Source organism: Myxocyprinus asiaticus, chromosome 13 (assembly GCF_019703515.2).
Source record: "Myxocyprinus asiaticus isolate MX2 ecotype Aquarium Trade chromosome 13, UBuf_Myxa_2, whole genome shotgun sequence".
Classification (NCBI taxonomy): domain Eukaryota; kingdom Metazoa; phylum Chordata; class Actinopteri; order Cypriniformes; family Catostomidae; genus Myxocyprinus; species Myxocyprinus asiaticus.
The window spans coordinates 29,620,627-29,692,715 of record NC_059356.1 but is presented as its reverse complement, the minus strand read 5'-3'; the positions used below and the strand labels follow the sequence as shown (position 1 = coordinate 29,692,715).

At 38.7% G+C, this 72,089-nt stretch overlaps 1 protein-coding gene across 1 annotated transcript; it reads left to right on the top strand.

Annotated features, from left to right (window-relative positions):
- The first annotated feature begins 18,022 nt into the window (after nt 1-18,022).
- LOC127450750 (C1q-related factor-like) lies at nt 18,023-45,223 on the top strand. The gene is made up of 2 exons (XM_051715076.1): nt 18,023-19,228; nt 41,142-45,223. Exons 1-2 carry the CDS (start codon nt 18,617-18,619, stop codon nt 41,319-41,321), a joined length of 792 nt encoding a protein of 263 aa, XP_051571036.1. The 5' UTR covers nt 18,023-18,616; the 3' UTR covers nt 41,322-45,223.
- The last annotated feature ends 26,866 nt before the right edge of the window (nt 45,224-72,089 follow it).

The following is a 72,089-nucleotide window of genomic DNA, read 5'->3' as shown; positions in this document are numbered from 1 at the left end:
TGCTAGTCACAATGCACCATCAAAAATACCAACACTTTTAGTATATAAAATGTTCTCATTTATATTTTTGGATCATTTTTGGACTTTTAGTTTGAAAACACATTGATTTAGCTTTATTTACTTCTCTAATCCACACTAGAATGCCATTGTCCTCCACCGAAAACGTAACGTTTTGAAAACACATTTCGTTACCACATACTTCAGAAAACAATGACGTTCGGAAACTAAAAATTGAGTTTTCAAATAAAACAGATTAGTGTGGATTTGGCCTGAGATGGAAAAATCCAAAGCTAAAGTAAGGGACAGCAGTAAAAGAATATATGTAAAAGTGCCAATCTTGAAACAATGTTCTTTAATCACATTTCAGTTAATACATAATAGAAAATAAATAGTTTTCAGCATCATAGATTTAAATTGTATTATAACACTCCATGGATTATGCCGACTCACTGACATGGAACTGAATGGAGCACACACATGCCAATACACTAAAAAAAATATTTTTAAGACAACTAATTTTGTCTTGTTTTCCAGAAAAATTATCTAAACATTCTTAAAATGTGATTTATTTACTTGACAAGCAAACTTCCTTAAGATTTTAGGTCTTGTTTTGAGAGAAATCTAGTAAGATAAATGCTTAAAACAACAACTTTTGTCAGATTTCTCTTAAAACTAGATATAATATCTTTTGCCATTTTGCTTTACAAGTAAATAAATCATGTTTTAAGAATGTTTAGATGTTTTTACAGGAAAACAAGACAAAAATACTTGGCCACTTTTATGCTGAAGACTATTGTGGAATGGGTTAAAACATTAAGATTCTCTCATTCTCCCATTTCAAAATTGAGGAATTATCAAATGTTTACATGTTTCTCCCTCTCACTACAATGCTGGGATTAAACAGCTTTACCAATAAAAGAGATGAGTGATCCAATATAAATTCCTGATGACTCTCCCGTCATCCTTTGTTGATTAGTATCAAGAGCAAATGAAATGAATTCCATATTTATTCCTCATTTCCAAAAACAAAGCTCAAAACCCCAGTTCACTGGCAAATGCTTCTTTAAAAACAGTTTAAAAGTTTGTAACTTTTTTTTAAATGCAATTTCTGTGTTTAGAAGATTAAACACTTCATGCAACATCAGTCAGAAGCCTTTGAAACTACTTCACATAGAAGCTTGCTACAGTGTGTGTAGTGTTTTTATCACACATTTAATTAAAGTTCATCTTTAGCCAATCAAAACTCACAAGCATTTGAGGAATAGGCCCAGAAGAGATTATGAGGGTGCTGAGAGAGGTATAGCCAAAGATCAAAGAGAGTGTCTATTTGTGAATCGCTAATCTGAGAGAGAGAGAGAGAGAGAGAGAGAAATTATGAAAGTTCCTAAAAGAGAGAAGTCTTTTGATGATTACCGTAGATAGCTATCAGGTCAGTAAAAATGCATGAAGTGACCAAATGTAAAAACCGTCTTTGAGGGGGCCTGGGTAGCTCAGCAAGTAAAGACGCTGACTACCACATGGAGTCACAAGTTCGATTCCAGGGTGTGCTGAGTGACTCCAGTCAGGCTTCCTAAGCAACCAATTGGCCCGATTGCTAGGGTGGGTAGAGTCACTTTGGGTCCTCCACCACCCAGATTGAGGCGAGTCGCTACGCCACCACGAGGACCTAGAGCACATTGGGAATTGGCCATGCCAAATTGAGTACAAAAGGGGAGAACCCCCCCCAGCCCCGGTCTTTGAATCCAGGCTGGTCTTAAAACCCTTATATTCCTCCATGTCCTCCTAGTTACAACATATATATTATTATAATATGCTAAAATAAAATAAAAAATAAAATAAACCATTAATCAAATTAATTACATGATATGCCGATAAATTAATCACATATAAAAATATTTGCTGAGAAAGACCCCCAAATAACAATAATTCATAACGCTCTTTTAGCATCCCACCTTGGTTTTGTCGTGCCAAAAACACAGCTTTTTAGGCTGGTGTATTAAATAAAATGAAGTTTGAAACTTCCTGATCTCAACATTCGGAATTGCGCTCCATCCAGCTGTGTTTGAACGCAAGAACACATCCTCATTTTGTGCTGTCACTAGAGTGTGGTTTGTTGTCTCTACAGTTGCAAGTTGCCTATATCTGGAGTTTCGCTTACAGTTGACAAAAGCACGTCCCTGAACTGAATATGGAGCATGTTAAAAATCTCAGCCTGTCACCCATTGGCTCCTAAAAGAAGAGAAAATCAAGCCTCATCTGACCCTCCCAGAAATACCAGCATGCACAGCTGTCCTGTTCACTCCCATCGGATGTCTTACTCTCCTTATGATTAAAAGAAAATAGCTGTATGGTTCTCATTAATATGTAAACGGACAAAGCAATGCCCAGGAGAGAGAGAGAGAGAGAGAGAGAGAGAGAGAGAGAGAGAGAGAGAGAGAGAGCAATGGCAGGGTGAAGTGTGTGCTTATAGTGTTGAAAAGGGCAGGAGTCCCCAAAATGCCTGAATATGAGATGCAGTGCTAAGGCTCACTTTGTATGACACATTGCTCAAACCTCATGGCAGGGGAGCCAGTTCTAAGAAGACATCAAGATGATGTATAAATGTGAAGAGGAATGAATGCTCTCAGGCAAAATCAGACCTGCAGCGCTTGCTGCCTTATCAAGCTGTGATTTCTACTCTTACATTTGATGATTTTTACGATTTGTTTGTTTCTCTTTCTTTCTTTCTTTCTTTCTTTCTTTCTTTCTCTTTCCTTCCTTCCTTCCTTTATTTGTGGGTATATTTGTGTGTCTCCTTGTATCCCTCTCTGTTTTTGTACAATCTCTGTTGTGGAGCGGTCTCCTCCAGTCTCTGTCCTGGGGGCCACAACAAATACATTACTAATAATCCACCTTAATACCAAATCTGTTTCCCTTGTGTGTGGTCATTTGTGAAACAGTCCTGGAAATGCTATTATACAACTAAGCAAACATTTCACTTCTGACATTACCACAAGGCATTGTAGCTATTATTTGAATACATACATATTAATGCACGCACAGTTATCCGAGGCCATAGTTATGCAGAAATACCTGTTTAAAAGGATTTGGGCATGCTATGTCTGGTAGACTGCTGGTAGATGGTCTGTGCAGAGAAGACTCAAAGATTCCCACCTCTCAAGCTCAAATATAGACATTATGATTAAACAGCTACCATTTGGTGCAATGGTATAAAATATTGCAAGTATCAGAATGATTATTAAATTTTCTAAGGTCTAAATTCCTCTTCAGTGCCCCCAGGAGTGAGTTATTTTTGCACGTGACACTGCACAGCCGGTAGAGGGGGGCACAGTGTAGACAAGTATTTTATTTATTTTTTTATTTAAATTTTTGATTTCTTGTCATAAAAAATAAATACTCTTTATAATATAGTAAATTTGAAAAAATGGGTTTTGTCTGCTGTACTGTTTTTGTTTTATTTATTTAGTTTTTATAGCTGTAAAAACAAATAAACAAATAATATCAGCAATCCGGTTTGCCTATGCACTTTGACATTTCAGACATTGTCTGTGTGTGTGTGTGTGTGTGTGTGTGTGTGTGTGTGTGTGTGTTTGTTTGTGTGTGTCAAGCACTAATGTAAACAGACTTGGCTGCGTGCTCAGATAATTGTGCTCGATCAGCATGTTTTCACTGCGAGTATACGAGTTTTAAACTGTTATTGTGGTGCTTTTGTGATAGTTTGGCAGAAAACAAATGTATTATATGCCTGGAAACATTGTTTGAGTGGCTGTTTATGTGAATGAAAACAGCATCTGCAACTAATAATAAGCAGATGTAGCTGCGTGCATGGGAAGATCACATTTAGATATGATGGCTGTGCATATACAAGCTGTGAACTGTTATCATGGTACTTTGGTGACAATTTGGTTGTTTGTTACATAAAATAAACATATTATGTGCTTGAAAAGACTCTTTGAGTAGCTGTTTGTTTGACGAATGACAACCGCTACTAATGTAAACATATGTCAGCACACATCGGAGGAAGATCACGTTGATGTATTGACTGTGCGTATAGGAGCTGTAAACTTTTTATCGTGGTACTTTGGTGACAAGTTGGATGTATGTACACTGGTGGCCAAAGGTTTGGAATAATGAACAGATTTTGCTCTTATGGAAAGAAATTGGTACTTTTATTCACCAAAGTGGCATTCAACTGATCACAATGTATAGTCAGGACATTAATAACATGAAAAATTACTATTACAATTTGAAAAAAAATGTAAACTACTTCAAAGCGTTCTCATCAAAAAATCCTCCACGTGCAGCAGTGACAGCTTTGCAGATCCTTGGCATTCTAGCTGTCAGTTTGTCCAGATACTCAGGTGACATTTCACCCCACACTTCCTGTAGCACTTGTCATAGATGTGGCTGTCTTGTCGGGCACTTCTCACGCACCTTACAGTCTAGCTGATCCCACAAAAGCTCAATGGGATTAAGATCCGTAACACTTTTCCAATCATCTGTTGTCCAGTGTCTGTTTCTTTGCCCACTCTAACCTTTTCTTTTTGTGTTTCTGTTTCAAAAGTGGCTTTTTTTTTTGTTGCAATTCTTCCCATAAGGCCTGCACCCCTGAGTCTTCTCTTTACTGTTGTACATGAAACTCGTGTTGAGCAGGTAAAATTCAATGAAGCTGTCAGCTGAGGACATGTGAGGCGTCTATTTCTCAAACTAAAGACTCTGATGTACTTATCCTCTTGTTTAGTTGTACATCTGGCCTTCCACATCCCTTTCTGTCCTTTTTAGAGCCAGTTGTCCTTTGTCTTTGAAGACTGTAGTGTACACCTTTGTATGAAATTTTCATTTTTTTTTTTTTTTTGTCAATTTCAAGCATTGCATAGCCTTTATTCCTCAAAACAATGATTAACTGATGAGTTTCTAGAGAAAGCCATTTCTTTTTTTGCCATTTTTTACATATTATTGACCTTAAGATATGCCAGTCTATTGCATACTGCAGCAACTCAAAAACAAAAACAAAGACAATGTTAAGCTTCATTTAATGAACCAAATAGTTTTCAACTGTGTTTGATATAATGGCAAGTGATTTTCTAGTACCAAATTAGCAAATTAGCATGATTAATCAAGGATAAGGTGATGGAGTGATGGATCTAGAAAGATCAAACCAATGAAATATTGCAGTAGGTCTAAATATCATGTTTTATTATATATTATTTTTTTTTTTTTTGCTGGTAGTCATGCTCCCGTACACAGATGATCCCCTCTATCATATATCTTAAAATAGTCTTGATAACTACTGCTTTGTTATGATCTTTCTGATCACAAACTCAACACTCATTATTATTATTAACGCATGGCCTTACCGGGGCTGAAGCCCCGGGGTCCGTGGCTGCGGGGGGGCCTCGAATATGCAACCGTATTCTCCCCGTTGACGTTCACGGAAAGGCGTGTGTATAAACGCATTCAGTCGGAGACACTGATGTAAACACAGTGTAAGACCTGAGGAGCTTGGAAACAGAAGAAAATTAATATAAATTATACAGAGAGGCCCTCAATTGTACAAAAATTCCTCAACTTAATAAATAAAAGACTCTGCCAAGGAGACACACAAAAGTCTACCAAAAACTGGGCGTAAATGAGCTAATAATCCATAAAAGTTGCTCTGCGGAGTGTCAACTGTCTTCCAGAACAAAAGGACGATTTTAGCCCTCTCAGCTGAAGGAACATCACCTTGGAAACCACAGAATTCCATGACTGATGAATTCTTTGTCCTTCGATATAACCAATTTACTACACTTAAAAATTAGACTAATAAGGGAGCATGAGACATTTCCTGTGATATGGCCTAAAAATCACATGCTAAAACTCATCCAAGTTTAGTTGGACCAAAACTAGTGCTTTTCTCTATCTCCAAATGCACAAAATGAACTTTTCTTGGATTTTACAATACGTATACATTTATTATGAACTTTGATACAATCGCAAACCTCACTTTACCATGATTTAACCCTGCACAGAATCTATGCATAAGTGATGCACAGATGTAAAGATGTTGTAAAACCAACGAATTAACCATTATGATTTTTAATCAGGTATTTTCATGTTTTGTAACTAGCACGTTGAATATTCATGAAAGTATGTCGTATTTACTATCGTTGAGTTTCATTTTGCATGTCTCAAATGCTAATGAAGGTTATTTTTTAATATTCCTTAGCATAATTATGATATAAAAGTTCATGGCTAAAGCATTGCCTTTTTTCGATCGAGAAAAATAATCTTCACACACACACACACACAAAGAACTCATGAATCACCATTTAAGAATCTGGAGAGAATGGACAACATGCCATTTCTGATTGGCTTAGAGCCTTTTCAGGGTTGGAAGGAACAGAGAGGGTTAAAAGGCCATGCCTTACCACCTCTCTCTCTCTCTCTCTCTCTCTCTCTCTCTCTTCCACACTCTCTTGCTTGTCTCCAAAATGTAACCTATCTCTCTTTGGAACTCAGAGTTCTGAGAGTTATCATCATTTTCCATCATCAGTCCAGCGTGCCAAAATCGACCCTCCAACTGCATCGAAACTTCCAGACCATCGAACCAAGCAAAGGCCTCCTTGAACTCAACCAAGCCAAAGGACTTCAATGAACTTCACCCGCCAAGCAACACAATGCAAGTACAAACCTCCAGATTTCCACTGAAAGTGATTTTTCTTTAATATATAATTTGAGTAACCCAATCTCAATTCACAGCGTACTAAATGAAGTATTGGTGTTTTTAGGCAACAAATAATTAAAAAAAAACTCCGATTTTTGATGAAATTACACAGAAAATTACTTGTCTAAAAGAACTGCAAATTATAGATACAAATTATGCCTTTTCTGTTTTAATTTTTCTGGATTCCATGTTAAATGTTTTAATTAAATGTTATGATCAAATTGTATTTAACCAAATACATACTGTACAGCTTTAATCAAAAGAAAATATAATACTTTTCAACTATATATATATATACATACATATATACAGGTGCATCTCAATAAATTAGAATGTCGTGGAAAAGTTCATTTATTTCAGTAATTCAACTCAAATTGTGAAACTCGTGTATTAAATAAATTCAGTGCACACAGACAGAAGTAGTTTAAGTCTTTGGTTCTTTTAATTGTGATGATTTTGGCTCACATTTAACAAAAACCCACCAATTCACCATCTCAACAAATTAGAATACATCATAAGACCAATAAAAAAAACATTTTTAGTGAATAGTTGGCCTTCTGGAAAGTATGTTCATTTACTGTATATGTACTCAATACTTGGTAGGGGCTCCTTTTGCTTTAATTACTGCCTCAATTCAGCGTGGCATGGAGGTGATCAGTTTGTGGCACTGCTGAGGTGGTATGGAAGCCCAGGTTTCTTTGACAGTGGCCTTCAGCTCATCTGCATTTTTTGGTCTCTTGTTTCTCATTTTCCTCTTGACAATACCCCATAGATTCTCTATGGGGTTCAGGTCTGGTGAGTTTGCTGGCCAGTCAAGCACACCAACACCATGGTCATTTAACCAACTTCTGGTGCTTTTGGCAGTGTGGGCAGGTGCCAAATCCTGCTGGAAAATGAAATCATCTTTAAAAAGCTGGTCAGCAGAAGGAAGCATGAAGTGCTCCAAAATTTCTTGGTAAACGGGTGCAGTGACTTTGGTTTTCAAAAAACACAATGGACCAACACCAGCAGATGACGTTGCACCCCAAATCATCACAGACTGTGGAAACTTAACACTGGACTTCAAGCAACTTGGGCTATGAGCTTCTCCACCCTTCCTCCAGACTCTAGGACCTTGGTTTCCAAATGAAATACAAAACTTGCCCTCATCTGAAAAGAGGACTTTGGACCACTGGTCAACAGTCCAGTTCTTCTTCTCCTTAGCCCAGGTAAGACGCCTCTGACGTTGTCTGTGGTTCAGGAGTGGTTTAACAAGAGGAATACAACAACTGTAGCCAAATTCCTTGACACGTCTGTGTGTGGTGGCTCTTGATGCCTTGACCCCAGCCTCAGTCCATTCCTTGTGAAGTTCACCCAAATTCTTGAATCGATTTTGCTTGACAATCCTCATAATGCTGCGGTTCTCTCGGTTGGTTGTGCATCTTTTTCTTCCACACTTTATCCTTCCACTTAACTTTCTGTTAACATGCTTGGATACAGCACTCTGTGAACAGCCAGCTTCTTTGGCAATGAATGTTTGTGGCTTACCCTCCTTGTGAAGGGTGTCAATGATTGTCTTCTGGACAACTGTCAGGTCAGCAGTCTTCCCCATGATTGTGTAGCCTAGTGAACCAAACTGAGAGACCATTTTGAAGGCTCAGGAAACCTTTGCAGGTGTTTTGAGTTGATTAGCTGATTGGCATGTCACCATATTCTAATTTGTTGAGATAGTGAATTGGTGGGTTTTTGTTAAATGTGAGCCAAAATCATCACAATTAAAAGAATTTTTAAAAAAAAAAAAAAAATAAAAAAACATGCACAACAGAGTTTTACAGTATTCATGAAAACATTAAATGAAAACAATCTGATTACCTGAGGCAAAAGTCTGCCATGGCTGAAAGATCTTTGAAGGTCTTCCTGTTTGTGAAGAGTTCGTTTTATCAAGCTTCCTGCGACTCGTGACCTGAAATCTCCGAGCTGCAAGGGAGAAAGAGTTCATTTGAGAGTTCACAGCCATTTATACACGCTACACACTGATCTGTGGCTCTGCAGATGGATACTTTTGGACACTCTGCATGAAAATCAAGCATTAGTAGTGTGTGTGTTTATGTGCGTGCCTGTGTGTGTGTGAAGGAGATGACAGGGCAGAGAGGCACCTCTTATTCATACTGTGATGCGCAGCACATATGATTGCAAATTATTTAATTAAATTACATCCTTCTGCTGTTTAATGATCACACTTGGCCATATAGAGGCTTTTTTATTATTATTTTCAAATGGTCTTCGATTTCATCTCAAAACTCTCAGATTACATCACATTTTACTAATGGCAGTATATATGGTACTGAAATTAACAAGATGGTTCCCCAAGCAGTGGTCTATCATATTTCACAAATTGCCATAAACTCAGGGTCTTAGCGTTTCTCTTTCACTCAATTTTCTTTTCTTAGTTTGTGTACTGTGTGTGTATGTGTGTGTGTGTGTGATAGTTTGTTAGTTTAGTGTCCCCTTTTATGTTAATTTGTCTTAGAATAGTCAATAAAATATTGTTGCTGTTTGATGATTATTATGTTCACAAATTAAGGTCACTAGTTTGGGATGATCTTTACTAAAATAATCACTCTTAATCTATATTAAGTTGTTACTGCTTATGGCCAAGACAGTGACAACTGAATAAAATTGATAGGTATTTGTATCATATATTTGGTGGACGAATACGTTGATTATTGTCTAATACGTATTCCCTCAAAATTCTCTGAATTGATTAATATTCCCAAATTAACCAGATAATTTAATGAATAACGATTCATTAAACATTTTTATTGTTTTTCACTTTTGAACTTAATGTTCCCTACAACAGAGAAGGTGTGGAATGGCTAAACTCGTCCATGTAACTCATGATTATAGAGTGACAATGTTGTGACAAACGTGATACTGAATGCTGATTGGCTTGAATGGTTACTTCTGATAATGTCTGGTTATGATTGCTGAAGGAAGTAAATTTCATTTTGCCTCCATTTGGCCTTTTTGGACGCTGTTGAACGAAACCAGATGATGTTGCATCATATGAATATCTTTTATGATTGGTCAGTTTACTAATGACAGGAGGCTTTATGCCGTCAGCCTCCTCTGGCATTCATATAGATTCATACAGTTATTTATACTCACCTGGCTACTGCACAAGAAATAAAAAAATACATTTTTTTTCTATAAAAGGCATCTGACTTGTGTATGTAAGTAATAAACTGACAGTGATTAAAACAACTGTTTATATTATCACTTTCTTTGTGACATTATTTTTGAATTTTTGAGGAGGCTCAGCCTCCTCTGACCAGCTGCCACTGCTTTTTTGTCCAATGTCAAATGTTCTCTAAAATGAAAATTTCCCTCCCCTAATAACAACAACTTCTGACTAGCAATAGCAAGTGCCAAATCAAGCACACCATAGCCCTGACATAAACTAAAGTCTAAAGGCTATTTTTATTTTTTTTTATTTTTTTGGTTAAAAATGAACAAATTGCCATAAATGATTGAGTACATATACAATCAATGTTTAAAACAATTTCCTTACCTTACCCCGATTCACTATGGTAAGCCTATAAAAATGATTTGTATTTTTCGAGCTGTCCTATTCGATTTGGCACAAAATCGCTGGCTTGTGACTTCATCTTTGTGTCATTACATCATGCCCACACACACAGGAAAGAACTATTCTTCTGAAAATTGCTTGCAATTTTAAGTTTCAAATACAGATGTCGCTTGAGAGCACAAAGTTACACAGTGCAGCTTTAAAATAAATAAGTAAATAAATAAGGACAAGCCTTTTTATATGTTCTTCTACAACTCCCTGTTTCAAATGTAAAAAAAAGTCAACACATCCTCGACAAGCAATTTCATGGCGTCTTTAAATGCGACATCCAAATAGGATTTTAATGTGATCTTCTGGCATACAGACCAGAGCATTATACTGACTATGTTGTTGATCTTGTTTTGTTTTGACCATTAAGCTGGGATGGTCACTACAGAAGCAAAGAATGTTGGAATAATCAAACGTGGAACATTAGAATGCTTTATTTAACATCTGAATGTATGATGGGGTGTGCAGCAAGACAGAGGTGAGTTTAGGTCAACTGGGTGTCCAGTTTGAATATGTGGCGGATTTTGAAGAACGACTTCCTCATCTGTTGTCTATACCCATCTCTTCCCACTCTCCCTCTGGGTCACAGCGTCCTACTCCCCTCCCCGGAGAGATGTGATTCTTCCAGAGCGTCCCCCTGCTTGCTCTGTGGGGGCCAGTCTAAGCGTAGTGCACCCCATTTGGAATCCTGCCTGCAGTCTGACAGCCCCTGTCTCCCCATGCCTGGATGACAGGAGCCGTCCTCACTCACAAAAGTTTTCATTTATTGATTTATTTCTTTTAAGATATATTTTGACAGCTGTCTCCACATTGCAGAGGGGTGGAGTGTCTAACATGAAAGTGGTCAATAGAGAAAACTGTTCTCATTTCTCTGAGCTTTAGTGACTGAATATTCAAAATAGAATTTATTCAGTTGCATTTCTTTAAGTGAATAAAGATCCTTGATAGCCTTTTTTTCTGTGATTTCTAAGTCTTTAACTCCCATATCCTCCTCCAGAAATGTTCAATGAGAGACATTAAACAATATTAAGGTTCTCTGCACTTTATTCCAACTCACTGTGTTTCTCTTAAACAAGCCTATAGGGAGACTGGCCATAATCATGACTAGCAGCACTGTCACTATTCACCACTGCCCTCCAGGCAAGTTTAACCAGAGGGATGACATACCAGAAGAACCCAGTGACAGCTCCACATTCCCTTGCCGGCAGGTCTGTGGAGCGTGGGGGTGGGGGTGGGGGTGGTTTTACAGGGAAGGAGAAAGAAATTGATGGACAAAGGGATGGCAATGTCACTTTTATTTATCCTTTCTCCTGGCTCGAACCAGCGAATCATTAGTGCACAGTGACTCCCTTGTTTGTGTCCTTGGTGTTATGGCAGCAAAGGAAGGTAAGTACTAAAACAGCATGCATAGTTTGAATAAACCTTTCGGATTTCAGAAAACCAGTACAAGAATTAATACTGTCCAGCACTTGTTCCTGCAACAGAAATATGTGAGTATAACTAAAGAGTGTAAAAATAAAATCAGTGTTATCCTGGTATGGAAAACAGAACCTTGACCTTCTCAGATGAGGACCTGCTTCACAATCAATGTGGCTATAAAAAAAGAAAAAAAGAAAAAAAAAGGTGTAATAAGTGATTCAATTATTCCCAGCATTAGTGCATACAGCATCAGCATGGTGTCAGTAGAGTACAGGCAGTGAATTAATAAAGAAAGTAAAATTGGAAGATGGAATCAAAAGAAGGTGGAGGACAGAAAAATCAAGATTGATAGAGTTTAGGGCAAATGTGTAAAATGCCATGTAACATGCTATGGTGTGTTTGAGGCTTACACAGATACACATATTCTTTCCCTTGGATGTATGTTGTACTTTCTGGCTAAACATGTTATGTAAGTTAATGTGTGTGTGACTGGGGAACCCATAGACAACATTGTCCTCAAACAACATGATCACATAGGAAATTTTTTGCTTCCAAAATTTAATGTATCCTCAAATCAACCCCATTCAGTCAAATTACTGACAAGCGCCATTCTCAATCATTTTTGTATGGGAGTCAGGAAGCAATCAGGTTTACATAAAAAATGGTAAACAAGATTCGGTTGTTGCCGTTTCGCTCTGAAATAACATTTTTACTCCACTGGCGGTTAGAGTTAGGGTTGGGGTTTGGGTTAGGGAGTAGAGTTAATAAAATATGTATTGCTGTTTACTGTATTTCATCATGTACAATGCACTTTAAGCACCACTCTGTGGACTTTTCACCCAGAAACCTACTGGGGGAGCAGTGATTGAATTTCACAGAGCCACAGATATTTTTGTGAAAAAGGCACAATCTATAAAAATGCTAATTTACATACAAAGAAGGAATGTTTGCATTGAAATGAATAACTAAATTAAAATAGGCATGGTGCATTACTATACCAGTGCATATAGTACCTAAAGTAGTTAAAACTGGATTCTGGGTGGTTATTATATATGATGCAGAATATTTTTGCACTGAAATACTGCACGCAAAAGTGGCAGAACTGTTTAGTGTATCTGCCCCTGAGTCTTGCTCCTTGCAAAGTATCTGTGGATTGAGCAGAGGAGAATGAATCATGAGTGGATGCATTAACCACACTGGGCCTTCCTAGAGTGCAGAAGGTGAGGCCAGCCTGTCTTCTCCATCACTTTCATCTATCCATCCATCGGCACACGGAGGCAGTACAGGTGCTAATGTCTTACATTTAGCTTTCTATTTTAAAAAAGCGTGCTGTCGTCCTGTTGTTCTTTCTTTTTCCATCAGTTACTGTGTTACTGTGCTCATACACATTCCACATATTCTCATATGCTCAAATGGTTTCGTAGACATAGACAGCTCCTCCATACCCACATCCCTTTTGATGCTTGTTGTCAGTGTTCGAATTGTGTCGGGGCTCTCGGGATATCTCCATCCCTTTAATTAATGATTTCACTGATTTCATAAACTTAAACTCAAATTGAAGATAATAAAAGACAACCTATATGGAATGTCCTTTATTTCGTATCATTTTGAACACTGCTTATTGTTCTCTGGATGTCTTATGGCGTTTCTGATAAATATAACATGTTTTTTTCTTGAGAGGTTTAGCTTGGGTCTTCTTAGGCTTAAATACAATGAGTATGTAACTTGGGCATTTGACCTTTCTTTTCTGTTCATTAGCCAGCTTCATTTAGCAAAAAAATACAAAATATAAAATAAAAATCCAATAAGCACAACATTTGGCACCAGCATTTAATGTGAGTTGTGACTTCAAATCAACTCTGACAAAAGCCAAACTGTGATTGAATCTCTCCCTCCCTCTCTCTCATTCACTCTCTTTGGCTATTCTCTGTATCTCAGTACTGCCCTGCTCTATCAGTGTTCTGAAAGGAGCTCTTTGATAAGGCAGCAGTCAGGAAGGATGCAAGGGAAGCAATCAAAGACATAAGGAGTATGTGTGTGTATAATGTTAACTATTTTTTTGCTTTCTTCTCATACACCATTTCAAAATATTAAGATGACAAAGTCCAAAGCGTACAAAGAGTGATCTATTCATTTGTAACTCTGGAGCTCCATATTTTCTTATTTGTTTGTTTGTTTTTCAACCATTAGCTCTTAAGGATTTCTCATCTCGCCACTTTACATCCCCAATCTTTTTGTCTTGCCCACTTTATTTGGTTGCCATGACAAACATGAATGCGAGGGAGTCCATTAAAGACCCTTTCTTATAGTCTTGTGTGGATGGTTAGTGCATAATCTTTAGTCTGTGGGGATATGAGTCCTTTTGCTCTCCCTCACTGTGGTAGGCTCCTAACAGCACACAGATCAAAAGGCCAAATAATTGGTGCCTTATGTTTCACTCCATTCCGTCAGACCAAGTGCTTTCATACACATCACTTTTTGCAGATGTCAAAATAAACTTCCTCTTAAAAGCCGTGAAGTCAAAACAAATTATTAAAGGCTTAGCTTCCCCCAAAATGACTATTCTCTCATCATTTACTCACCCTCATGTCATCACAAAGATGTGTATGACTTTCTTTCTTCTGCAAAACACAAACGAAGATTTTTAGAGGAATATTTCAGCTCTGTAAGTCCATTTAATGCAAGTAAACAGTGGCAAGGCCTTTGAAGCTCTAAAAAGCAGATAAAGGCAGCATAAAAGTAACCCATATGACTCCAGTGGTTAAATCAATGTCTTCTGGAGTGATCCCGTTGGTTTTGGGTGAAGACAGACCAAAATGTAAGTCTTTTTTCACTGTACAACTTGACAGCAATCTCCTTAGCGATCATGATTACAAGCTCGATTACACTTCCTACAGCGCCATCTAGTGCTCTGCGCATGCGTCAAGCACTAGGAAGAGTAATCGAGCTTGAAATCATGATGGTGCTAAGAGACTTAAAAATGGCAAGATGTACTGTGAAAAAGGAGTTATATTTGGTCAGTTATCACCAAACCCAACTGGATCGCTTCTGAAGACATGGATTAAACCACTTTTTTGATGGATCGAATCCGACAGCTGAAAATACAAATTGTATTTTACCGTAGTGAATAGGGGTAAGGTAAGGACATTGTTTTGAACACTGATTGTATATGTACTCAATCAATTATGGCAATTTGTTCATTTTTAACCAAAAAAATCATACATAGTGCAGCTTTAAATAGCCTTTAGAGTTTAGTTTATGTTAGAGCTACGGTGTGGATTACCTTTATGCTGACTTTATCTCCTTTTTGGAGCTTCAAAGGCCTGGTCACCATTCACTTGCATTGTATAGACCTACAAAGCTAAATTATTCTTCTAAAAATGTTCTGCAGAAGAAAGAAAGTCATACACATCTGGAATGGCATGAGGGTGAGTAAATTATGCAAGAATGTTCATTTTGGGGTGAACTATCCCTTTAAGAGGATCGCAGTTCACTTATGATCCAGTATCACTAGATATCTTTGTTTTATTACAAAATGCTTTTGTATCATGAGAATGTTTAAGCTTATCAAATAATTATCTTTGAATTGTTAGCAAATTAAGAAAAAGCAGTATGTAAGTACTGTAAAAAATATTCAAGTAATTTTTAAACATGCTTCACATGGTAAGATCGAAAATGGAAAAATCTGTAAGGCAAAAATATTTAGGCCAATAACATGAGCAAGAGAGCAGCTGTACAGTAAATGCGTACAGCAATGATTCGACAGCAGGTAATCACATCAACATGATTGTAAGTGTGATACTGCTTTTCTACAACACTTTTGTAAACAAGAATGTAATACTGAGTAACTTACATTTTAAAGACAATATGGACATTTTTTGGTCTATTTTTGCTTTGCTAATTAAAATAATTCCAAACGAAGACAAAGCAGATCACCTGTTGCTGCAAACACAAGCAAGTGGAGTGATAGAAACAGTGACGGGTCCCAGTGCTGATATACTACATATGAGCACTCTTAGGGGCTGTTCAGACCAAACGTATTATTGCGCTAAAAAGGCAAGATGCAGCTCAACGAACAGAATGCGCAGGTGTCTCGATGCACGTTTTTTTTTTTTTTTTTTGTTTAATCTAGACGCGGCTTATAAAACACACAGCACTCCTGCGTAAGACACTGAAAACATACGAGACGCGACACAATGGTCACGTTCATCTAGTGCAAATTTACATAGAAAAACAATAAAAACAAATGTTTCTAAAAACAGTATGGTTGGATGCAAAACCGTATTCAGTGTGAACGGCCCCTTAGAGCACTGCTTGTCAAAACAAGTTAGAGTACCAGAACTAACTGTTTTATAAAATTGTATATGACTAAATCAACCTGACTACATTAGGTTACACAAAAGTAATTTTTAGGAATAGATAAAATAGAAATCAGTCCTTTACAACCGTGTATATCTAGATATGAAGCAAACAAATGCTTTGCAGTATATGCTGTCTTCTGCACAGACAGGGTCTTCAAGGGTTTTCACTCAGGTACTGGAGGAATGTGAACAGATGGACACACCTGTGAATTCATCTGTCCAATGAAATCTTCAGCAATCTGATCACTGTGTGAAATTGAGCAGTGTGAACGCTTGCAGTCACCTACCACTAAATGTCACCACACGCCTTTCTTTTTTCAACCACACTGCCTTTATTGAACATATCGATGGCAATGAAAACATCATCATGTCGTATATTACCACTCAGTGCTCAGGCCAGTGTGCACACTGGATTATCACTTTCTCTGTTTCCTGCCCTCCTCACTTGTTCATCTCCCTTTCAGTTTCTCTCTCTCACTATCTATTGACACCTTTATCTTTCATCACTCCTTTATCATTTACCTTCCCTTCCCTTCACTGTTTAATTTTTTATCATGGAAGTGTCTCAGTCTCTTTTCATTCAATCAAATAATGGCATCTGCCACATTGAAATCTTCAAAACCTTCAAAACCTTCTCTTTACTCGTTTCACATTACTGCTGTTATTTTTGCTCTTATTACACCTTCAGATTCCTGCAGTTCTTCTCTCAGTTATCCACTATTTGGGTAAAAATGTCAGCTGTCCAGTATAAGCCACAGGGATAGATTTTGTTTTCACTCAGGACTCTTAATTCAGTCAAAGAACTGGATCAATAGACACCATGCACAAAAACGCAACAGGCCAATAACAAACCATTTCAGAGCAAGAAGAGGAGGGAACTTTATTGGCAGCCAGAAAAAAAAAAAAAAAAAAAAAGGGGAAATACAATAAGGCTCTATATGACAAGCACTCAAAGTCAAAGACATGTACAAAGCGGAACAGCAAGTGAATTTGCTCCTTAAAAATGAACTTATGGTAACACTCTATTTAAAATAATTATTGTAGCATGCCTAAAGTCAATAATAGTATGTTTATGTGTGTATTATTCAGTATTTTCATTCCAGTAGAAAAAAAAGCCCTTTGAGGTTTCAACCATAAAAAGAGAATACTGTTGTAGATGCCTCTCATAATGTTCTTGAATCTAATTTTCCTTCTAAATAAACTGAATTATTCCATCTGTTTTCAAGCTCTGGCCAATAGGTTACCATATAATTAGCCATCCAAAGAGCAGCTTCACCAAGACATTGTTTAGCTAAACCTTCCTCAAGATCAGATCAATGACTTGATCGACTCGGGTACAACACTGAACTGCACAGCTTATAAGCGTACAGAGAATATTTTCAAACTTTGCTCTTAAAGCTGTATTTTTATTAAAGGACAGCCCACTTTTTAATTTGCACATAATTTAAATTCACCCATAAATGAAACTTACGTCATTATTTTTTTTTAAAACCTCATTTTATTCCAAAAAAATAAAAAAAAAACATTTGCAACGAAAGTGAATGGTGACTCATACTAATATGGGTTTGCAACAACACTAAGGGGAGTAAATGATGATAGGATTTTCATTTTTGGGTGAACTATCCCTTTGAGATTTTTTGGTGATTAGATTATTATTATTATTATTATTATTATTATTATTATTTTATTTTTTGGTGAGTCTCTATTATTCTTACTGTATTCTTTTATATATACCTGTGTTGTCCCCTCTGCTCTCCTTCTCCAGGTTAATTTTCCTCCTTTCCCCTTGCTGTATTGCTATGACAGAGAGAGGGAGAGAGGAAGAGATGGTGTGTGTGTATGTGTGTGAGTTGGGGGGTGTTACTCAGTATAAAACCCTCAGTCTGAGAAAACGCCTCTGCAAACACACACTGTCTCTCCTCCTCTCCTCTAGATCTGCTGCTGCTCTCTCTCCCTCTCTCTCTCTTTCTCACTGTCCTTCACTCACATGCGCACACTCACTCAATTCATCCTTTCTTTCTGTTTGCTACCTCTTCCATCCCTCATTCTCTTCATTACCCTATGCAACGCTCTCTACCAGACAATGGGACTGACTTTTTGGGAGTGAGTGTGTGAGTGCACTGCTTTGCATTTGTGTGAATGTGTGTGTATGTGTGAGTCTTCAGTGTGGGTGTGAGCGGATGTGGGATCTGTATGAAACCTCTTTCCTGCCAGCCCAACGGATCCAGTGAGCCAGCTAAGCAAACCAGTCGTGAACGGAGCTGGGCAAGTGTGTGAGTGTGTGTGTATGTGGGTCTCTTTCTCCCACACACAGTCCTTCGCACATTTGGGATCCTAGGGTTCGCTGCCTGTCCCCAGGACCCCCTACACCCCTCTGTCTATCTTTCTCTCTCTGCGGACTCCTCTTCTCCAGCAGTCACCATTTCGACTCCCGGCAGACCCACGCTGGCTGCCCAGCCACTCCCGCGCCTCAGCCTGGGCAGGAAGACCCTGGTGGTGGCCGCTGTAGGGGTCATGCTGGTGCTGGTGCTGGTGGTGCTCATCCCTGTGCTGGTCAGCTCCGTGAGCAATGACAACAGCCACTATGAGATGCTGGGCACCTGTCGAATGGTGTGCGACCCGTATCAGAACAAGGGCACCACCACGGGCATCACCAGCACTGGCTCTTCTGTGCAGGCCGAGGCCGAGGCTTTGGCCGATCATGGCAACATGCCTCCACCCTCCACGCTCCTCCAGGGGCCACAGGGGAAGCCGGGCCGGCCAGGCAAACCCGGACCTCCAGGGCCACCAGGGGAGCCAGGGCCCCCGGGTCCGATGGGGCCCCCGGGGGACCGGGGGGACAGGGGTCGAAGCGGGGTTCTGGGTCTGGGAAATGATGGAGCTATCAGCACAGTAACGTACAACACGCATCCACGAGTGGCTTTCTACGCGGGACTAAAGAACCCACACGAGGGCTATGAGATCCTAAAGTTTGACGATGTGGTGACCAACCTTGGCAACAACTATGACGGCGGTTCAGGCAAGTTCATCTGCGGTGTACCGGGCACATATTTCTTCATCTACCATGTTCTGATGAGGGGAGGTGATGGAACCAGCATGTGGGCTGACCTGTGCAAAAACGGACAGGTGAGTGCCAAATTTCTTTCCTGTGCACATGTGCTCTTGTTGAACAGTCCTCAAAAGAAATTATCTGAACATTTGTGATCAATATTTAGCTGTTCTTTCCCCTGCACAGCTCTGATTCTAAAATGTTTATGTGTAAACATTCTTTAATTTTTAGCGTTTTCTTTTTTTCAATTTATGTTTCACTCTTCACTTTTGTGCCTTTTTTAATTTTTACCATTCTCTTTAAAGTATTGTTTCTGTTTCATACCTATATGCTTCATTTCATCTGTTGTTGCGTGTGCTGGAAGTGACTCTTTAAGCTGGTATTCGCAGAGCAGATCTTAAATGATTTAAACTGTTAATAATGACCCCGCAGAGGACAGACAAGAATGTTTCGCATCCTCTGCATTCCTCTCTTCCATATTTTGTGTGTGTTTTGATTCGTGTGAAACTGGTGGGAGACGCGGCAACATCTGCTGTGAGTTTCTCGTCCCCCCAGAGGATGCGGGTGAAGTTCGCACAGCTGCGGCGCCACACACACCCGGCGACAGGAGACGCGCTGAATGCGCTTAATGCGCGCTGACATTGTGCGCGTGTCCCCGTTAACAGAGGACAGAGATTCTCTCGCGCGCTTTCTCTTATGGAATTGCCTTTGCATGGGACAGTTATAAACTTTGCCGTTCCATTTTTTTTTTTTTTTTTTTTATTTTTTTTATTTTTTCAACAAAGTGTCAAATGATGTGTCCAGCATGTTTTTGAGCATGAACTGATGTTCCTTTACATACTAAAGGCATATACTGTATTTCCATAGTATACGGACGAATAAACAATGAAAACATTAAAATGATTCATTTATATTATTACATGACATTAAAGGGAGAAGATTTCCAAGAATCTGTCAATGATATTCAAATACTTATTCAATGATTTGAATTAAATGTTTCACCTCAAGTGAAATTTGCGGCGCGTGCGAAATCGTGCACTTTGAGGACTTGTAATCAGTGCCAGCAAGGCACGCGACATCCACAAACACGTTATTATCCATGGCTATCTTAGGAAACGGCCATTAAGTGTGATTTCTTACTTTCTCTCTTACTCCCTCTTCCTTTTTTTTTTTTTTTTCTTCATGTGTCCTTCATGTCTGCTATTCCCACAGATCAAAGTTTTTTGTTTCATTGCTTGAAAGTTTTTTTTTTCTTTTTCTTTTTTTTTTTTTTATAAAATGTGCAGTTGTGCACTCGGTACATGACGTTACGCGGTACGCATGTCCTGTGCAGGGACTGTATTGATAATTATACATCCTCTGATATGTAGTATTTATTAGAGGAGGGTTAGGGGCCTAAATATTTATTTTGAGCTGTTGGAGTTAGCTGTCTCTCAGGTGGGAGAAAAGCGCGCGTGAGCACCGTGACAGGTGAAACAGCACTATACCATAGGCTTCAGTCTAGTGAATTATTAATAATATTTTCATTATATATCTATGACATACTGTAGGCCATACTCTGATCCAATACAAGGATACAGTTCGCAAAGCTATTATTTTAATTAGATTAATTAATTAATTGTATTTATGTAATCACACGCATATTAATGGTATAGTAGTAGGCCTACTAAAATTGTTTAATCACAGATTTCTTCGCCTGCCTTGAACCGATGCATTCAAGTGCAACAACAATAAACATCATTATTATTATTTAGGCTATTAATATTTATTAATAGGTCTATATATATATATATATATATATATATATATATATATATATATATATATATATATATATATATATATATCATTTTACATTATATTGTGCGTGTTTTGATGCATCAATTAACACATAAATGTGTTTCAGACTTTTTTGAGGAACCATCTGTGAGTTCCAAGCGAGCAGGTGTACTTGGATCGCAGAACAGCCTACGCTTTTAAAAGATACATTTCAAGCCCTTTTGCAGGCGCCTGTATTTCAGTAAAAAACAAACAAACAAACAAATGAATCCTTTTTTTTTTTTTCTATCATTTTGGCTGTGTTAATGCCAAAGGCATACATTTTGCCAAAGGTGTGTATTTTTGGGGAATTTTGATATTTCAACCTCAGTTCCTATAATACATATATAATACACTGTGTACACAAGATAGTTACACTCATGACCTTAAGGACAAAAATGTCCCCATTAAAACCCATTTAAACTGCAGTATTTGATTTCAATACCACTAAAACATAAAATCATGAATTATGTGATGTTATGCTTTCATTCCGGAGCCCTGGCTTCAAAATGTAAATTTTTAATATTTTCCACCAGATGGCACCATTTGTCTCATGTTTAGCCTATGGAGCAAATACATGCTTATGGAGCAAATACATGCTTTTTTCCTATTTTCTGTTTGCTGTATTATAGAGCACTGCAGGCCAATTGAATAAATGATGCAGCTAAAATTGTGTGGGTGTGTTGGTATGGATGTCAGAGTGTGTTTTGTATGTGTTGTGTATGTGTGTGTGTGTGTGTGTGTGTGTGTGTGTGTGTGTAATAAACAACAACAGTGGCATTAAGTAAACAAACTGGCATTTAAAGGGTTAAAATCCTGAAACTGAATGAATATTTGGTAGTTATGATCAGGACTGATGTTGGTTAAAAAATCGAAGACAGTGAAAGTGGAAAATAATATTAATATATAATATTTTTATGGCAGTTGTTTGACGTGGACATTTTTGTCCTCTAAGGTATTGAGTGTGATTGTTTTTTTGTTTTTTTTTTATCTGACACTGCACAAAAAATAATATTGCATCAAAATCAGTGTTGTTGCTAATCATTGACACATCCCAGACTGTGATAATCCAAAAAATAAATTTCCCCTTAGCATTTAGTATATGGAAAATAAGTCTCTTTTTTTTTTTTTTTTCATAAAAAAACAGCAGTGGCATTATATAAACAAACTGGCATTTAAAGGGTTAAAATACTGAAAATGAATGAATATTTGGTAGTTATGATCAGGACTGATGTTGGTTAAAAAATCGAAGTCAGTGAAAGTGGAAAATAATATTAATATATAATATTACTCTGGCAGTTTTTGACGCGGACATATTTGTCCTCTTAGGACTTCTGAGTAATTTTTTTTTTATTGACGAACAAGGGTTAAATGTTTCCCATTTGCCTCAAAGCCCAACGGATTCGCTTGACAAAGCGACCCATGCGAGTATATTTGTCAACATTTATTTTTTACTATTTTGCTGTGAGGGAGGGAGAAGAAGCACCTGTAACTGAAAATGGGATGAGGAGAACAGCACCTGGAGGTCGCGCATGTTTTAAGTCTGTGGCCTGGCGGTCAACGGACGCAGGACGTAGCGTTGCCTCAGCAACCGGAGCAAGTGCGAGACAGGCGATTTTTTTCTGTCAGATAAATACAATTACCGAGGGTTACCGTCACGACCAGATCCAGCATGAGGAAATAGTTCAACTTGCTCAAAGAAACTGTCACAGAGGGAACACCGTCACAGACGTTTAAAAACTGGCCCAGAGGGTAAGCGAAAAAGTGAAAGAGAGAAATGAAAGAAAACAAAGAAAATAATATGCAGGCAGGCCTACAAGTTTTTGTATACAACATATCTAAAACGCTCTTTCTTTTTCTGTCTGTCTCACTACCCTTCCCTCTCCTTTTCTTTAAAAAAAATAAATACATTTTTTTAAAGTTAGGCCTATATGTTGTTCATGTGAGACAGAACACTAATACGCATTGCCTGTCTTTTACTGTACTGTAGTTGCTATATTCATTTAACTTGTCTGGTCCCTTTGGTATTATAACAAGGTGGGTAGACAGTCTCCACCTCTTAATTAAGATCACCGCTTGTTTCTATCATAAACACATCTTTAATTTGACTAATTATCTTTTAAACCAAAACACAGGGTTACTAATCAAAAACAGAGAAGAAAGAAATACACTTGCTGACAGAGGTAGAGACTGCAAGTACTGTACCTGTGTATCCTCTCTGAACTTCTGTGTTGTTCAGCTTAAAAGTTTGTCGCTGGAGGAGATTGCTGCTAACTTGCAATCTTCCCTTATGCTGTTTTAGGTTTCTTTGTTTTCCCTGTGCCCTGACTAGATTGCCTAAGCAAAACCATAAAAGAAGCATACTAATGGCAAAGGCAAGAGCAGGCAAAACTGCTGGGAGCACAGTACAGCATTTATGGAGTGTGTGAAGAAAGAACATTGGGGAAGGAGAGCATATGTTGTCGTAAAGCACCGTCTGCTAAACACAATGGGTCCTGATCTCTAGAGACCCTCCTTACAGACACTTTAGGCAGACATGGGCAACGAGCCCTCCAGTCGAGAGCAAACTTATCTTTATAAAGTGGTTACCACCTCACTAATTAAACTGCTATTTCAGATCAGAGGAATAGCAGCAGTGTTTGTGCAAGAGTGGGCAAATAAGACCTAATGCAATCTGCTGAAGGATGTGTGGATGTCAGAGGCTCTCATCGTTCTTTAACAGTTGAAAATAAACTTTTGTTGTTTAACTTTGTTGCAGTAACTCTCAACTATTTGAATGCAGTTTTTTTGTTTCTTAATGGCAGTGATGGAGTACTAACTGACTTTCAGCTAGCCTGCTGTATCCCTGTGGACTTACTCTATTCTTCAGTTGGCCACTGACCGTATACAAACACACACAGCTGATGCACAGGCTGTATGTGTGTTTGTTTGAGAGAAAGAATGAAATAATTTTCTTGTGAGTTTGCAATGTGTGCTACATTAAGAGTGTGTTTGCTGTATTTATCACCAGAGCCTTGTTTGCGTTTCATGGATTTTAGCCTTAACATACACATGGCATGCACACAGGATGCATTTATTTTAATCAATTTCCATTCGGCTTCCCAAGCTTCTTCTTCATTTCTTTTTTTTTTTTTTCTTTTTTTGAATTGCCAAATATTCTCCCAAAAAATTCAAAATTTGCCAGATGGACATGAATAGATGCCTTTGCTTTCCTTTTGAAATTCCACTGGCCTTACAAGTGAACTGCAAAACTGGGAATTCTGTTTGAAATGTGATAAAGGAGAAGGGAAGGAGTGAAAAATAAAAAGGCTGGGAAAAGAAAAGCCATTAGTGTGCCAAGGAGTCTTTTTAATCGTAATTAAAAACTTTGCACTGCATCCAGATTGTGCTGGCACCTGTCCTCGTGTTCCTTCTGTTGATATTGTCATTAATCCACCCAAACCCATTCTGACTTCATTATAAGCAAATGCATCCAGGCGCTCTTTGAGTTTCTCAAGAGACTCCTTCTGAATAATCTTGCTGTCTCAGTTCACACTTGCACAGACACACACACACACACACACACACACATGCTTGCGCGCACACACATTCTTGAACAGTTATCGGAAGATTCACTTGTTTGGATTACATCTGATTTATATTATAATGTACTGGATACGTTTTTCAGTGGAGTTAGACATGGCATTCATGCTTTCTCACTGACTTGTTCACTCATTCACTCAAAAGTTGTCTTTGGGCATAGTGTATGCTTTGAGCGATTATTATGTGAACACATATAAAATGTGTTAATATGAGTAATATGAGTATGAGCAATAATTGTATGTGTATGTGTGTGTGTGTGTATGGGGGAAAAAAGCACAGAAAAAAGCACATATCACCATCTGGAATGGAAAAGTTTTTTAATTACAGAGTTCAGTGTTCAGCTATTAGAGTCACAAAAATACTCTTGTTTAATTACACAGCGTACACAAATGGGAGTGTTGTTCATTGGTGTTTGGAGGAGGAGAGAGACAGGTAACATGTTTGTAGAGGGAAAACATCTCCTGGATCAATGTATCCTTTAGCTCTGACATTTTTTGCGAACAGGAAAAAGAACTGTGTAATCATTATTTTGGTCACACCACCACAAGGTAGGCAAGTCCTGTAAAGAACACAAAAACTTTCAGTTGGCAGTCAATTTTTAATGTTCTTGTAAAGCAAACTTGTTATCCTTAAAATAATCTGCTGAAAAGTATCTTTTAACAAGTCTAATAAGCAGCACTCTTCAGTAACAGCTTGTTAATTTGCGTTGGAGTTACTCGTGTTTCAGTCAGACATACTTTCCCTGCTCTCCAATTCTTCTAATCAGGTGGTGAGGTGCAAGGGTGGGGCCTTTGCCCCTGATCTGATGTCTAATTGGACACTAAATTTGCCACCCGGTTGAGCGAAACATTAAAACCAGTTTAATTGGGTGCTGTAGTGTTATTAGCGATGGATTTAGCCCATGCTGGCGAGGAAATGCCACACATGTCAGATGTGTCTGGGTGACACAGAGCAAGCACTGTGGAGGAATCCATCATTTATTTATAAGAGAGGAACTATACTCTTAAACCACAAGTCCTTCTAGAGTTCAGCTCTATCTGCAGTGCTCCTCAAATGCACATCAGTCAAACATCCACCCCAGAGAGACTACAGTGGTACTGCTGTGAGTAAGCGAGTGTGTGTGTGTGTGGGAAGACTGTTGTTGTGTGGCATGTATGTAAAATACAGTACATGCACTAAAATAGCTGTGCCTCCCTGACTGAGTGACTCTGTTGTGGCCAGGACAATGACTTATGAGGAGACCTTCTTTTAATGAGCACAAACAAACACGTACTCATACACACACAGATACGGCCACACTGATACCCACACCCTATCTCGATTAGTTTTTTGTGCACACACCCATGCTGTCCAAGGGAATAACAACTTAGCCTTCGGCAAAGTTCCTCTGTATACATCTTGATGCTTCGATGCTTTCAATGACTCTTTCCACTCACATCCCTTCAAACCCATGTTCCCCTTCGCTCCAACTCCCGCGCTTAGCCCAGTTACTTGGTTGAATTAGTCAACGCGCGTGTGCGTGTTTAACACCTCGTTCACCTCGGAAAATAAACAACAGCTACTGTAAGATAACAGCTATCCGCCCAGCGCCAAATGATGAATAGGGCAATTCATGAAAAATGTATGCTGCAGCAAAAACCATGCATCTCTTCCTTGCTCCCATCCCTCGCTCCCTCTCCTCGTCTTTCTCTCCCTCTCCTTCAATCTCCCCAAAGACCGAATTACTGCACTCTCCTCATTATGGCACTGAGAGGAGGTGAGACCAATCTCTCACACAATAATGGTTTATAACACAGTGTGATGTTTCATTATGCAGCTCCTCTCCTCAAAGACTTCAGACCACATTTGCTTAGAGGTCAGGCGATTTTGTATATTATGTGCACACTGCAGCCAATACTTTATGAAGATTCATAATGGATTGGATTATAATAAATGCCACATGTTGTTGTACACTACAAGGCTGTTTCTGCAAAATACTTTGTAAGAATTTATGACACACAAACAGCTCTTTCAAACGGTCAAATTTTTGGGGCAGTTATTTTCTGGTACAACTTTGTTGGAGTAATTTTTTGCGTATACACTGCACAGAGGCATAAATGTATTTATGCAGGAATCCTCCAGGGGACAGTCTATCATGCTCAGAAGGCAGAGGTCCACCTTAGCTCTGCAGTGTAAAGGTATGGAAAAAAAGATTATAGGCTATGTTGTGTGAGAATGAAGAACCAGTGCAGTAATAGTGTTGGGTTAGAGTTAGTGCTGCACCTAACGATTATTTTTTTATCAATTAATCTAACGATTCTTTTTCTGATTAGTCAATTCATCTAACGACTAATTTGCAGATTATTCTAAAGATTTTTTATAATTATTACTTGATTAATCTAACAATTAATTAACCCAAAATAAATATAAAAAATTTGTCTCATTAATATTTCAATATTTTATTAAATCATCTTCTCTTAAACACAAACAAATGTACAAGAAACAAAGTGTGCACTGCAGGGCATTATTCTGCAACAAAAAACAGTGTTACTATGAATGCAAACTTTAATACAGTGAAAAGGACACTCTATTAGCATAACATAAATCTTTTTTGAATGGCCATGGAAAATGAAGCAATGTGATAACAATTTTACCTGGTCGCAAAAAGTAGTCCATTAATTTACCTGATGAACTTTCACCTTTTGCTGACACTTTATGCTTTGCAGAGCTAATGTGTGCTTCTAAATCACTTGCACCATTATTAGCAACTGACACATAAGTGCCAGCTTTACATGTCATACATTCTGCTTCCCACGGATCTCGACCTGGACGAAAGCATAGCAATTTTTTTTGCAAATCTACTGTAAATTTGCACTTTCATTTGGGCATTGTTTCCACTCAGCTGTCATTTGCTGCTACTGTCTAGCAACTGTTTAATGCCGAACACACAACAGCGCTTTGCGCATTCGAGGAGAGATTGACGGGCAGGAATTTAGCCAATAGTTGCTGCAAGCCTCTTATAATTGACCAATTGGTGTGCGAGAAGGCAGGACTTACAAAGAGGGTTAAAGCAATGCAAATATGCACGAACACAATGAAGTATTAGACCAGATGCACATCATAATGCAGCTAAATCCGAATCCCGGACATTTTCGCAAATTTAGAAATCCCGGCCGGATGCTTTATAAGGTCCGAAAAAGAGGACATGTCCGGGAAAAAGAAGACGTATGGTCACCCTACGTTAGCAGCGGTGCAGAAATTACTTTTAACATGGGGGTGATGAGGAAACATTAGGAAATCAATTTAAAGTGACTACTATTAACAGAAACACATGTTGTAATACTAATATGTCATGCTTGGGTGGGACAAAAAGTAAACAGGACTTACGGTGCTGCCTTGCTGCTGTCTTGACAAAGCGCTCTGGGATGCTTTCGCTTCAAGTGTTCGTTCATGGCGGTTGTACTGCTGTGATAAGCCATTTCCAATTTGCTTAGCTTACACAGCACCAAATTGTTGGGTCTCTGGCTAAAATAATCCCATGCTTTAGATGACCGTAGGCGAGTTTTTTTTTTTTAGCTGCAGCTTGTTCTTCGGGGGAATCCATACTTAAACCGGGAGCTGCCATTTTAATTACTCCATTGTGACGCGCCAACGCATGTTATGCAAATCGACGTATTTCTGTAATCGATGATGTCGATTACGTTGATGAATCGCCCCAGCCCTAGTTAGAGTCCGAATCAAGACCAACTGCCAGTTGCAAGAAACCACTTAGCCATGACCACACAAGTTATAACTTCCGGTGTGAGTATGCTGTGCGCATTTGACTGCCGCTTCACACCGGAGCTATTGGTTTATCTTTTGATTAAATGTACTTTTCTTTTCATGACACACACCCATGAAATGGACATTTTTGGATTTTATCCTAAAGGACTTTTGCTTGTTTTTGTGGTTCCCGTTTATGCGCAGGGTCGGTCAGTGCTGTGGTGTCTCACCCAGCCTACCTGATTTCACCGGCCTGGCGGCATTTGAGCTATGTTTGCTGTGGATGGTGTGGCTGCATTCTCTGATGGAGGGATTTCGTGGCATGGTGCCTGTCGTCATTGTGTGTTCCCGTTCACCATTTACTGTTCTGGAGTTTGTACTCGTCTTTGCTCAGTGGCAGATTGACATGAGTGGTTTGGTGCCCATGTAATTTCTCCTCTACTGCGCAAATCCATATTTTCACTGCGGACTAAATGTTTGACTTATGGATCTTTGTGTTGTGTTTGTATATATAGTATATAGCACTATATAAATTTTACATATTATTATTATTATTATGACAATTAGTGACAATACACTTAAAATGATAACTTAGAGTTTTCTTATTTTAAGGGGTTTCTTACAACTAGGCCTTGGACTTTAACCAATAAAGTTAAAGGCAAGTCTAAGTCCAAAGAGTGCTGAATGGGACTCAAGACCAAGACCATAATAGCCAAGTCTGAGTCGAGACCGGGAAGCGAATCTGTTTATGACTCTGAATTAAAATTGCAACAGCAACTCAACACTAGTCCATTACATCAGTATTTTAAACATATATTAACCATTACATTTAAGAAAAACAATGTGTCACTATAAGAAGCACAACTATCCATTTATGGATATAGTTGGACTCAAGAGGCATACTGAAATCCATGTCCAAACTTCAGTACCCCAACTCTTGGTAGTAAAGATTTTTTTATTTTATTTTTTTTATTTACACGGTCAAACAATAAGAAAACAATTTCAGCTCTCGCCACTACCCAAACAATTACCCACCGCACCCCCCAGAACCTCCCCAGACCAAACAAAATCTGTGGTTATTTTGTGGTTTGTCCACTACATCTACTTTAATTCAGTGAAACTATTGGTGCATCCCAAATCGCACACTTCTGCACTATTCTATGCCATTTTGTAGTGCAAGTAGTTTGTGTAGTATGTTCACACTGAAAATGCAACAAAAAGAAGAGTACTACGAGTTATCAGTTGAGGTACTTCTTCAACTGAAAAAATGGAGTGTGAAATGTTGGACACTTCATGCACTTACTGCTCGTGGCTTGCTCTACATAGCGGAAGTGGTGGGGTTACTTGTCTGTATTGCTAGCCTGACAAAACAATTGTAATTAATGATGAATGTGGCACCAAATCTTTGTGTAGACAGCACCTTACAAATGTGAGTTGAATGCTTTACCATCACCCATACTGTGTGAATTTGTGCATTATCTGAGTTAGAAGTATTGGATTGAGTTTGGATAACACTCTAAAGCTAGTGGCAAAGATTGTGTGCATTTGAAACGTAACTTCCTTCAGTTAAATGATTACGTGTGGTTAAAAAAAAAAAAAGAAGAAAATTTATGGACAAATATATACTTTGAAAATTCATACACTAGATGGCCAAGTGAATTGTGTATAGTTTATGTGTGTCTGAATGGGCCTGTTTGGATTTCTTTAATATGCAGATTTCTTTTTATACTGTATGCCAGTTACTGAAAGAAAGCTGGTCTGGCATTAGCTGATGGCTGCTGGCATCCTCTTCTCTAGCCAGCTGGCCCTCTTCAAACATGACTATCAGCAGACTACGTTATTATTTAAACTCTCTCAGTAATAAATTTATTAGGAGTGCTTCTGAAGTTTCATCCAAACGTTTCTTTTTTATCTCTCTTCATTGCTCATACTCTGTGCAAACACCATTGCCTCTTCAAACAGTTGTAATCATTGTTTAAACATTATATCACTGTTATTTAAGCATTCTGAAGATTGCTGACAGGACAAAGAGCAGCTGAGTAAATTAATCTCTCTGGGTGTCTCGATGTGGTAAAGCGACAGATGGAAATTAAAGCGTGGCACCTTCACTTTTGTTCTCCACAACTTATCTTGTTCTTAATCAGGTTTGCTTCACTAGTAAACCCAAGTAAAGATGTATTCCGTGGAAGTATCTATGTCCTCAGGAATTTTAGGGGATGTGTGAGCATCTGGATCGCTGTCGTCTGAGAGGAGATTTTTCTCTAAACGCTGCATGAAGTGCTCCACTAAGCCTCGATCAGAGATGCAGCGCACAGTCCACCTTTTAAGTATAATTAGAGCCAGGCGTATGCTTCAGTTTAACTAACAGTACCACAAACTGACTAAGATCTTGTAATGGGGTAGGGGGAGTCAACTTGTGTCAATTACAGAAAAAAAGGCAAGAGAGATCGAGAGTAGGAAATAGAGGGACATGGAGATAGCAGAATGTTTCCATCTGGATTAGTCTGATTTCATAGATGAAATGTTTTGTGTCATTGTGAGACAGATCAGTCTCTGACAAGGAGATGCTGCAGACATGTGTAAGACTATTCACTGTCTACTACTGTTTTTCAGTCACAGCACATTTAATCTCTTCATTGACTCTATAAAATAATTAGGCCAGGAAAATCAAATGAAAAGGTATAAGAGGGTGATTCTCATGAAACATGTTAAGAAACTATCCTTATCCTAATTTACCCTAAAATCAAAAGAAAAAAATAATAAATGATATTCTCATAAACAGTTCTCATTATCGCAATGTGGGAAAAAAAAAAAAAAATGGTAATAAGTTATATAATCTAAATTGTAAAGTGTTTCTACGTCATGGTAGTACTCCCTCGGTACTGCCTTTAATTTTCACTGATTTTAATAATAATAATATAAATAATAATAATTTTACAACAGAATCTTAAAGTCAAGGAATAGTAACAATAGGAATAGTAAAATGTGCTTAAGTGTCCTGAAAGTAATGTTACAATGCAAAAAATCTTAATGGTCCTAAATTTGGCTTCATGTCCTTTATGAAAAGTAAAATTTCATTTTTATTGATTTATTTTTTATATTGTTTTGATTTGGAGTTTAAATGACCAGGCCATTTTCTTGACATATTTGGTAAGAATCACCCAAGCTTTGGTGTGGTTTACTAAGGTGAACTTTTGTTACTTAAATAGAATAAATACACAATTTATGCCAAATTATGTCTGATAATTTGGTATATATTTAAGCATTTAAGTCTGCCTTTCAGTCACACAAACCTGCAAAGTATGACCAAACCGAAAGGTCAGACTTTCAAAGTCAAAAAACCATTACATGACGAATGTCTATAAACATCTGTATATCTGAACAGCTCTGAACACCCTGACATATTTTCATTCTGGCTGTCTTATAAAACAGGGAAACAGCTGCATGTCAGAGCAGGCTGCCTGTCCTCCCAAACCATCCCTACAGCCCAGCACTGTCTTTGGATTCTCATTCTTTGACTTTGCCTAACTTCTACTCTTTTTTTCCTACTCTTTCTCTGTTAAAGGAATATTCAAGTATTGCCTTGTAGGCTTCCATTGTAAGTGAATTTCTGTGCATATGCTTTTATGATGGCTTTTACAAACTGTGGTACTGCATAAATCAAAATTCTTTTTTTTTAATTATTTTTTTTTTTTGTTGAGGTTATCGACAGCATGCCACAGACACTTGCATTTAACATAGAATATTTATTTTAAACTAGATGTTTATTGCAGTGACTATCTTTGTGTGACTTTGTTTAGAAGTCAGCTAGCCTACAGTAGATGCTTTGAGGGCATCATGAATGAAGTATGTACAGTGAACGCCTAGGAGGCTATTGATATATTCTGTTAACATTTAATTGAAATGCTTTGTGATGTCTCCTTATACAGTAGCTCTGGATATATTTCACTGTCTGACAGTAGCTTTACAAATGAAATCACTAACAATATCAGCTGTCAATATAATTTTGTCATTCAGTCTTTCTTAGAGTTTTTCAAGCTTATACAAGCTTAGATTTCAATGGCAGTTCAATTGCTTTTTAATTACTCTGAAATGCTATCCAAACGCAGCCAGCGACGGAAGTCCGGCTTCCCAGAGGAGGCTAATATTAAAAATAAAAAAGATTAAAACATGTTTCATCGAAATCCTCTCCAACAAATCCCACGCACTCCCCGGGCACTAAGAGCTCACCCTTTAATAAGGCCGCAGTGCAGGCTGTGTTTGCTAAAGGCGGATTATTTTATATTAATATGCACCGGACGATCGTCACCATGGATTCAGAATAGCAGCCTTTGTTTGCACATTGATATTAGACTCACCAGATTTCATCAAGAAGGTAAACAATGGATAGAAAAAGATAGAGAATAAAAAAGGGAGACATAGCAGCAGAGAGTCATCTTGGATGAGTGATGGGCTTCTTCCATTTGATCGACAGAGACTTTAGATGATGATTAGAAGCCATAGACAGTAGCTCTATAGTTGCTCTATTGCACAACCAATAGTGTCATCCAAAGCAAACTTTACTTCTTAATATGGACTCTCTAATGTACTGAATGAAATGCTGGCACAGTATTTTCTAAACACTTGTCTAGATCCTTTTAACAGTGTTTTCTTGTGGCTTTTTATATATTATGGGTGTCCACAAGCAATTTATAGCAATATCAATTGTGTAAAACTGTCTGACTCTTACATCTTAGGAACAAAATTTGAATACCAATTAGTTCATGAACTTTTCTTTGTTCTAATTAACATCTTTTCTTTAATCTCTCTCAGTGGGTCAAAGCAAAATGTCACTCACTCATGAATGTTGTGCATGGCCTATAGAATCTGCAAATTTCCACCATTCACCTTGATCCAGTCCCGGATTCCCTGATCTGGTCCTGGATGGAAATAGGGATTTAGAAAAAGGCCAGACTGAATATCCATGTGCTGATGGGTTCATCTCACTCTTAGAGGCTCTTAGAGAGCAATATCCATAGGCAACTCCTGTGTAATTAACACAGTAATTCACAGCCTCAGGGTGGGAAACAAAATACTAGAAATTTTCTTAAATTAGGAAACTGTTGCTAATATTTTGACACCTATATGTGATGGCAGAGGAGTGTATAATTGACATTTGTTTATTATTTGACCAGTTTTTCAATTTAGAAGATAATTTGTTAGATGAACACAAAAGTTAGAGGGTAAAATGTAGCTAAAAAATATTTTAAAGCTGGTGTTAAGAAATGTGTGATATAAATAAATGTTAAAGAAGGACACTGAATAGAATTCAGATGGTGCGGTGAAAACGGTGCACAGATGGGCACAGGGTCGGTGTCTATCTGTTTCTCTAAAGCCATTCTCATCTACATCACCAGCTGTCTGCTCCTCTTACCTGAGCTATCGATCGTCTGCTCTCAGCCTCTCCCAGACCTCTCAATACTGACAGAAAATCACAGAAAAACATGGATATAGACAGAGAGAATGAGAGAAATTAGAAAGGGAGAATAAGAGAAGGGAGAGAAAGGAAGAATTTAAGGTCCTGAGATGGTCAAGGAAATACATAAGATGGGTGAAAAAAGAGAGACAATGAAGATGTCTATTTGGACATTTATGAAAGAGGACAGAATGTATGGCAAAAGAGTTGGGGAGAATGAGAATCAGAAGTTTTTTTTTTTTTTTTTTGTGGTAGAAAAGCAAGACGAATTGCAATGAATAGAGCAGAACACAAATGTTCCGCGATGCATTTTTAAAACAAGTTTGACTAGACATGCCGTCTAAAAAGTTGCGCTTCTGCACTAACGCTGAAAAACAGTGATGCGAGCAACATTCAAAGATGTCCAACTAGCATGTTTACATTGAAAAACAACAGAAAAACAGCGCAGATGGATGCAAAACAAGTGTTCTGTGTGAATGACCCCTTAAGCACAGAATATCAATATAGCCACAGAAGTTCTTGTACACTTCAGCCACACTTAAAAATTTATGAATAGCATTGCATAAGCCAACAAAGAAAGATGGCAAAAGCACACTTTTCAAGCAAAACATTTATAAAAATAAGAATGTTTGGTTTTATATTATTAAACAATAGATAAACTGTTCAAAACTGAGAAACAAAACAAAACAACTTTTGGACACATTCTGGATGTCAAATGTTAGTGGAACATGCTTTAACGTAATAATCTAACATCTGGTTACTCTGCTAGGACACCTATGTGAAATTTAAGTTACTAGATTTCATAAATCCATTAAAATGATCTTGAGACCACTTGGTTAAGAAAGTAATTGCAAAAATGGTTTACAAAATGAGATGACATTCTTATATTACATTCTTGTGTCGCATATACAGTATGCTCATTTGTGCCTTACATGTGCATAGAGTGGATTACTGTGGCCCCAAAAAAGAAATAAATGCAGTGGTAAACTAGGCTTCATCCAACAACCCTAAACTGATTTTAGAACTTTCATATTTCCTTCTTTTTCTTGGCCCTTTCACATTTCTCTCCATTCCCTCTTTCACTGCGCTCTGTCCATCATAATTAAAGAACACATTACAGTCTCTGGCTGACAAACCCACTGCCATTCAGCTCACAATGAAAACTAATGAGAGGGCTCTGCTGTGTTTGCTGATCCTACTGTGTCCCTGAGGAGGACCGGTTCTCCTCTCAGAATCATGGAAAGCTCCAGAACTCTCTCTTTGGCTCAGAAAAAGGACACTGAAAAAGGAGGGGAAATTTTGGGCAATGTCACTCATGCTCTCACACTGGCACATTCAGTAAACAGTGTACCCGATCAATAGGGAACAATTCTGGCAAGTGCTGCCTCTGCACAAAATGCAGCAGAATAATTCGATTTTAAGGAATTGACACCTCTTTTCAGACTCTTTTTGCATTATTTCTTTTCTCCTTTTCCCTCATTCTGTTCCACCATTTGTTGTTATGTTAAGCTGATATGTTTTTTCAGAGATTTTATTATCCATCACTTCTGAACTGCATAAGACTTGCCTCTGGGAATCAATCCAATTCAGCCTTTTATAAGATTTCACATCTTCAAAGTTTGTCCTTGTATAAGAAAGTGATAGTTCACCAAAAAAATGTAGTTTTTGCCATCATTCACTCACCCTCATGTTGTTCTAAACCTGAATGACTTACTTTCTTCTGTGGAACACAAAAGATGTTAGACAGAACAATAGTGACTGACAGCCTATGTCATCACTCACTTCCATTAATCTATTTTTCATGTAATGAAAGTCAATAGTGAGTGAGATAAAACATTCTGCCAAACTTCTTTTGTTTTCCACTGAAGAAAAAAAAAACTCATATGGGTTTGGAACTTTCCCTTTAAGTTTGCATGTTTTGTTGAATGGATCTGAATATTCAAACATTTCTTTTGGACATTCGTACATTGGAATAATTTATCCTCCATTTGGAGTGTACGAAGCCAGTGTGAATGGTTGTTTGTGTATCTATTGTTCATATGCTCAGTCATTCTAAATAGAGACTGAGTAAAGTATATTCAGCAAAAGTTGCTCAAACCAGCATTGCACCGCTACAAATTACACAGAACAGCAATGCAATGGGTCCCTCTTTAGCCACCGTACCACAGCCCAAATATCCATATGGCCTTGACTTTAGGGAATCCCCTCTGCCAGGGTATTTACAGGCACACTTGCATTTGTGTGCATGAATGAAATCAAGGCAGGGCCACAAACACACACACACTCATGTATACAAAAAATTGGACAACATTTCTATGGGACAGGTGGTGATATGCGCCTGAATAATCAGTCTAGCCATTTACTCAAGCAACACAAACATACTCTGTGTGTGTGTGCATCAGTGGTGTAGTCGGGGCCATATGCACGTATACGCTGTATGCTTACGTTTTTCCCAGGACTGTTTGCGTATAACGACTTCTAAGGATCAATATTTGTGAATAACCTCAGTATACCCTCTTGTTTTGCTGCTTCAGAAGTCCATAATATATGGTCGCGTTAGATTCCTTTTAACTTTATTGGATGCTGTTTTGTGAAACTGGAGATTCTTTGTTGTAATTGGTGCATTATCACTTGAATTCTACCATTCGCCTTCAATTCTACCCACCCCTAACAACTGCTGTCCCCACCATCATCGACTGAGGGGATTTATGACAGTGAGTGGAGAGAGAGAGTCACCCTCACGCTGAAGCAGTATCAGGTAAAATTAATTAACAAAATATGCCAAACGTCCTGTAAAATAAATAATCATCCCGTAATTAAGGGAAAAGATTGAGTTCCATATGAAATCCATACACAATGCTATTTGTTCGGTGTTTTAGCGTCACACACCCAACTGCTGAGAATGTTTCACAAACCGAGAGAAATGGACCTGAAACACACACACCTTTCACGTGAGTTGTGTGAGATATCAGATGTTGCTTTACACGGACGCTACACTTGACAGAAACGGCTGGGGGAAAGATCAGCGACAATCAGTGGATGTCTTCTGTCTTGTCTTCTGTCAGAAGCAAGATAATTTTGTCAAAATCATATAGCATTCGAGTGCATGTTAATTGTTTCCCACAACTGGGATTTTAAAACACCAGTAAAAGCACCTATTCATGACATGCCATTACAATTTATTGCATATGTCAGAGCACGTTCTGGAAGAGAGAGAGAGAGGTAAGAAAAAGTACAGTAGTACAGGTGTAGTTAAACACTTAACATGATTTTCTTACATTTCCCTTATGATAAACACTATTTATTGCCAAAACAATGACTCTAATGAGAAATACACTATTTTCATGTTACACCTTTCTCTCCCTTTCTCTCTTCTTCCTGGTCGTTGTATTAAATCGTTTTTCATTTTAAGTTTAGTAGGGGACGGTCACACTGAACGCGTTTTTGCATCCGTCCGCACTGTTTTTCAGTGTTAAGCAGCGTCTTGCGCAGGAGCACCTGTAAATATTTACGTCATTTAAGTCCCCATAACAAGTGTGTGTGGTATTTATATTGTTTAATTTCACCCAATTACAATTTTGATAGGCTTGTTAAAAAGAATAAAGACTTTTTACAATGTTACACACTTCTGTGGGCTTAAAAACTCTGTTGCTCTGTGGCACTTCCTCATGTCCCAAAAACTGCACGTCAAACATCTTTGACAAAAATAAATGCTAAATCATTGGATTTCTATTTTTTCCCCACATACAGTTAAGAGTTTAGTGTTACATTCTCTCACTAACATGTATTCATTTGTGGTAAAAGTGTAATTTTAACACTGATAGTGGAGGTTTTTTGTGTGTCCCCTGATTTAGTGCGCACCCTGTTATGTCATGATACTTTGACTTCATTGAAGATATATGTTAGGAAATGACATCACACACACTGGAGGTGGACATCAGCCATTTTACAAAATTACTTTGAGTTATTTGAAGTTTGTAAGTCTTTTGTTTTATTTATGTTTTCCTTTGTTTTGAAGTGTTAGTCATATGTGGTCAAGCATATCATGTCCACCCTATTATGGGAAGATATATGGGAAATTCATATAATTTTAAAATTTCAATATACAGTATTTATGTTATCAGAAATATAATCATAAATATTAGTTTACAAATATGTTTCCTAGATATCAATCACAGACCATGTAGTGGCTCATTTATACACTGAATGTCCACCCTGTTATTGTCCACCCTGATGCTGCCCATTTAACTGGTTATACATCTGAAGTCAAGCCATTTTTATTTGTATAGCGCTTTTCACAACACACATTGTTTCAAAGCAGCTTTACAGGAAATCATCAAACTTTTTTTTTTTTTTTTGTAATTTAGCTTGACCAGTATGACCAATACAATCTTTAATATGTCCATATAATGATGAAACATGAAGAAACTTGTAAAAGTATGTTTTATTTTTCAAAAGTTTCAAAGCCAGAATGTCACCAAATTGTATGATTGACCCATTTACAATATGTACAGAGTTGCAGTTCCGCAGCTCTCTATATGCAGATTATGCAGTCTACAGTAACAGTAAAGTACAGTCTATAGTAACAGACAATACCCCATCACTGGTGTTAATTATAATGGTGTATCGGGGTTTGCTCTAACACCTCTGCCCACAAAGCTCTCCCTCAGGTCTAAAAAAAAAAAAAAAAGCTTTCAAACAGAACTCTTAATTAGATAGAACAGAGGTCATCTAGAACTAGAATACAAGGACACACAAATACACACCCCCACAAACACTTTAATGCTTTTTTTTACTAAGACATTAGCACTTTTGAAGCCTAACTTTTTGTCTGATAATGAACTGACAAAAAAAAAAAAAAAAGACTGAAATGGCTGTCAAATTCATGGCTTCTTTTAATGTGTTCACTTTTCACAGCTCGTTGTGTGAGAGATACAGGCTGCCAGGCTGGCTGGTACACGACTGTACATATTCATGCCTTCACCAGCTCAACTTTAATTCACCAGACAGATTACAAAAATCCTCAGCAATTGCCCAAATGCTGTCATGCGATACTCAAATAAATCCACGCATATTAAATCCGCTCACGTCTCAATATTTTCTCAGCCCACTCAGGTGAATAGTAACTGTTATCGTCAATTTGAACCCAATCTGAACATGTGTCAATGCGTGTGAGAGTGTTTTTATGCATCCAAGCGTTTATGTCTCAGCAGATATCTGATATTTCCTCTTTAATGAGGGAGATTTAACCTTGGCAGAAGTTGCAGATTTTATGTATCAGAGAAGGAGATTTTCACTAATTTTTATTCATTGCCTGGGTGTGAACCACACGGCCGGATGGCTTATTCAATAAGCATCTATGGTGACTGCACTGCCATTGGTGCTCAGTTTGTGATCTATCGGATTAAAGGAGTTTTATAATACCTAGAGAGAGCTTTCTGTAAGCATTCCCATTAATCTCTATGGCAGTTGTTTGGCTGGCACAGGAACTAGGGATGTAGAAGACTAGTCAACTAAACGGTTCTGATGCTGCTAGTCGACACAGGAATTACTAGTCGGTTACTATTTTCCCCCATTAAACTGATCATCATTTTTACATTTACGTTTGGCTTTATATTTTTATAGAGGCGGCGCTTAAATTACTGTCATATTAATGTTACATATTTTAAATAGAATTAATAATACAGATATTATTTTAAAAAGAGGATATCTGGAGCAGATACAAAGTTTCATTTCACCCTTCTTGCCTCTCTCACTCACTCGAGGCGTGCGCAGGAAAATATCATCTCGCCAGACAAGCAAACTCAGCAAAGTAGTTATGAAATCACTTTGGTGGTGCGGGAATCGGATTTTCAAACGTTTGAAAGTCCCTACTGATGTTTTCATATTTGAGTCTCCTTTACATCTATGCATGCTTGTACATTATTTTTCCGCTGAGCAAAATTTTTCAAGCACAGGATAGCAGCCTCAGGTGAGTCATGTCCTGTCTTTCACTGGACCATGTCGACGTGTTAATTTTGCTCATCAAAATATGTATGCTTTTTAGAAAGTAGCCTAGAAAATGTCTGTTTATTTTCAATGAGGTGCCGACTGCTTAACGGGTTAAACAATCTTTTATTCTGTGTGCACGTCACGTTTAGAATACATTAGGTTTATTGTAGGCTCCATCACAGGCCTATGTTTTTCTATCCTATGGCTACTTTTTTTTTATTCATCTATTTTTTTTTTTTTTATACATCATAACTGTTATTGGTTAACGTTCTTTACCGAACGGCTGTCATATTAAATCAATGGCTAATGCACAACTGCACGTCATGAAATATGCGAAACTTTTCAGCGCATTTTTTTTCGGGTCATAACCACATTGGGTCACATAAACACATTTTCTGACTTGAAGGTTGGTTTCTTTTTAGGCTAGTTGACTAGCCGACTTCAAAATTTCCATTTAAACATCAGTGAAATTTATCATTCAGTACATCCCTAACAGGAACCACACAAGTTTTTGAGCCAGTAATTTGTATGCCATTTGAATAATCATTCTGAAGCTAAAAGAAAATTATGTCATGACACACTAATTTGCTGATGACACCAGAAGTTCACAGACCAAGACTCTTCACTAGTGACTATCCTGAGCTGTGACGTCAAAGGCAGCAAACTGGGAAAAATATTAGTAAATAAATAGTCAATTGTATGATTTTAAAAGCCCTCCAATAAAATTACGGCACTGGTAAAACATCTTTTAAACTATAATAAAATATTAACGATAGAATAAAAATAGATCGAATATATGCTGTAGGTACATACCGAAAGTTCTGCTGCCGGATTGGTCTGTGCTTACCGAAATTCGAATCACTGCCCTTAGGTGGCCAAAGCTTGAAGTGTTTTTTAAAGTATGTGCATGTGCTCACAGCTTCCAGTTTCCTGATGAAATGTCCAAAGAGTGTTGCCAAAAGCAAGTTGAAAAGCAAGTTGTTTTTAGTTGTAAATGATGCAGTACAGTCACCATAAATGCATATTATAATTTTAGAGCGAAAATGCAACCTCCGATTTGTGCACATCATTGTTTATGTGAACATGATTACTTCCTGGTTCCCATGGGATCAGAACCTGTGTTTCCAAAGTTGTTTGTGCAACATGCTATCTGAAGCGCTAGAAGTAAATGTGACCACGGTTAAAATGATGCAAAAATGTCTGATGGTTGATGCTGCTTGTCAGTAATTCGGCAGTACGGGGTTGATTTTGGGATACATGAAATTTCATAAGCAATGTCGATTTTCCATGTGATCATGTTGGCATCTTCCAGCATCATATTTTCCATATTTCCCATTCCTTTTACTTAACTTTGTTAATTTTTTCTCTGTCTCTCTCTCTGTTTCTCTCTGTTTCTCATGTAGGTGCGAGCCAGTGCGATCGCCCAAGACGCTGATCAGAACTATGACTACGCCGCTAACAGTGTGATTCTGCATCTAGATGTGGGTGATGAAGTCTACATCAAACTGGATGGTGGCAAAGCCCATGGAGGCAACAACAACAAATACAGCACCTTCTCTGGCTTCATTCTTTACGCCGACTGAATTTGAGGGGGAAACGTGGGAAAGAAAGAGACGTAGTGAAAGCAAAAAGAAAGTTAAGGACAGAGCAGTCATCATCCCAGCTCTTGATTTTACCAGGATCTCTCCATCGCTCCAACACACATCTTAAAAGTGCAGTTTCCACAGCTAAAAAAGTTTGACTGACTGAACTGAAAGAGACTCGATGGAACGAGGGTTCAGTTGCTTCTCTTTGAATCACCTTATTGATTGGGAAAAGATGAGGAAACAAAATGATACCAATTACATTTTTCTCTTTCGGTGTTGAAAGGACATTTCTTGTTTTAAGACTTCAGGAGTGACTGGCTGAGATCTATTCCCTCATCGTAGTGTGCTTCTCCTTTGTAAAGATTTATCTTCACCAACAGATATCTATTGACAAAAGGAGAATTGTTAAAAATATCCCTAACACCCTGTGGAGTATGTTACTTTTGCAGGCTTATGAAAGATCAAATAAGTTGTAGTTGCAATCAGATTTCAGATCATTAAAAATGCTTGCGTTCTCCTGACTTCTATATTGAGCACAGCATCCCCTGTTGGCTGTTGTTGGTAACTGAGTTTCTTTGTGTATGTGTTGTTCTCTGTTAAGACTGTAGTGGCTGATGACTGTTGTGGATGAATGTTATTCCTTACTAGCACTTAAAACAATTGATACTCTGATACCTAATGTCACTCCCTTGCCTTGACTCTTTTCCTCCCTTGTCAATTAGCACTCGACCCAGAAGTTCCCTCTCTCACCCACATCCTGCCCCCCTGCGCCCTTAAGGAAACGGCAGAAGAGTTTATTCACTTTCTTATGAACATGAGCAACAGTTATTGATGGCGCAAAGGATGTTTAAGTATGTTTTAGGATTATTTAACACACTTGCGATAGACAAGAAACCATTGATGGACATTTTTTTATGCCAAATTTAAAAAAAAAAACCTGTTTAAATGTCAAACCATTATAAATATCACTAGGGCTGCAACTAACAATTATTTTGATAATCGATTAATCTTCAATATTTTTTTCAGATTAATCAATTAATCAGATTTTTAAAAAATAAATAATTTCCTGTATTTTATTCAAATGTGATTTATTTAAAAAATGAAATAAAAAAGGGCACGAGTATTTGGTTCGATTTACGGTACTGAATTCCACTACATGATTCTATACTCCCACAAAACTTTGAACAAAGCCTGAATCATGAAAGTTAAGTTTGAATTTATTATTATTATTACTTTCAGGATATATGCAAAACAGTTAGTTTCCTTTACTAGTAAAACTTAACAAAAAGTACTATTCATTAATGAGGAAAATGATCCATCAGGGATGGAGTGGGACAAACAATCAGCCCAGCAGAGGGTAAAATGACACCAGAATAAAAATATGAATAATTCTGCCCAGCTGAAATAGTGTACGTTTAAAAACATATAGTCTCTCATTACATTTTTCTAAACTATTCTTTTTGAAAAAACACTTTTAATGGTAGTGTATGCTTATCTAGTAAAATAATGTTTGCCATAGAATAAATTTACTGGTGAAATCAGACATTACATTTGGCATTATCAAGACTATCAAATATTAGGACCCTTAGCATTATTATACATTATATTCAGCATACAGTTTATGTAGAACAATCATCAGATTCCCTCTCGTGCTGAAAAGTATAATTTTTTGTCTAGACATAAGCTCATTGTATTACATGGACTTACATGAAGAGAAGAAACCATCTAAAACACTTTAAAAGCTGACAGACTTGGACCTCTGAGACATTGTGACATCCATGAAAACTACGTAATTGATTACATTGAAACTGAAATCGCGGTATGATGTTGCACACATGTAATCAAAATGATTGCACTCCCTTTCTCCACTGCAATCAGTTTGACATGGATGCGCGCACTCACGTGCTCGGTAAAGTTGAAAGGAGACTCGCTTGTGGTAAAGACAAACTAAAGTTTCTAAAGTTTTGAGAAATGGAAATACATGCCTGATTTTGAATTCATAACATGTATACATTACAAAACATAGAAAATAGCAGTAAAATGTAAGTTATGTGCTGGAGAGAAACAAGTCTTAATTGCATGAAACAGCACAAGCCCTCTTTCAATGCACCTGATGCAGCAACCACTCCACATTAAACTGTATGCTTATTATGATCTTCTTTGAAGTGGTTATAAAGTACTCTCATGCGATGGGCATCTTGGGTCATGTTTTTCCCGCTTCAACTTGATTCCGTTGTTTTTAAAATGAGTTTCATCATGTAACACATTATTCACTGGGCTGTAATGTGATGTCACTGACGGAGCTTATCCGTGCATGCTGCAAATATCCAATTAATCGGTAATGAAATTAGTTGTCGACAAGGGCATAGATTTGGCTTGAACTTTGAGGGAGTTGCAACGTGAAGCATTTACATGTTTCCATTGATCATGGTACAAATATGGGTATTACTTGCTTGTTTTGATTATTGGGGGGGGGAGTTACCTCCGCCCCATCCCCCCTGGAATCTACACCCCTGGTTGTCAATGATTTTCATTATCGATAATTATCGTTTTTATCGATTAGTTGTTGCAGTCCTAAATATCACCTTGTCATAGCTATGCTTCTTTATAGCAGTTAGTTGCTCTCTGCTTTTAGAAACATGAATATGTAGTCATATTCAGAGGGCTTTGGATTGGGAGTTGTCAGCAATTATACACATTATATGGTAAAATTCTCATGTCAGAACTGTTTGCTACAAGTGTATCTGGGGGGTAAAAAAGGGTAGAGAGGAGTAGAGTTGCTATAGAGCAGCTTGTCACTCAGTTATTCCTGCTAAGAATTGCAAAAACATGCAGTGAGAATACTTGTGTGACTTTTTTTTTTGATGCGGCAAATGAATGCTGGCAAATGAGGTTTATTTGTAAGTGTGCACGTGTGTTTATAAGGATGAGCGTGTGTGTATATCAGTACCAACACCAGCGCATGAACTGTATTTCATCTTTGCCACATTATTGATTTGAGAAATGTTCTATACTTTAGCCAGTCAAAGATGTGATTAGAGCCAATGAGACTGCATCAGACACGTTTAGCTAAGCCTCTACAGAGAAGATATAATTAAACAATAAAGTTGTAAATTAAATAAATCTATGCTGTGTTTGTCAGTCCTACTCTTTTGGAAATGTTGAATACATTTAAATAACAAATGGGACATTCAGAGTCTGTGGCGTAATGTTTTCTTTTTTTTTTTTTTTTTTTGGGAAACAATGCAAGTAAACAGTTTCTGGGTAAATGGAACACCATGTGCATAAAAACTCAGATTTATCTAATACTTTACATGATAGGCAATGATAGACATACATTTGACATCAGACCAATTTAAAGAGGAAGGCGACAGATATTCACGTTTACTGCAATGTTTATGCCTCTTCTTTTTTCTTTCTACAGATTCTATTCTTCCTCCCATCTCTCTATTTTTATCTCTTACATGTCACCTGGTCTGACTCAAAAAAACACAGGGAAAAACACAGCTGTAGACAACAAAAGCTTTCTTTAAGTGTGCCTATGTGTGCCTCATTGTTTAATTCACATTGCACCTCTGTTGCATCTCAGGACACTTTCTACCAGAGGACACATTTAAAACAGCCAACCCTGGTGTTCTGAGCAGTTTTTCCTGCAGAGAGAGAAAGAAAGGGGAGAAAGATAGAGAGAGAGAATGTGAATTGCTGGCAGATATTTGCAAAATACATCAAATGTAATGCTGACATTGATTTCAATTAATGTGAATTCATGCACTCTTTTCCCATGTTTTGTCTCTGGATTTTGTCAGTTTGCACGAATAATGTACATTTGGTATACCATTACAAAAAGTGACAATATTTGGACCTTTGCCGTGAAGGCAATTAAATAATTAAATTTTTAATTTGTAGAATTTGATTTTTTTTGCCAATTATAGTGTTGACTGCATTCACCAAGCTCAACTATTTAACCCTGTTATCACAGTTATTACAAGAAAATGTTAATAATGTTATATAAATGTTATATATATATATATATATATATATATATATATATATATATATATATATATATATATATATATGTTTTTTTCTATAATTCATGTATTCTAGTCTAGTCTAGTCTAGTACATTTTATACCCCATTCGTGTAAAGTGCCTTTTTCTTTTTTTGTGAAATCTGGATTGACGTTGGTGTCTTTGTTCCTCATTTCTTCTGCCCCTATTTTCTCTGCTCTTGTCCTCGTGTGCTAAGAGTCTTTTCTTACTCTAAATTCACAGAGGCCTGACAATATCATGGGTCAGAACACCCTTTTATTCTCTCTCTCTCTCTCTCTCTCTCTCTCTCTCTCTCTGAACTGAAACTGTACTTCTCACACACCATGTACTTGGGCGTCTCCAGGGAGCCACTGGAAAACAAGATAAAACAAAAGCAACAGATATCCTGTGCTTCTCTCTTCCTCCGTGGGCTCTAACCTTTGAGAGCTGTTGCACCTTCAGACAATTGACCTGGGAGCAGCCCTTCTCCAAACAATCATCAAAGAGCCTCTTATTTTAGTCTGATCACAGTGCAGTTTAAAGAGATTGTCAGACAGAGAACAATTCAGCTCAGAGGAATTCTAAATACCTGTCTGAGAGCAAACTATGGATTCACTGATGAACTCGTGTACCAATACACTCCACATAGCTACAGGAAGTGTATTTACTAGAGTAGGTTACTTTTTGTTTTATACAAAATTACTTTTAATTATAATGTTGTTTATATTATATTATATTTATACAGTTTGTATTCCAGGTATATGCATGGCATAGAGATAACAGTGGTCCAGTGAGCGAGCGCACACGCATATACACATTTACAGAAGAATGTGTGTAAAGAGGTGTTACAAATGTCTACTGCGATCCTCATTTTTGCAACAGTATATGCGATATGTAACATATGCACACAGATAAATCAAAATATGAACAATGAGATACTCTATACCAATATTTATTGTTTACAAAGTAAACAATCTGTCACACATGGTAAGTGTAAAACAGGACAAAAGACAACAAAATGCATTTTAAACTGACACAATGACAATCATTAAAGCAGCAGCATTGTCTATTAAGAAAAATTTACATTTAGATCATAATTGTAAAATAAACCCTGACAGACTGACAGTACACTTTTCCACTTATTACATGGCTACTTATCAAATAAATAAATAAACTGACATTAAATATATTGATTTGTGTTTAAATTATTATGTGGGTAGAAAATGACAGCAGAGTGAACCAAGAAACATGAAACTAGCCTAACAATGTTGGAAATCGGTTTCCTGGGACAATAGTCAGTTTTACAGTTTAGCCATCAGAATGTTGCGAGTGACCAATCAGATTCAGGTAATCCAGTGTCATAAGTTTTAGTGACTGAATGATTCAACAGGCCTTCAGTGAAGCTGCTCAAATTAGTATTTTTAAAAAGAGATCCAGGAAAAAAAAAAACAGCCCAGAGGGAATCTCTAATGTATTTATACTCACTCTCACCCTTATAAATCTTCAGGCATCCTTTCAGATGAACAGAAGAGGGAGAAGAGGCCAGTGGGGCAGACAAAAGGGGAAATGATAATTACGTGTGCACATGTGCGTCAGGAGAGGTGTTGTCATTTCTGTGTGTGTGTTTATGTTTTGCTTAAAGGCCACCATGTCACTGAGCGAGGCTCACAGAGCCATCTGCTCAATTAGGCATTACACCCACCACACCACACTTTTTCATTTACCATAGCGATCTCAAATAACATACACACACCTGCACAAGGCCAAGAAGATAGGGAACAGCATTCACAAATATTGTAAAATGTGTATGCCAGAACAGGGCTCAACAAAATGATGACCAACTGGCTCAGAACCAGTGTGAGGGAGTTTCAGGCCAGTTGACAGAAGAGTCACTTGGGCTATTGAGCTAATGCTGCAATGTCTTATCACTACAGTTGAGTACTGTAAGTTTGCATCTCCACTGAAAAATATGCAAGATGCTAATCATTTAAAAAAATTAAGTGGGAACATAAAAATAGCATTTTGCTTTTTATTTAGTACTGCCCTGATTAAGCTATTTGACATAACAGATATTTGCATATATTCCAGAAGAAAAAAATAATAACAATTTATACAAATGATCCAGTACAAAAGTTTGCATCCCCTTTATTCTTAATGTGGCCTTCTTGAGCATCAATAAATGTTTGCACCTTTTGTAATAGTTGCATATGAGTCCCTCAATTGTTCTTAGTGTGAAAAACTGGATGTCAGTCTCACATAGCCACTGTTGGGAAGAACTCAAATGTGCAGAAGATGTTGGGAAACCAAGGAACATGCAGTACCTGGAGGATATTTCATAAGAACAGTGGGCAGTTTCACTGCTCAGGACAAAGCAGGGATTCATGAACAACTATCACAAAAGATACAAGCAGTCATTGATCAATAAGAAAGCAACACACCATATTAAGAACAAAGGGGATGTAAACTTTGTAACAGGATCATTTGTGTATATTGTGTAAATCTACTGTATATCTTACATTTGTTAATCTTGATTTTATTTTTATTTTTAGTAACAGTAAAAATTTTATTTTAAGGCAAAGTCACATCTGAACCCCCTGCTGCACGCTGCATATACACACATACACACATGCCCACAATTCATTTGTTAGTGTTGTTAGAAATTTAGTGACTTTCCTTGTAGTTTCTGACTTAAAGGTCAAAGCCACACAAGGCGAAAGGCTCCTAATGTCGCAAAGTCACTAGTTTCCATAATGATGGTGAAGTTTGGTCATCAATTTCTGTTGGCTGAAAAGGCCACGGTACCCTGACATGCTGGTTAGTTAAAGATCTAGTGAATCCTTCTTAATACATCCTTGCATGTGTGTGTGTGTGTGTGTGTGTGTGTGTGTGTGTACATGTTTATACTACAATGTGGGGACCAAATGTTCCCACAATGATAGTAAAGCCTGAGATCACCTACCTTGTGGGGCCTACCCAGCGGTCCCCACGAGAGAAATGGCTTATTAAACATACTAAACGATTGTTTTTTTGACAATGTAAAAATGCAAAAAGGTTTCTGTGAGGGTTAGGTTTAGGGGTAGGGTTAGGGTTAAGGGATAGAAATTAAATAAAATCCATAAAATGCATGGAAGTCTATGGAGAGTCCCCACAATGATATAAAAACAAGTTTGTGTGTGTGTGTGTGTGTGTGTGTGTGTGTGTGTGTGTGTGTGTGGGTGGGCAGGTTTAAGTGGTTTACGAGGACTTTTTTTAGATTACAATCTGGTAATTACAAGGGTATTACGCTATAAATGTGGTTTATGAGGACATTTCTAGTGTCCCCATAATTCAAATCACTTAAAAAACATACTAAACAATGTTTTATTGAAAATGTAAAAATGCAGAAAGTTTTTTGCGAGGGTTATGTTTAGGGGTAGGGTTAGGGGATAGAATTTATAGTATATGTGTGGAGGTGAGGGTGTGGTTGAGGGCCTGTCTGGGGAGAGAGAAAGCAGTAAGGACATCCACCTGAGATGAATAGTGACTAATTAACATTTCCATGTTCACAGTGAGAGTCGGGGGAGATAAAAGACGGCCCAGTCCAACAAAAGGGAGAGAGAGCTCAGCTGAGAAGCTGCATGAGTGCTGGCCGCTGCCATTGTTCTTTTAAATTGAAGCATCTTGATTTTGTGTGCGTGTGAAGCTGTACCGTTGCACTGTAAAGCGAACAAGTTTTTGAGTTTAATAAAAGACATTCCTGTATGGGAATTGCCTTCTTCCGCTTCCTCATTTGATCCAAATATGAACATCTGTTACAGTACAGTATAAAAAATCATTATGTCTATGGAGAGTCCTCATAAGGATAGCCACACCAACATGTGTGTGTGTGTGTGTGTGTGTGTGTGTGTGTGTGTGTGTGTGTGTGTGTGTGTGTGTGTGTGTACTGCTGTAAAAAGCCTGAAAAATAAAGATAATGAGACAAAGATACAGCTCTCCATATTAAACACTTTTTAACATTTCCAGGATATGTGCACCTTGAAAGTTCAGATTATTTATATACTTAACTTTTCAACTGCTGTCAAAAATAAGTATTAATGCAATATTGCTGTAATATTAAGAATCTGTATTTATAGAGCCTAGATATTAACTGACATTTCAGGAGGGAGAAATGATCCAGTTTTATGAAAATAAAGAGCTGATTGGCCAAGAGTCTAAATAACTTTCCAAATATTCCCATTCCAGCCATTCCCCAAAATAAATTCACAGTATACATAGTACAGAGAGGAGACTGGATGAACATATGGAAAATAGAGTGAGAGAGATAAACTGAGAGAGATCTAGTGCAGTGACAATGAGTGTCAGACATCCAGTCTACACACCTCCTAGACCCATGTGATTATTGCACAGCCATCCGCAAACAGAAATTCTGATAACCACACAGAGCAGAAGTGTTTGCCTCTGGCTTCATGACAGATGGGTCATCAAAAACGTGCTTGTCTTTATGTGGGCATTCCTAGGCATAGCAGTATGAATCATGGGAGTACTGCACAAACATGCTACTGGATACTTGGAAAGATAGAGAGAGTGAGAGTGAGAAAAAGGGAATCAAAAAAAAAAAAAAACACTCTTGTTTGTGTGATATTGCTTTTATACAACAGTTATATTAAAATAGCATAATATAAAGTAACGTAACAGTATAACTGCATCCCAGAGCTGTTGTACTAATTATGGGCACTCCTGGAAAACTGCTTGTCCAATCAAATTAGAGAAATAAAACTAAATGTTTTGTAATGACATAATGACCATCAGATGTGTTGATTCCTTGCATTTTTTTCATATTTTGTAATCTCCATTTTTATTTTTATTTTTATTTTTCGATTCAGCTAATCCATTCTTAGTTCTTTATTGTGAAGCTACTGTGCTAATTTTTTTTAAATGTGAACTGGATTTACCAATGTGTTTATTTGAATTCTCGCAGCCTGTAACACTGACCCTAACCTAGCTTAACTTAACTTAACTTGGTAACACTTTATTTTGATGGTCCCCCTACAGATATTCAACTGACTATAAGTGACTTATCAACTGACTTGCTATAGCTAGTAAACAGTGTTTCAACAAACATTCAGTAGATTTTTAGTAGCCTGTATATAGATCTTTATTAATGATCTACTTACATTTCTTTGCTTACCTGCTCGTTTTCTTATTTCACCTTTAGTTACCCAAAGGTTTTCTGGAAATGCTCTACTGACTGTTTGTTGCATATTAATTTCCTATCAGTACAGAGTCACTTTACTTTAAGGTAGTATCAACTGTTCATCTATAGTTACCTAGGGACCATCAAATTAAGTGAACATCTAAGGTATACGGTTAACTGACTGCTACATGTCTCCTTTTTTGAAACAGACTATCAACAAATGGTAAATACCAATACTGATTATAACACACAGGAATAGCAGCACCACATTGCAACTAGCACATAGACTGTATATAAAAGAAATATAAATGAACAGAAGTCATTGTTTTGTCCAACAATTTTAATAAACTGATGTTCTCAACAATAATGTAAAGATAATAAAGATCTATATACAGGCAACTGAAAGTCTACTGAATGTTTGTTGAAACACTGTTTACTAACTATAGCAAGTCAGTTGATAAGCTCCTATTTTGCTGTTATACAGGCTATTTAAAGTCTACTGAATGTTTGTTGCAACACTGTTCACTAGCTATAGCAAGTCAGTTGATAAGCTCCTATTTTGCTGTTATACAGGCTATTTAAAATCTACTGGATGTTTGTTGCAACATTGTTCACTAGCTATAGCAAGTCAGTTGAAAAGTCACTTATAGTCAGTTGAATATCTGTAGGGGGACCATCAAAATAAAGTGTTACCGAGTCGATAATAAAAGGATTTATTTATACAAAATAAACAAAACCAAACAAAAACTACCCCATAAGGGGAAAAACACAGTCCAGGGCAACAAACTAGATGACAGGCTGTGGGCAGACAAACTGTGTCCAGGACCACCTGAAACCAGACAAACTGTGTCTAGGACCACCTGGAACAGACAGACATGGAACAAGCACAAGACGAACTGGCAATGGACAGCACACATGAGGAGACTAAAATAGGGAAGGAAATCAAACAGGTTAATAGGCAGGGCAGGTGCAACAAATGAATTAATAATGGGCAAACAAGGAGGCGTGGTATGACGCAAGATTGAGAGACATGCTGCAACACAGAAACAAAGCCACGTGCTCTCACAAGACACAAACACCCGAATGGCATGATCGCACATTGCCAAGACAATAAGGCTATATACGCTCATGCCAACCCACAGACAAGACGAGAGAATACGTAGCAACGGCAAACAAAGCAATGCCACGCATTCCCACAATAGACAAAGCCTGAGCGTACATTGCGAGGGAAACGCCACGAGATTCACGTAACCAGTGACAAAACGAGACAGGACACCTGTGCGAGAGTTCGGCCACACACAAAACCAAAACCTCAGACCTAAGTGACCGAACATCAGCACAACATGAAGACAGCTCACGACCCGGGCGTGCAACACGAAGCGCACACATGGTCGCAAGAAACAGACACAAACCAAAACTGAACCAGACAGGGAAGTCAGGATCCAGACACCATTCTCTGAACATGAAACATGAGGCCAACCGAAAAGCGCACGGCAGGGAAATAACAAATGAAGCCATGCACTCACACAGAAAAAGAAAACTAAACACAAGACAGACATAGGACAATGATGTCATGTTCCTGTCACACAAAAACCCAGACTGACAGAGTGACAGGACCGTGACATTACCCCATTCCCCCCCAAAGGGATGCCTCCTGGCAAAAAGAGCAGTGAGAAGCACTGCTGCGGTAACGGCCATCACATCCTGGCAGTCAGCAGCGTTGGGCTCAGCCGATGGACTGGGCTTCCTTATTCCTTATTCCTCCTTTGAGGTGCGCAGGCAATGGCCAAGGTGTACACCTCCGTGTGAGGGGTGCCTTCATCCTTGGGTTGGGATGAGAAATGGAAGTCCTCCGAGGCACAGGCTGTGATGAACTGATCTGGCAGAGACTGAGGAATGGCCTCCGTGGCCATGAGCGCTGGCAGAGTCTGGGGCGCTGGCAGTGGCAGGGTAACGGCCTCCATGTCCGTGGATGCAGGTAGCGGAATGGCCTCCGTGGGTGTGAGTGCTGGCAGTGGTAGGGGAACGGCCTCCATGGCCGTGAGCGCTGGCAGTTGCAGGGGAACAGCCTCTGTGGCTGTAGATGCTGGCAGGGGAATGGCCTCTGTGGCAGTGGATGCTGGCAGTGGCAGGGGAACGGCCTTCATGGCCATGGATACTGGCAGAGGCAGGGGAATGGCTTCCATGGCAGTGGATGCTGGCTGCACTAGGGGAACAGCCTCTTTGGCCAGGAGTGCTGGCAGCAGCAAGGGGAACGGCCTCTGTGGCCGTGAATGCTGGCAGGGGATCAGCCTCCGTGGCCGTGGGCGCTGGCAGCGGCTGAGGAGTAGGTGCCCTTCTCCTCCTCCTCTTCCGGGTGGTGAGAAGCACTGCTGCAGTAACGGCCACCACATCCTGGTGGTCAGCAGAGGGCTCCCCTGCCTCCTGGTGGTCAGCAGCGGTGGGCTCAGCCGATTGGCTGGGCTTCCTTATTCTCCACTTCCTCCTTTGAGGTGCGGAGGCAGTGGCCGAGGCATACACCTCTGTATGGGGAGTGCCTTCATCCTCGGGTTGGGATGAGAAATGGAAGTCCTCTGAGGCACAGGCTATGATGAACTGATCCCACTTCATGGCTAGCCTGATAGCCTCGAGAAGTCTCCCACCCTCATTCCATCTGGGACACCAGATTTAATAGGTTCAGTCAGACCTGTCCTAAAGAGCCCATTAAGACAGGCCTGATTGTATTCCAGACCCGAGGATAAGGCCAAAAACTCAAAGGCATACCCCCACACGGACTTCTCCTCCTGCCATAGACCATAAAGCCGCTTTTCGCGTTCAGCACGCTGGTGAGCAGGTGAACCATAAAAATAAAACAAATGCTCTCTGCTGGGTCCATCAGTTGGCCAGTTCATTCTGTCACAAGATTTGCAGAGGCAGGAACAAAACGCAGAGTTAAAAAATATATATATATATATATTTCTACCCCGTAGGGGAAAAAACACAGTCCAGGCAACAAACTAGATGACAGGCTGTGGGCAGACAAACTGTGCCAGGACCACCCGGAACCAACAGACTGGAAGGCAAACAGGACCGACATGAACATGGAACAAGCACAAGACGAACTGGCACTGGACAGTACACACGAGGAGACTAAAATAGGGAAGGAAATCAAATAGGTTAATGGGCAGGGCAGGCATAACAAATGAACTAATAATGGGCAAACAAGGAGGCGGGGTATGACGCAAGACTGAGAAACACGTGGCAACACAGCAATAAAACAAAGCCACATGCTCTCACAAGACACAATCACCTGAATGACATGAGCGCACATTGCTAAGACAATAAGGCAATATACGCTCATGCCAACCGACAGACAAGACAAGAGAATGCGTAGCAATGGCAAACAAAGAAATGCCACGCATTCCCACACTAGACAAAGCCTGAGCGTTCATTGCAAGGCAAACAGGAGACAAAATGAGACAGGACACCTGTGCGAAAGTTCGGCCACATACAAACCCGACACCTCAGACCGAAGTGGCCGAACCTCAGCACAATGTGAAGACAGCTCGCAACCCAGGCACACAGTGCAACTTGAAGCACGCCCGTGGTTTGAGACAGACATAAACGATTTAGGTGAGTGCATGCCACCAAGATGACATAAGCACAATGCACTCACGCCAATAACAGACAGAACATGGAGCATGAGTGTCCGAATCCTGACACCAACCGAAACCAAACCAGACAGGGAAGTCAGGATCCAGACACTACGCTCCGAACATGAAACTTGAGACCAACCGAGGAGCGCAGGGAAATAACAACCGAATCCGTGTGTTAACACAGAGACATTAAATGAAACATAAGACAGATATAGAATGATGATATATATATGTATATAAAATATTTGAACAACATTATTTCTCTATTGTATATTTCTCTTTTTACATCTTATATCTTTTTTTATGTCACTATATGTATATATGTATATGTTTGTATGTACAGTTGTGCTCAAAAGTTTGCATACCCTTGGAGAATTGGTAATATATGTACCATGAGTGAGCAGGCAAAATACATTTCTTTAATTTCTTATGGGATTCATATTCAATTGTAGGTTATAACAGAATGGCACAATCATAAAACAAAACATGGTAACAATGAAAAAAATGAAATGACCCCTGTTCAAAAGTCTGCATACCCTTAGTTCTTAATACTGTGTATTGCCCCCTTTAGCATCAATGACAGCATGCAGTCTTTTGTAATAGTTGTCTATGAGGCCCCAAATTCTTGCAGGTGGTATAGCTGCCCATTTGTCTTGTGCAAAATGCCTCCAGGTCATGCAAAGTATTTGGTCGTCTTGCATGAACCACACGTTTGAGATCTCCCCAGAGTGGCTCGATGATATTAAGGTCAGGAGACTGTGATGGCCACTCCAGAACCTTCACCTTTTTCTGCTGTAACCACTGGAGGGTCAACTTGGCCTTGTGCTTAGGGTCATTGTCATGCTGGAAAGTCTAAGAGTGTCCCATGCGCAGCTTTTGTGCAGAAGAATGCAAATTGTCTGCCAGTATTTTCTGATAACATGCTGCATTCATCTTGCCATCAATTTTCACAAGATTCTCCGTGCCTTTAAGGCTCACACACACCCAAATCATCAGTGACCCACCACCATGCTTCACAGTGGGGATGGTATTCTTTTCACTATAGGCCTTGTTGACCCCTCTCCAAACATAGCTCTTATGGTTGTGACCATAAAGCTCTATTTTGGTCTCGTCACTCCAAAGGCGTGTCAAGGTGTTGTCGGGCATATTGTAACCAGACTTTTTTGTGGCATTGTCGCAGTAAAGGCTTCTTTCTGGCACTCGACCATGCAGCTCATTTTTGTTCAAGTATCATTGTATTGTGCTCCTTGAAACAACCACACCGTCTTTTTCCAGAGCAGCCTGTATTTCTCTTGAGGTTACCTGTGGGTTTTTCTTTGTATCCTGAACAATTCTTCTGGCAGTTGTGGCTGAAATCTTTCTTGGTCTACCTGACCTTGGCTTGGTATCAAGAGATCCCTGAATTTTCCACTTCTTAATAAGTGATTGAACAGTACTGACTGGCATTTTCAAGGCTTTGGATATCTTTTTATATCCTTTTCCATCTTTATAAAGTTCCATTACTTTGTTATGCAGGTCTTTTGACAGTTCTTTTCTGCTCCCCATGGCTCAGTATCTAGCCTGCACAGTGCATCCACATGAGAGCTAACAAACTCATTGCCTCTTTATACACAGACACTAATTGCAATTTAAAAAGCCACAGGTGTGGGAAATTAACCTTTAATTGCCATTTAAACCTGTGTGTGTCACCTTGTGTGTCTGTAACAAGGCCAAACATTCAAGGGTATGTAAACTTTTGATCAGGGCCATTTGGGTGATTTCTGTTATCATTATGATTTAAAAAGGAGCCAAACAACTATGTGATAGTAAATAGCTTCATATGATCACTATCCTTAAATAAAAGACAGTGTTTTTGCATGATCAGTCATATTTTCAAAATCAATGCCAAAGTTTCACAATTTCTGCCAGGGTATGCAAACTTTTGAGCACAACTGTATGTATATACGGTTGCATTTGCACTGGAAGCTTCTGTCACCATGACAAATTCCTTGTGTGTGTAAGCATACTTGGCAATAAAGCTCATTCTGATTTTGATGTCACGGTCCTGTCACACAAAAACCCAGACTGACAGAGTGACAGGACAGTGACACACAGAACATTATACTGTATATGTAATAATCTATTATTTATTTCATTCTCATGAGCGATTTTGCATGCATTTATGCCCTTTTGTATTTCAAATGTGAGGTATTAGAGAGAGATTTTGGTATCGCAGCATCAGGACCCGCACAAGCCGACTTCATGACAGCTTCTTCCCCCAAGCAATCAGACTTTTGAACGCTTGATCTCTCACGATCAATATACATCAGCACTGCACTTTATTCATCTTTATTAATCTTATTATCTCACACTGGACTGTCATAAATTATATTCTCTCTTAACAACACACTGGCAACTGACTATCAACCGACAGCCTGAATGTCAATACAGTAAAATACAACCTACTGTATATTTATATATACTTTATGTACTATTTTTATTGTATGTGTATTCTATATTATGTGTATGTGTATTCTATATTGTGTGTATTGTATACTGTATATTGTATATTATTATTGTGTTGTGTAATTATGTGTATATTAGTTTTGCAAATTGTGTTGTGTAAATCTGATTTTCATTGTAAATTGGTTTATGTCTCATCACTGTCATGACTGCTATGTTGCTCGGAACTGCACCCAAGATTTTCACCCACTGTTGCACTTGTGCATATGGTTGTGTGACAATAAAAGTGATTTGATTTTGATTTTTGATTTTGAGATAGTGTATGCGTGTGTGTGTGTGTGTGCGTGCGTGTGTGTGTGTGTGTGTGCAGGCAACAGAAAACAAAAACCCTGCACAACAGCGGCGTATACTGTTTGACCCTGCTTTGATTTGATTTGACATTACCAGAGTGCAAGCAATTATGCACATTTGCCTGTTTGCAGCGTTTCTGGCTGGCTGCAAAGGGACAAGCACGATGTCTTCACTCTGAAGCTCGTCCGCATACACTCATAATGGAGGTCAACATCAAATCTGAGCTCTCAGCATCCCTGTCTAATGAAAACAAGTGTGTGAGTGTTTGAAGTGCATGAAAGCCCTATCACACAGTATAATCCAAACATATCTCGAATTCCTCATGCACTGTCAACAGACTTAAGCAAAGCGCACACAATCCACTGAAGGAGAAAAGGGCAGCCTCTGACTTTGATAAAGGCCAGTTTTATCTCTATCTTTCTCCTTCTCTTTCACTAACCTTCTCATTCATGTTTGTCCATGTTGCCCTTAATCTTGCTGTTATACAATAACATCCAGATGTACAGTATACTGTATGAGTTCTATATGATGACAGGGAAAGCACAAGAGGACCATGCATTTAATGCAGTTTGATGAGTATCTGTCTTTTTTATGTATTTCACAATTGTGTATATTTGTGCACTTGTTCATGGGGATTTAAGTTGCTGAACAATGAACAGGTGTTACTGATGTGTAAGTGTGGGTGGCCATGTGTTAATATGCCCAGATTTTGATGCCAAAACAATGAAAATGTCATAAGTCATTTTTGTAGCAAAGTTTACAAAAAAGAAAAAGAAAAATGTGGACTGGGGAGAGATTTTAGAGTTCTAGAGAAAGGAAAATTCCATGTTTCATGATATACCCCCTCTAAAATGCATGAATAAATAAAGGTGTCTATTTTCAGACTTACAATAGTTATTGGTATGTGTCTCATCTCTCCTGAGAACAAATGTCATTGGCTGCAGTTTGGAGTTATGTGGAGATCTGTTGACCTCCTCTAAGAATATGTTCCTTTCCATCCCCTTTGCACTGGGGTTCGCCCCAGGATAAAGCTAAATCACATTAGTGTTTAGAAGTAAAAAATGCTGAGCTGGGCGTTAGACTGACCCACTGCCTGACTCTCCCGGACATACACACAAAACACAACCTTCCTGACAGCTGACTCACAAATGCACACACTCACAGTTGGTGTCAGATTTAGCATAATGACCTTTGTGCCACGGTTTGTCACAGAACATGCTCTAGAATCAATGCATGACTTTTCAGTCTGAGACTAAATACAGCTTCCGTACTTTCTTTCAATCTTTCTTCGTACTGGTGTACAAAGGCCAAGAACGTGTTTCAGAAAGGTCAGCACTTCAAAGCCAGTCTGAAGACTACAACTTCAGCTATTTGGCATACTGTTACTACTGGATTAGTAGGTAAGCCTGAGTGACAAAATGCAGCAGTTTTTTACATATTTATCTGTGCTGAAACCATAATAATTATTAATAATTAGTTTCAAGCCAACCTACTCCAAATTGAATCACAACATTACAAACTTAGATTTGATGCAAAGAATTATTTGAAAATCAGAATAAAAGACAAAGGCACAGAAATGTTTACTTACTGTAACCTCAGTTATGAGGGAATTAACTACACTCCCAAGAAACTTTGCAAATGACACAATCGAATGAAAAACAACAGTATATAAGAGTATAAAGACACTAATAAATCAATAAACACTGCATGAGCTCGGCTGCTGAGCTCATTTGACATGGTTCCCATTTCCATCATAACAGCAACTTCTCTGATTGGTGAATCTCTCTTCAGGACTCATGCGTAGTGTAGTTTTGTTTTTCATGGTTAAATTCAGTTATTAAACATGATTTTTTTGTATTTATTTTTTTTACATTGAAGTTAAATTCAGTTCTCTATGAAGAAAATGAATGGGATTTTAACTCCTGGAACACGACTGCACTCTATAGTACTGCAGACCTTCAGCACCATTAATAGCAACAAAACGACATATTTTTCTATGTGTCCAATGATGAAACCATTCATCAGACAACCCTAGTAAAAAGATATCATTAACAGTCAGGGAGTCTGGGAACAGCAGCAGTTCTATTAGCATGTTTGTTTCTTTAAGCTCATTAAAATTAGAGAGTGGCTCCTAGTGCATCAGTGTTCAGAATCCAGACCGCAACTGAGTCGGTCAGTCACACAAAATTTTACCGCATGCACTTCTTGTGTAAATCACAGTTCTATACACATACAAAAACACATGCACAATTACAATAATAACACCATCATTCCTGGATCTGATGCCTAATATGCATAAAAGTACTAGTGTTTGCACACTGTTTCCTGTGTTCTTAAAGAGAACATCAAAAAACATGCTTCAAACCTGAATAGCTTTCTTTTTTCCGTGGAATCAAACGTCACGGTGTCATGTTGGTCATGAAACATGATATCAACCAATGAGTTATGATATAATGAGTTAACCAAATGTTATTGACGTAGTCGCTATATTTAATTTAAACTATTTTATTGATATGATTTAATCTGTGTGTGAATAATGACTGAAGTTTTGTTCTGTTCATTGGACAAAGTGATCAGGAAACTTGAAGTATAGTTGTATGAGTTGTATCAATTGCTTTTTACCTTTTCAGTTCCACTGAAGAAATGAAGTACCACGGGTTTGGAACAACATGAGGGTGAGTAAATGACAGAATTTGTATTTCTGTGTGAACTATTCCTTAAAGACCATCTAAGACCACTAATGTTGCCAGCTTGTATTATAAAGTTCTGTCTCTGTCACACACACACACACACACACACACACACACACACACACACACACACACACACACACACAGATCCAGGCTAAGATGCATACTCTGTCTATAACAGGATTCTGAATTTCTGATCCTACTGAGATCTGAGACCCAAAGCAAGCTGGCTGTTAATTATGCACATTTTAATGAGTCATATCCCTCTTTCCTCCAGTAAAGCTGTGTATATGTGACTGTGTATGTGTGTGTGTATGTAAAAGATGGGGAGGGGATTGGAAAATAGAACAGGACCATGAACACACTTGGGGTACAGAAAAAAGACTAAATGTATTTATGTGTGTGTGTAACAAAGTCAAGGGTAAAAAACTATTAAACTAAAGTGGACCTCAGGCCCCTGTAAGACTTAATGGCTTTTTTTCCTCCCCTCTCTCTCTCTTTCTCTGTTGCTCTGGGTCTCATTCCTCTCCTCTAATCCCACATGCTCAGGCGTAGCAGGTAAATTGACTTTTCAGTGACAGACACAGGGGCTTTTCTTTCTAGTTTGATGGCAATAGCCACGTTCCTCACCTGTGAGAGTGTATGTCTTGGGCTCACATCACCGCTCCATTCTCAGAGCTGCTGCCATTAGCTTCAGACCACTGCTGCCATTTAAGCAACCTCAGGCCAAAACAGCACTCCAACAATCATCAGCCCTCACATACACGCACAACAAAAAAACACACAAACACACAATCCATCAGAACCACAATCCATCAGCTGGTAACAATCACCTCATACTCAGGACAATGATGTATCCACGACTGTGTGCTCTAAAATGGGGGTTCTTCGATGGTTCTTTGCACTGCTTTTGCTTCAGCAAAGTACACTCTTCTTATCAAAAACTAGTTTATGTTGTATAGGGTTCTTGAGTTGGTTCGGTAGCTTGGAGGTTGGTAATGTTACATAGGCTCTTCGGATCAACACATTGGTTCTATGTCATCTGTTAACAAAGGGAAACAGAAGATCTACGTTGCCAGTACATACCTACCAGTGCATAGATATTTTTCTAAAGACCTAGAAGTATAAAACATTGAAAACTTCAAAGAGATGTTTTTGAGGCAATACACTGTTAATTTCTTGATTCTACTTAAAACTTTATTTTTCCATGTGTAATAGTGCCAGATGAAAACTTGTTTTTTCCACTCTTGAAAAAAATAAAAAAAAAATAAAAATACAGTATGTGTAAATTTAATGAATTTACAGGATGAAATTATTGTCAGTTGTCCACACTCTTCACTCAGTTGGCATTTTAAAACATCATAAAGTCGGTGCACTTCTTAAAGGATGTTACAAAATGTAAGATAACTTTACTCTGTGGCAGCATTCTATGGCTCATTCACAGAGAAGGCAAACACAAAATTCATTATGACAAGCTCAGTTAAAAAATCCATTCAAGATGGTGAAGCAAGAGAAATAGCAATTTAAAAAATATTTTATTCGATAACAAAAAATATGGATGAAAATCTGATTAAAAATGGACTACTCAATATTTATGTTTGCAACATATTTTTATGCTTATTAGAGTATTGCATTGTTAACTAAGCAACATGCCAGCGTTAAGTCCTACGAGCTTTGCATTAGGAGCGCTATTTGTATGACAGACAAAGTTGATGCCGTTGTACTCCACTAAAAAAAAGACCAATTTAGACCAGCATGAATTTTTTTATTTGTTCTGTATTGTATTTCTAAGTAAACATGCACCAAACATGCATCTTTAACCCTCTGGGGTCTGAGGGTGTTTTGGGCCCTGGAGAAGTTTTGACATGCCTTGACATTTGTGCTTTTTTCAATTGCTTAAAAACATATTAGGCCATATAACACATACAAAACATTTGTTCACAAGACTTTGAGAACTGGATCTTGTAGCCTAGAGTTTTTGCTACAAAACTTATGTAAAAACCATCCATACAAAACAATATAGTCATTTAACTTTTGTAAGACACTTTTAGTGTTAGAAAGGCCAAATGCGAGGAGGCGTGGATTATCATGAATATTGATGTGATTCACACCTGAGGAGACAAAGACCCCTCCCCTGAGAGAGAATGAATGTGAGGAGACTTAATGATTGAATGTATTGTTTGTAGCTTATTCACAAAATCAAGTTTAAGTTAAAAGAAGTAATCTGACTATACATTTTCTTTACATAAAGACTTTACTTAAAAACTTTAGACCTACACTATCGTTTAAAAGTTTTATATCTGTAAGATTTTTTAATGTTTTTAAAAGAAGTCTCTTCTGCTCACCAAGGCTGCATTTATTTGATCCAAAATACAGCAAAAACAATGATATTGTGAAACATTTTTACAATTTAAAATAACTTTTCTATTTGAATATGTTGTAAAATGCAGTTTATTCCTGTGATCAAAGCTGAATTTTCAGCATCATTACTGCAGTCTTCAGTGTCACATGATCCTTTAGAAATCATTCTAATATGCTGATTTTCTAATATGGGCATATTTACAGCACATTTTACACATTTACACCCGAACAGATATTTGCAAGCACAAGCTTAGTTGATGATAGTGAGGCAGCATAAACACTAGTTAAAATATAATCTAAACATTCATATTATGTTTATATCATATTACATATCATATTTATATCATACAGCATACAATTTAAATACCTGCTTTAGCCGAAACAACATTTAAATATAACTAAATCTTGCCTATTAGGACATATTTCAAATTTCAGTACTCTGAATCCTGGCTGGCAAGTCTGGAAATAGTCCAACTAGTAAAATATGTCCATGTTTATATAAAATAGCATGTCAACTAATATGTAAGTAAAACTAAATGACTTACTCATCCGAAATTGTATCCTCAGCTGGATCAAGTCGCTATTTAAAATGCAAATGTTCATCGTCGGAGTCCCGCTCTTCTTCTGAGGAAAACGTGAACTCTTCATCACTATCCAGGAACTTCCTCACCTGTGTAGAGTGCCAACTTCCAAACGCGCAGAAAAGTGAATGAACTTGATGCTTTTTAAGGCATTGTTGGGGGCGTTTACCATTTGCATCGATCGCTTCAGCACAATACCGTATGAAAAGCGCACTCTGCTGGTGGGTGTGATCACATTAGCGATAATTAGCTGAGCCAGGAGAAACTGTACATCACTTTGTTTCATACAGATTACATTGCAGGAGAATATTTGTTTTAAATTTGAATTGTTTTATTTAACATAGACATTTTAAGCTTTCTTTAGACATATGTTTCATGTTTGTCTGATAAGTATTCGCGGAGTTTCAGTTCATTTTTGTGACATGTTTAAAAAAGATGCTTGCTGAGACAGAGACGGCTGAAAGCGCACCTGTTTATTTTCTTTATTTTACAAAAGCACAAGGTTTTGTTGTTATTGTGAGTGCACGCAAATAAAAGTAGACCCTTTATAGTCTCTAATGATGTCTTACACTTGTCTGTATGCCCAAAAATGACGGAGTATTTTAAGTTGTTCCCGCTGTTATGAGGAAAAATCCAGCAGGACCGTCGACCCCAAAGGGTTAACTGCTGTGTCGCATCTCGCTGTTATTTCAGTGTCTTTCACAGGAGGGCTACGTTTTTCAAGACACCTGCGTTCTGTTCCATTTGTTGGGCTATTTTTTTTTTTAACACAAGAATGGGCTCGGTCTGAATGGCCCCTTAGGTTTTGGAGTCTCTGATAGCCCTTTTCCACTGACATGGTTCGGGTGCGGGTTCCTGGGCCGGTGTGAATTCTCGAACTGTTCCATTGCAGAAAAGGCCATTCCAGAGCCGAAAACCTGGTTTGACAAATGCCCCAAAAGCTTGCTGGTCTCTACGCAGGACCCGATTACATCAGGGGATGAATGTTTTGTCACCATGGTAACCTTTTCCCAAACAACAACAGTAGCTACCGTGTGCAACAAGGAGTACTTCTTCGCTGTATAACAAAAAAAAACAACAAAAAAAAACAAAAACAAAAAACACAAAATTACCAGACATCAAAGGCGTTCAGGTAACATGATGAAACGAGTGCTCTACTTGCGATATGGTATTTATGAAGATCTGAGATAAACTAGAAAGATTGCAAAGGAAAAAAATACTCTACGAGAATGAAGATACAGGACGAAATGATGCACGCCGCCTTTAATCGGACAATTGACCAAATCATAAACAAATTGAAAAACACTTAAGGGAGTACAGGGACCATAAGAAGGCATTGAATTCAGCCAGTAACGCTCGAGATAAACAGTGAACCGCCGGTGTCATCTGCAACTGATCTCAGTAAGTTGTTATATTTGCCAACTTTGTTAACTTTTCTTTCACTGTTGTCATCTTATTTTATGTATTGTTTTGTTCTGTAATGGGATTTTTGGCCAGCTACTCACTAAATTTGGAAGATCGCGGCTATCTGTTAATTAAAACGGGGGGATTCTCAATCAATAATCTTATATGCTATGGCAAAAATCCAAATACAACCAATGTTAATAATGATTCCACTGTAACAGTTTACAGAACTTAGCAGGTTAAGCCACAGATCATACCATATAATGTAATTACATTACCTGTCATCTTTAGTGTAGATGTTGTCTCTGGCAATCTTGTTGAGCAATGTAATGATGGATTGCATTAATCCGTATGTTTAAATATGTCCTCAAAAACAAGAGTAAAAGCTGTATAAAAACACACTGTGACACACCATGTTTGTTTCACAAGGTAGTTTCACGAGGTAGTCATGTGAAACTACCAAATAGATAGTAACCTGCTACGTCACTGTTTGGCTCTCAGGTCAGAGGAAAAGCGTGGCCGGTGTTGTATTGAATTGTGTTCCCCGTCGGAATCTGTTTCCCCCCAGCCCCGATAGGGTATGGGGTTATGGTTATGGTTAGGTTAGGGTAGGTAGGGTAGTGTAGGTTAGGGTTAGGGTAGGTAGGGTACGGTAGGGTAGGGAAGGGTTAGGCTTAGGTTTGTGCATGGGGGAACGCATTCTGACAACGGAGAATGTTACCATCAGATACTGTTCCCCCCCATACAGATCTGCAGGGGAGAAACAGATCAGGATGGGGAAACAGAGTTCGACACAACACCAGTTTACGATAGGCTCCAGATTGCCCTGGCTGTGAACCAGTGGATCACAGGCTCGGCACTAGTATCATCGCAATTTCGGTGGAAAAGGGCTATGACTGTCTTACATCATCACAGGGTGGGTATGAGTCAGGCTTTAGAGCTTAGAGGGTCACTGCAAATGAAACAAGAGACAGCTGTTACAAACACTTTTGTAATGTGCTTCCTGTTTGTGGGAAATCTAAGACCTCATCTATCCTGGTGAGCTCAAACTGTATTTTAGACATGCCAAAAAGCATATGTACATCCACACACACAAAAAGCATATGCACATGCACACACACATGCATGTGCACATACCACATAAGCAGTTCTGTCCTGCGGATGAGCTGGAGTCAGCCAAATGCACTTCACAGTTTGTTATTTTTCACTGCACAGCTCTTCAGGTCACTGGACTACAAGAAACAAAGGCCTAAAGGCGGAGGAGACTGTGTGTGTGGTCATATCAGGAATCTATTTTCCACTCTAATTGCTTAGGATTAGAACAAGTTTCCCCAGTTAAGCAACAAGGAATGGCTGTTTAATCATTTGCCTAATTGCTGCCAACTTGCTTCCTACATCTATCCATGGGTTGCATGTGCTCTGTGGGTAAGTGTGCGTGTGTCTGAGAATGATGGTGAAAAGATACGTTCATCCTCGAATGTGTTATTCCAGCAGTATTCATGCATTAATTTGTGCCTATGTATACAATAGTTGTTTGCCTGATTCCCCTGATCATGCAACTTTCTTTTCTTTCTCTTCCCGCCTCCTGTAATCTGAGACTCTTACAGTAATTTAGACAGTAGACAAATCTGTTGTGCTCTCTTAACATAAACAGTGTCAATAGAGCCATGTGGTGCTCTGTCGTAACAAATGGACCTGCATATGAAGTTATCAGCTTAGCCGTGTATAATAGTGAGCAAACCCTCCTAGGGACCAATTGGAATAAGTTGTGATTTGCTGCGCTCTGCCTTGTGTGCTAATTGTACAAGCACTCATGAGAAATGACTCTTGAACACACAAAGCGTTCACCATTCCAGAATTCAAGTGGAATTTTCTGAAATATTTATAACTTAAACTTTGGATTTAACCAGTTAATTACACAAAAGCTGCAATGGGGTATTTGGGTGTGACACGTTTTAATGCATTTACATTTACATTTACATTTATTCATTTGGCAGACGCTTTTATCCAAAGCGACTTATAAAAGAGGAACACATAAGCGAATCATTTCAAGGAGACAGCGGTACGAAAAGTGCCATATTACAAAGTCTCACTAGCATCAGAATAAATCAAATCAAATCAAAATCAAATCACTTTTATTGTCACACAGCCATATACACAAGTGCAATGGTGTGTGAATTTCTTGGGTGCAGTTCCGAGCAACATAGCAGTCGTGACAGTGATGAGACATATACCAATTTACAATAAACATCACATTTACACAACACAATTTAAAGTCTAATATACACATAATTACACACAACACAATATACAATAATAACATACACTGTACAGTATACAATACACACAATATAGATACACATTATTCAATAAAAAAAAGTATATATAGTATTTATAGAATGTACAGTAGGTTGTATTGTACTGTATTGACATTCGGGCTGTTGGTTTATAGTATGTTGTTAAGAGAGAATATAATATAATAATAATATAATTTATGACAGTGCGGTGTGAGATATAAGATTAAGAGTAATAAAGTGCAGTGCTGATGTATTTTGATCGTGGGAGATCAAGAGTTCAAAAGTCTGATTGCTTGGGGGAAGAAGCTATCATGAAGTCGGCTGGTGCGGGTCCTGATGCTACGATATCGCCTGCCTGATGGTAGCAGTGAGAACAGCCCATGGCTCGGGTGGCTGGAGTCTCTGATGATCCTCCGAGCTTTTTTCACACACCGCCTGGTATATATGTCCTGGAGGGAGGGAAGCTCACCTCCGATGATGTGTCTGGCAGTTTGCACCACCCTTTGCAGTGCTTTGCGGTTGTGGGTGGTGCTATTGCCGTACCAGGTGGAGATGCAGCCAGTCAGGATGCTCACTACAGTGCAGGTGTAGAACCGTGTGAGGATGTGGCGGTTAATTCCAAACTTCCTCAGCCATCTCAGGAAGAAGAGGCGCTGATGAGCCTTCTTCACAACGACTTCAGTGTGGATGGACCATGTGAGTTCCTCAGTGATGACACCCAGGAACTTGAAGCTGCTGACTCTCTCCACTGGTGCTCCATTGATGGTGATGGGACTGTGTTCTCTGTCTTTTTTTCTGAAGTCCACCACAAGCTCCTTTGTCTTACTGACGTTGAGGGAGAGGTTGTGCTCCTGACACCAGTGTGTCAGAGTGTGCACCTCCTCTCTGTCAGCTGTTTCACCATTGTCAGTGATCAGACCTACCACCGTCGTGTCATCAGCAAACTTAATGATGGCATTGGAGCTATGTGTTGCCACACAGTCATGTGTGTACAGATAATACAAGAGTGGGCTGAGAACACAGCCCTGTGGGGCTCCAGTGTTGAGGGTCAGTGATTAGGAGATGTTGCTGCCTATTCTAACCACCTGGCGTCTGTTTGACAGGAAGTCCAGGATCCAGCTGCACAGCGAGCTGTTTAAGCCCAGAGCCTGGAGTTTCTCATCAAGCTTGGAGGGCACTATGGTGTTGAATGCTGAGCTGTAGTCTACAAACAGCATTCTCACATAAGTGTTCTTTTTTTCCAGGTGGGAGAGAGCAGTGTGTATTGTAGATGCAATGGCATCATCAGTGGAGCGGTTTTGCGGTAAGCAAACTGCAATGGGTCTAGAGAGAGAGGCAGCACAGAGCAGATCTAATCTCTGATTAGTCTCTCAAAGCATTTGCTGATGATGGGGGTCAGAGCAACAGGACACCAGTCATTTAAGCAAGTGATTTTGGATTGCTTTGGAACAGGCACAATGGTGGACGTTTTAAATCATGTGGGGACTACAGACAAAGAGAGGGAAAGGTTGAAAATGTCAGTAAAAACACCAGCCAGTTGGTTCGCACACGTTCTGATGACGCGGCCCGGAATGCCGTCTGGACCCGCTGCTTTGCGGATATTCACCTGTCGGAAGGATCGGGTTACATCCGCTACAGAGACGGAGAGTGAACTAACCTCCGTAGCTTCGGCCGTGAGAGCTCTCTCCGCGAGGGCGGTGTTATTTCCCTCAAAACGAGTATAAAAAGTATTTAGCTCATCCGGGAGAGTGGCAACGGTGTTCATGGCGGAGTTTTTATTCCCTTTAAAGTCCGTGATGATGTTAATTCCCTGCCACATGCTTCTAGAGTTGGTGGTGTTAAACTGTCCTTCAATCTTGTCCCTGTACTGGCATTGTGCTGTTCTGATAGTTTTTCAGAGGGCATAACTGGCTTGTTTATGCTCCTCCGCGTTCCCGGAATTAAAAGCGGAGGTCCGCACATTAAGTGCCGCGCGAACATCGCTATTAATCCATGGCTTCTGGTTCGGATAGATCCATATTGTTCTGGTCGGAACGATGTCCTCTACGCACCTTCTGATGAAACTCATTATGCTATCAGTGTAAAGCTCGATGTCGTCATCAGAGGCGGACCAGAACGTCTCCCAGTCTGCGTGATCAAAACAGTCTTGTAGCATAGAGTCTGATTGGTCCGACCAGCATTGGATTGTTCTGAGGGTGGGTGCTTCCTGTTTCAGTTTCTGCCTGTAAGCGGGCAGAAGCAGAATGGAAGAGTGGTCCGATTTGCCAAATGGTGGGTGGGGGAGGGATTTGTAGCCATCCTGGAAGGGAGAGTAGCAATGGTCCAAAACTCGGTCCCCTCGTTTTGAATAGCGTTCAAAACAGATTAAAGTGCAACAAGGAATTTTCTTTTTCTTTTTCTTTTTTTTTTTTTTTACTGATTAAGTGCTCATAGAAAAGATGTGTTTTTAGCCATTTTTTGAAGACAGAAAGTGAGTCATCTTCATGAATGGAGTTGGGAAGGTCATTGCACCAGCATGGTATGATGAAGCCGAAAGTCCGGGAAAGTGTTTTGGTGCCTCTTTGTGTTGGTACAACAAGGCGACGTTCCTTAGCCAACCGCAGGCTTCTAGTGGGTGCATAGCTCTGCAGAAATGATTTTAGGTATGCTGGAGCAGACCCAGTGACTGTTTTGTGTGCCAGCATCAGAACTTGATACATGCATCTACCGGCAGCTAGTGAAGAGAGACAAGGAGTGGTGTAACATGCGCTCTCTTTGGTTGATTAAAGACCAGATATGCTGCTGTATTCTGGATCATTTGCAGGGGTCTAATTGCACATGCAGGGAGGCCTGCAATGAGAGCATTACATTAGTCCAGTCTAGTTATGACAAGTGACTGAACAAGAAGTTGTGTGGCATGTTCAGAGAGGAAGGGTCTTATCTTCCTGATATTGTAAAGTGTAAATCTACATGATCTTGCGGTCTTTGAGATGTGGTCTGTGAAATTTAGTTTGTTATCGATGGTTACCCCTAGATTTCTGACCGTTTTGGAAGGCGTTACTCTAGTTGCACCCAGCTGCATGGTGATGTTGTGTTCAACAGCAGGGTTGGCTGGAAAGACAAGGAGTTCGGTCTTGGCTGGGTTAAGTTGCAGTTTCTTGATTTATGACCAAAGAAATTGCACAGAACTGGAACATGGAACTGTCTTGAGAACTTACAGTAAATCTGATTTAAATATTGGCCTGTTCCTTATGGACTACTTTTATGCTTGACAGCCATGGTCACCACACATTTCCATTGATTCGAAAAGTTTGTTTCTAATGCAATGAGTTTCATATTTTAAATGTGACTTAAGTGTCCAAATATTTTGGGGTTACTGTATCCTTTAATACATAGGCCTGTCCTTATCTCACCATCAGATTTGTCTCTCAATCCTTGCTTTTGCCATTTTTGCTTTCTATACCACTAACTTCTCAAACAAACTCCATCTTTCTGTCTGTGTTTTGTTTGTCATCTATGTCTCCACTGACATGCTTTCATGCTTCAGCTTTCATGTGATTTTATCACATAGCACCAGCAAAGAAGTTGCCACTGCTCAAAGCTCTCTGACATACGCACACACACATGCTCAGACTGATGTGAGCATTCAGAGCTGTCGGCATCTTTCTCATGCTGTATGTGATTCAGGATGATAAGTAGAAATCCAGAGTTGTCACCATATTAACATAAGGGTCACGTAAGGAACCATTTTTCATATTCCTGACCATCCTTTTTTCTCTCTCTGTCTCTCCCTACCCATAAATCTCTCTTCTTTTCAAGACTTCAGCAGTCCTGCAGAGTGACACCATTAGGCTGGACATGTATTAGGAGATGGCAGAGAATGTCAAGCTCCTCTCTGCAATCATCAGATGGCAACAAAACACAGACACACTCTTGTTAATATTGGTAGAAAACGACAAACACTACTTAGCTATGAAAATGGAGACATACCATAGACTTTTGTTTTAATAGGGCTGTCAATTTAACAAATTTATTCAGTGCAATTAATTATATAAAATAAGTTTAAAGTAACTAATCATGCCAACAAACTGTAATTAAGCAATAAATTATGAGAGGCTGTGCTATGTTGTGAATAAATCTCTGCTTTGCGTCTTGTCTAACAATGCCCTTCTGTGACTATATTCACAATATGGCACAGCCTTGAGTGTTTTATGGCTTTTATTAAATGGTTTCCACAGAAAAAAAATTTATTAAGGACACTAATGTCCATTATTTTTTTTTTATTTCAAATAAAATCATTAAATGTCATCCTTCCGCTAGAAGATAGACAGTAAACCAGACAGTCCCTGACAGTAAACAGAATCCATAAAGTTGCTATGCAACTAAAATAACTGTTAGTCAGTTTTCCTGACTAACCACTGGAAGTTGTGATGATTATTCTAATCGCCGCTGGACTGTTTATTGGTTCCGGTCTCCATGAGATGCAAGGTAAAAACTATCAATACAAGCATTTCAGATGGAGAACAACAACCATTTTTAGGGGTGGTGTAAAAATTATTTCAGGCTCAGCTTATGCAGTTGTTGGAAGTCATAACAACTTGAAGTAGTTAATGATATTGTTCCAGTTCCAGCGTTCCGCTACCTCCCTTCCAATTGGTAACCGCATGTCACAGAAGGCTACATGCACAACATGCTTTAAGACAAAGAAATGTGTGATGCAGTAGTTTCCCTTAGAATCAAAGTATAGGCTTATCATGTTCAACTAAGAAATGAGAAGCCTGATTTTTTTGGGCAACAGGAAGTGGTCTAATTCTGAAAATGTACTGGGATAAACCATTTATTCTTTGGTCATACATGAAAAACAAAATTAGCGGGCTAAATTTAATGGGTTTAATAACCAGTTATCAACATTTAAAGATAAGGTTTTCACCCCGGAACAATTGAATGGGACTTCGCTCCAGTTTTCAGTTACAAAAATGTTGTTCGTTTTCGGTTTTCATTCCTTGGAATGTTTTGAGTCCTTGCTTTAAACACCACATTATCCGCTCAGAACATACGCCAATGCAAATGAAAACATTGGAGACCAGAAATTGAAAACAGGCATCCATTATGAATCGTGGAACATTTAAGCATTCAGGAAAAATGTGGATAGTTGCTGCTCAGTGATACAAATAGAAGCTCAGTGAAGAGATCATAACTGTGCTTTATTGTGAATAAAACATGGCTTCTGACCAATGAACATCAAGGACTGAAAATATATTTTTTATAATACGGAATATTCCTATCGGAGCAACTCAAGCTCGAAGTACCACCTTCATGTTTTTGTGAGTCCCAATCAACAGGGGGAAGTAAGTGCAACTCCTGTTGTATAGGCAATGCCAAACCAAACTTACAGACAACAGACAGCAGATAACACAAGATAACGACACATTCTTGTGTTCAAACACAACTAGATGGAGCTTAACTGCGAATGCAGGGGTCTTGAGGTGTGTTTGTTTAAGTTAAAAATGGTTTGACTTGACTGCGATCTAAAAATGCTGTTTATGACACAACGTAACCAAATTAAGGTGCTCAGAAGCATCTGTCTGACACATGTGTGCATAGACTTATGCTTAAAAAAGCCCTTATAAAAAGTCTACCTTTGACCGATTGACAAATTAATTTGCTAAATATGTCGCAGTTGACTGAGGTGATAGTCTTGTGTTGTCATAATCCCGCTCTGTCTGCCCTCTGGTTCCTGCCTGTTTTCTGTCTGTGTGTGTTTTTTGTGTGTATGTGCACGTGGCTGAATCTGTGTTTGTTTCCCGGATGTCCTCCCAAC

Bases quoted from the DNA above. Each gene is read 5' to 3' on its own strand.
- LOC127450750 (XM_051715076.1), top strand. From the start codon at position 18,617: ATGCTGGTGCTGGTGCTGGTGGTGCTCATCCCTGTGCTGGTCAGCTCC. The intron at 19,229-41,141 runs GTGAGTGCCAAA...TTTCTCATGTAG, and splicing joins ACCTGTGCAAAAACGGACAG to GTGCGAGCCAGTGCGATCGC.